Source organism: Vigna umbellata, chromosome 1 (genome assembly GCF_029865625.1).
Source record: "Vigna umbellata cultivar VRB3 chromosome 1, Vumbellata_1.0, whole genome shotgun sequence".
In the NCBI taxonomy this organism is placed as follows: Eukaryota; Viridiplantae; Streptophyta; class Magnoliopsida; order Fabales; family Fabaceae; genus Vigna; species Vigna umbellata.
Window position 1 is genome coordinate 75,264,421 of NC_142165.1, and position 72,089 is coordinate 75,336,509.

Genomic DNA, 72,089 nt, shown 5'->3' on the forward strand with positions numbered 1-72,089 from the left:
AGAAAAAGTGATGTTAATGCATGAGAGGATGGCTACGAGCGTGGAACAACAAGTCGACCAAGAAAACCCTAATTAATATATACGCAACAAGGTGATGTTTTGATGTGGCGTGAATGTCGTTGGTGGCCTCGATGAGCTTCAAGACAATGAAAGTGTGAAAATACGACAAAGATGTCATTTCAATAAAGAAAATCCAATCTCCTTGATTAGTGACCAAGCAACGTGAGCTAAGTAGAATTTTGGAAAGTGAAGACTCTATATTGAAAAAGAAACTTTCTGATTCGAAGTGCAACTCAACAATCATGAAATATTTGTTCCACCATGGAAACCAAACCCAATCCAAGAACTCTTAGTATACTTGAGATAAAAGGGAGCATAGGCATTAAAGAATGTCATGTCGATGGATATCAAAATGAAACCTACGCCAATTGTGGGAATACTAACAAAACAGTTGAAGACACATGTTTTGTTGATTCCAGCCATCGTATTGTGGATTCCAACCAACATAGCAGAGTAAAGAAACTTAGTCCCAAAATTGTGAAATCAATGATTGAACAATAATAGATAAGAAACTTCATCAAGCCCAAATTTCAGCTCTTGCTTATGACAATAATCTTAAATGAAAAGTTAACTTAGAACTATTTCAAAAGTGTTAAGAGTAACACATAAGATTGAATGAAAATTCATTTGAGAGTCCATGTCATGACTAAGGTTGTTTCATCAAATAAAAAACATGGATTTCTATGAGGAAATTTGTAAAAAGAAGGTTTAAGGAAAATTTTGGTTAGGAAAGGTAAGATTATTAAGTTTGTTTATTATGATTTCTCTCTCTTTCCTAGGAGTCTACTTAATAAACCTTCAATAATATTTATCTCAAGAAAGCTTTTATGCACCACATAGCTAACCATTTGGGTGGTACCATTATCAACTTATATCGGGACAAATTGGTTCGACCTTCGACCTACGTCAAAATGGTTTGACCTTCAACCTACACAAAATCAACATGATCTTCGACTTACATTGGATCGTCTTGACTCGCCTTGACTTATGAGTCAAGATGACTCGTCTCGACCTTTGTCCTAAGATGACTCGTCTTGACCTTCATCCTGAGTTATCTAGTCTCAACCTTCGACCTGAGCTAATTTAGCTTGGCCTTTGGTCTCTGTTGAATCAACGTAACATTTAGCCACGATTGACTCAACTCGTTCTTTGTCTTGAGTCGAATTTGTCGGAACAATCGGTACCGTTATAGAGTTGCGCAGCGGAATAAAATTTAGATAGCGGAAAGCGTGTAACGATCACAACACAAGTTAAAATTTTTATCGAACAGTTGATGTGCTAAGAGTTTAGGGATCAAGAAAATCAACACAGAATTTTTATTCTGGTTCGAATCAAAAGATTCTACGTCCAGTCGTTAATCACTATAAATAGTGATTAACCTTTTTCACTAAAAATATGGTTTGCAGATTACAATCAGATAATCAAAATAAGCAAAGAATAGAAAACACCTTCCTTCGACAAACGAACCAGAAGAGTGCAACAAGTAACTTCCTTCGACAAACGAACCGGAAGAGCTTCCTTCGACGCACGAACCGGAAGCCACAACTCTGCCAACTTGAAGAGAACCGCTCCAACCTTTGACACACAAAGCACAAGCTTCTCCTATTCACAAGACCAGACAAGAGCACTCTATCACTTTGAGAACTTCCTCAGACAAACTGTATTCTCAAAATGGCATAGATCCTTTTCACTCACAGAGAGCTTCCCTTAGGCACAAAGCTCTAATACTCTCAATTGAAAAGTTGCTTCTAAGAGTTGTGAAGACCTCTATTTATAAGTCTAGTTTCGTGCAAGGTCAAAAACTGAAAAGACATCTCCCAACTGCCACTGATAATCGATTATCATAAGGGATAATCGATTATTTGTGTCCGTTATGGGGTTTTCAAAAGAGTGATAATCTCCCAACTGCCATTGATAATCGATTATCATAAGTGATAATCGTTTATTTGTGTCCGTTATGGGGTTTTCAAAAGAGTGATAATCGATTATCCTGAGCAATAATCGATTATTTCAGAGACTTGGACAGAATTAAATGAAACACTGATAATCGATTATTCTGTGTAATAATCGATTATTTGCGCAAGCAACTCTCTTCTAAAGTGGCTCGTGATAATCGATTATTCCTCTTGATAATCGATTATTTGTGCAATGACTCACTAAATACGAAAACTTCTAAGAGTTTTTACATCATTACATTTTATCCTATACATTTGATTCTACAAAATGCGTTTAACAAAAGATGCATTTAGAGTCTTCAATTCTTCAGCTTTTATCATCATCAAAATTTCACAGTAGCTTCAAGATACCAATGCTCCTCATTGGTAACAGAATTGACTTGATCTTTGGTCCAAGTTGAATCTACTTGACCTTTGACTATGTTGAATCAATTCAACCTTCGACTTGAACCAACTCGTCCTGTTCTTTGTCCTGATTGACCTGTTTTCTTGACCTTTAGCTCAAGTCGACTTGTTTTGACCTTTAACTCGAGTCAATTCCTCTTAAATTTTGCTTTGAGCCAAATCGATTCAACTTTCAACCTCAGCCGACTTGAGAGTTTGAGTTGACTCAAGTAAATCTTCAGTTCGAGCCAATTCAACTTAGCCTTTAGCCCCAACCGACTCAACTTAACCTTTAAGTAAAGGTGAAAGAGTAAAATTTCAATTTTCTTATATCTTTTAAGATATTTGAAATTCTTTTATTTTATTTATTATACCTTACAAGTTTTCTTAAATTTGTTTAAAATACTTTATTCAAACAAGTGATATTTTACTATACAAAATTAAAAATTCTTCAAATAAATAGATCAACTTTCTAAATTACCTTGTTTAAACACAATGCTATACTTTTAAATTAAAAAAATAAATTCACTGACGTATTTAACAAACGAGTATATTAATACCTTGTTAATTGCATACGATGAAAATATAATTCCTCGTTCCCAGATACTCGAAGATAAAAATCATAACTAACAATTAAATTTATAAGTTTACTCATTTTTGAAAATTCGAAAGTTATATTTAGGTTTAAACCCTCGGATGATCCTCGTATTTGTATGAAAATCTCAAGTGGGTCCTCATATTTTCAATTGTCTCAATTGGATCCATATATTTGCGAAATGTCTCAATTGGGTCCAAATATTTGAAAAATTAAGCCATTTAAACCCTGTCCGTTAACTTTTCACAGACGACGTTAAAATGTGATGACGTGGTGCACGCTGATGTAAAAATGTTTTATTACGTGAATTTTTTTTAAATTAAGAGTTTTTGACGTGATAAAATTTATTCCTCCAACCAATCATTGTCGCGACTGCAAGTCCGGCCTGCTCGCGAACCCGGTCTACACACTTTTCATCGTGGAGAACTGTTTCCAACGAGGAGAATAGCTTGAGTTTGAGAACCAAGTCTTGCAACTCGCGGTTAAATCCTTGTGAGATACGATCCCGGGCTGCCAACGTCGGCCAACGCCGTCCATCGTAACCCCATGGCTGCTCCTCTTGTGTAACCACCAACAATCATCAAGAACCAGAACCGCAAGAATTAGAAAATCCTAACGGAAGATTTCTAAAGTAGAAATCTCAAAACGCTGCAATCGCGAAAAGAAGAAACCCAAAACTCAAAACGCTACAATCGCGGAGTGAATCCATAAACCCCAATTGCAAGATAAAGAATTAAGCACAAAAATAAACCCAAAATTTTCAAATTTCAGAACCCTAATATGCCAAAATGGAAGATTCACTCCCCTATCGCGTCGGTCTCCCTTACAACGCTTCGCCACCACCTTCACCAGTCATCATAGTTCGCACCCAACCCGCGTCCACCTTCGCGGTTGCTTTGAGGGTCGTCACAAGAGCCTCCACGAGACCGCGAAAAGCCGTCCTCGCAGCACACACAGCCACGAAGAGAACGACACGCCTTCATCGCGCCTTTACTGCGCCATCGTTGCGTTCTCGCCGACATTGCAGTGCCATCGATGATCCCTCCAGGTTGGTTGCCCGCGAGAAAGGGGGAAGAAAGAAGCTGGGGTTTTTAACCCCCGTGGAAACGTCACCGCTGCAGGACGCCCTCGCCGCGACCTCGTTGTGCCTCGCCGCCAACGTTGAGTCTACCGTAGTAAAGAAAAAGAGCAGAAGCTTCAAGCTTTTGGATTTCGCAAGATGAAGAGGAAAAAAAATGGAGGATACTGAAGCTCGCGAGAAAGGAAACCCAAGGCTGGGAGAAAAATTTTGCTTAGATATTAAAATGTAGGGCTTGATCAAGGTTTTTCATCCTAATGTATCCAATTAGGATTTTGAATGAAAAAAATATTATTTATTAAAAGGAAATTAAGACGGCATTATAATTCTACTTTTTTTAATTTATTAAATTCCATGTCATCACTGTAACATATTTTTTTTAATAAAATATCCACCTCAGTATATCCACCTCAACACATTTAACGCTATTTGTGAAAACTTAACGAACATGACTTAATTAGCTTAATTTTTCAAATATTTGGACCCAATTGAGACATTTTGCAAATATATGGATCCAATTGAGACAATTGAAAATATGAGGACCCACTTGAGATTCTCATACAAATACGAGGACCATCCGAAGATTTAAACCTTATATTTATTATGTTTAAATTAATAATTTTACCATTGCAAAAAAAAAATTCTCAAAATTTAAAATTTTGTTTTATAATAATATATTTTAGTATTTCAAAATAGTTAAATGTTAATTTTAGATTGTGATTTGTAAACTTTGAAATAGACCCTCAAGGTATTTTCTGTAAATTTGTAAGGATTTCAAAAGGCTATTTAGGTGACTTCACTTCACAGCAATGGGTTGAAAAATGTTTGATCTGACCCGGCCCATTATCGCTCTTTTGCATAGTTTAAATTACAACTACACAATGCAGAACCCTTCTAAAAACCTGCGGCAAAAAACAAACCAAACAACCATGTCGCCCAGCTTCGTCTTCGAACCTCCCAGCGACGAAGAAATCGAACACTCCGAACGAGAAGAGGAAGAAGAAGACGAAGAAGAACCAGAGGAAGCTGAGTCAGGATCAGATTCTGACTCAGAAGAAGAGGGACGGCACAAAGAAGCGCGGGTTTCGAAGAAGAAAACGCAGTCTCCATGGGACTTCGCCAAATACACGGAATCAGTGGCCGAGGAACACGCTCGCAGGAGCACAACCTCCGTGGACGAGAAAATCTCCAAAGCTCTCCGACAACGTTCCACGCCGCTCGTTGCGGAGCTTGACCACAGCTCCGAGTCTGAACTTGATGAACAAGTAATTATTGGGTTTTCTTTGTGTGCGTGTGTGTGCATTGGTGTACCCTTCTGGGTTTTTACTCTTACACGATGAGAAAAAGTGTTTTTTTTTTTGTTGGGGAGGATTGACCAGAAGTGCTTCACTGTTTCAGAAGTTGGTTTTGTTTGGGATTGAAAACGAATTATTGGGTTTTCTTTTTTTATGTGTGTGTGCATTCGTATACTCTTCTGGTTTTTACACGATAAGAAAAAATGTTTTTATTTTTGTTGGGGAGGATTGTGAAGAAGTGCTTAACTGTTTCAGAAGTTGGTTTTATTTGGGATTGGGAACTAATTATTGGGTTTTCGTTTTTTTTTTACGTGGCCGTATACCTTCTGCATACACTATTGAAATTTTTGGTTATTGGGGAGGATTACATAAGTGTTTCTCTGTTTTCAGAAGATGGTTTTATTTAGGATTTGGATGTTTTCTATATGCTTCAAACGCTGTTTTTATTTTTGTTTTTTTTGGGCAAATTGAGGAAGGGGTCTGTCGGGTTTGCTCCAGTCCCAGGGGTTGAAAAATACTGCTTGTTTGTTTAAAAAACTTGATTATTTAGTTATTGAGTTTCTTTAGGAAGATCGTATAATGAGTGCTCATTTGTTTCAATAGTAGTGCTAGCAAAATGCATTGCAACACACTCCTGATGTGCTCTGTTATTGCAACACACTCCTGATGTGCATGAGTGGAGGCTTATTGAAGTAGTGAAACTTGTGGAAATTTTTGTTTTCTAATATATTTCAGCTAATAATACTGTGCTTTGAAACGGGTATTAGAGACCGTGTTGCTAGCATTTCTCTTATTTTAGAATTTGCTCTCTGACCAACGATAGGCAATAGTGCTCATTTGTATCAAGAATTGATTTTTTTTTTAAATTTGTTGCTTTTGGTTAGGAAGATTATAAACCGGATGAAGAAGACGAAGAGGAGGGTTATGGTGGTGATAGCAAGTCCTTTTTTGCTCCTTCTGATGGAACCTCTTTCCATGCCGATTCCTTCCTGCAGCTTAATTTTGTCTCGTCCTTTGCTCCGGGCTTGTGAGGCCCTGGGGTATGCTAAACCAACGCCAATTCAGGTTTTTTATTTTTGGCTTTGTTGATTTTTATGTTAATTCTTAGCATTTATGGTTGCTTAATTAAATGCTATTTAGGATAGATTACCTTCAATATCTTGCCTTGCTTTATCTTTTGAGTCTAAGCACTGGAATTAGTTGTGTGACTTCATGACGTGTTCTATCTTCATGCTATTTAGGACGCCTGTGCAGACAATTTTACTTTGTTTTTGGGCGTTTTGAATTTTGATGACAGGCAGCATGTATTCCATTGGCATTGTCTGGTCGTGATATATGTGGGAGTGCCATTACTGGGTCAGGGAAGGTATTCTATCTGTTACTTTTCTTCGGGTGTTTGTAAATTTGTGATATCTTGCTTCAGTGTTCCATATATTGTTCATATCATGCTCATGTGTTTCCATGCAGACAGCTGCATTTGCACTACCTACGCTAGAGAGGTTGTTGTTCCGTCCAAAACGCATGCGTGCAATAAGGGTCCTCATTCTTACTCCAACCAGAGAATTGGCCGTCCAGTAAGTGTTACAATTGTACTGATTTTTACTTTAGGATTTTGTTTATTTTGTAAAAGTATTCCAAATATAGTCTAGGAGAGAAAATGGCCTATGGATACTAAAATGTAGTATGAATGTGCTTGTCTTTTCTTTGACCATGTATGATGTGGGCTGACTAGTATATAGGCTTTGCATACTCGTTCTTCATTGTCACTTGCACAAAAGCTGGAATTAAAGTGGTTCATTGGGTATATAGATGGTTCAGTTCATGGTTGCATTGGATGGATATAATTTTTGAAACATTTATTGCTTTTTTAATGCATTTAAATTAATGCATCAAATTCAGATCAGGCACCTTTTAAATCAATGATTTGTATATGAATATATAAAATATAATACACACACACACACACACACACATATATATATATATATATATATATATATATATTGTATTCATATATTTAATTCTGAAAATTAAGCACATCAAGCAGAAAAGGCTGTAGATTAAATTTCGAGAGTACTCTTTTTATGGTGATTCATGCTATTTGCTTTCCAAATATACTTATTTCTAATTTTTCTTTGACAGGGTTCATAGTATGATAGAAAAGCTTGCTCAGTTTACTGATATAAGGTGTTGCCTGGTTGTTGGGGGTCTGTCAACAAAGGTTTGATCACTATTTCAACTTCCTGACAGCTTAATTTGCAAGATTTTCTGGTGGTTCAGAATATATTTATGTGCCTTTTGTGATGCTTTCAGTTTGCAGTCAGCTGTTATCGTATTGTCCACGAGAATTGTTTTCTTTTGCCTTCTGTCTCTTATAAAACCTGATAAATTTTGGGTTTTATACAGTACATTTCCTGTCTGTTTGACAGTTGATACATAAAAATCAATTGAGTTTGAAGACATTAATTTTCTTTCATACTATCAATGAATTTAAATTTGACATGTTTGAACACTGTATATGATATGATATCTTTGTAGATGATATGAATTGATTTAAGAAAGAATTTTGTAAAAGTAACCTTTTCTGATGACTAATTAGATTAGTGAGCCTTTGAAGAAATATTCCAAACTAATAAACTAAGAGAATATGACGGATTGTATTCAATAAACTAAAACCATTGGTTTCTTCATAATCAGTGGTCTGTCTCATTTTTTTTTTCCAAATTTTAAATAATTGTGGCTTTTATAGCTATAAAATTTTTCTACTTTTGTCTAGTTGATTGGGGACAAAGATTGTCTCCTTTGCTATTTGTGGTTTACAAGCGGTATTTTGCCATCCTAGGTGCAAGAGGTTGCTTTGAGATCAATGCCAGACATTGTTGTGGCTACTCCAGGACGCATGATTGACCATTTACGCAATGCCATGTCTGTTGATTTGGATGATCTTGCTGTTCTCATCCTTGATGAGGCAGATCGTCTTTTGGAGCTTGGATTTAGTGCTGAAATTCAAGAACTTGTGAGTTTTAGTGTCCTTTTAATACAAGAACCATTACACTTAAAAATATGCTGTATAAATTTTCCTGATATCAATTTTTAAAATAAAAAGTGTTAAAAATGTGTGTTTGTTTAATGTTAAACAGGTTCGCTTGTGCCCCAAAAAAAGGCAGACTATGTTGTTTTCAGCAACAATGACTGAGGAGGTTGATGAACTTATTAAGCTTTCCCTGTCAAAGCCCTTGCGTCTTTCTGCTGACCCATCTACAAAACGGCCTGCAACCTTGACTGAGGAGTAATTTCTTTGTCTCATTATTATTTCTAATCTCATAATCACTTATCTCTACTTCTGTTCTGTATGCTTTGATGATAGTCAGCTGTATGTCGTATTGTAGTGATCAATAAAAGGTTATTGTGGAAGAAAAATCAATAAGTAATACTTCTTCAATGTTCTTTTGTTGTAAGCAAGTCTTTTAATGGAATGGACATTGAATGGTTTTATTTTTTGAACTTTAAAAGCATATGAAGGGAGCATATTTCATGCTGTTTAGAGTATATTTTAATCCATAGAAGTTACTTGTGAAACTATTATTTTAAAACATGGGTTCACAAGGTTTTGGCATCAATTAAAATCTTTCAAGCTTTGTTAATTATTTTTTTCTATTCCAGAGTTGTTAGAATACGAAGAATGCGTGAAGTAAACCAGGAGGCTGTTCTTCTTGCAATGTGCTCAAAAACTTTTACCTCAAAGTCATCATATTCAGGTTTCATTTATCATTTCCTATGCTTATTCATGTAGGATTTGATTCTATATCATGAACTGGTTATGGATTCTCATATATGGTCATCATATGAAACTGATTGGCGACAAGTAGGAGGTTGATTTTACTACAACTCCAGTGTCATACTATTACTCCTCTAATCTATGTTGGTCTTCACTTGCACTGCTTTATAAGTATTCTTTCCTTTGTGCAGTGGAACAAAGCAAGCAGCACATAGATTAAAGATTATATTTGGATTAGCTGGCATAAAAGCTGCTGAGCTTCATGGAAATCTTACTCAAGCCCAGCGTCTGGAAGTATGTTGTTAATAATTGATGGGTGTATTATTCGTATTTTTTTCTATTTGGTTTATTTTGTAGTTATGTTGCTATCACATTTTTTGGATACTAAACTTGATGATTTCATGTTCTTTTTTCCTGTTGAAATTAGTTGTGATTGTGACAAGATTTACTCCCTTCTGATTGTCTATTCAGGCTTTGGAACAGTTTAGGAAGCAGCAAGTGGATTTTTTGGTTGCAACAGATGTGGCTGCTCGTGTACGACTCTATTCTTGATGTTTCCTTCTTCTTTATCCTCTGAATATTATTTTATTAATTGTATTGTTAAATCAAACACCCCTTTTGATCTCGTAAAACTGTGGTCACTCAAGGTGATCCTACAATTATTAAATATGTGGTTTTTTTAGCATTTTCTTTTGGCATTTTGGAATTTGGATATAAATCTTACACTGTTGCCTATGCTTTTATTTGTAGGGCCTTGACATTATTGGTGTTCAAACAGTTATCAACTTTGCATGTCCACGTGATCTTACTAGGTATAGTCTATGATATCCATCTTTTTGTTAACTGGTAACTTTGCTTGACGTGTTGCTGCTGTGCTGTATATATGAGAATATATTTATTGATCTCACCTTAAACAATATCTCATTCTCTCCATGGTCATCCTGGTAACTTAAATAATTCTTTTATCCCCAAAGCTATGTTCATCGTGTGGGTCGAACTGCAAGAGCTGGAAGAGAAGGATATGCTGTCACTTTTGTGACTGACAATGATCGATCACTTTTAAAAGCCATTGTGAGTATCGTTTTAAGAATTGCTCCATTTTTTTCAGATTTTTTTTTTCATATTTTTCCTTATTTTTAAGGTAAAAAAGGTTGCATGAGTTCATGTTCATCTGGATTTTGGGTCCTCGTCCTTTTTAGTAATTTATACATATTCTGCCAATGTATGTTAATTATTTTTCCCAATTAGTTATTCAAGTTTGACATTTCATCGGAAAGTTTCTACACCAAATATTTTAATTACATAGTCTACAGAGAAATATCCCATTCACTGTGTATGTACTAATTTTAGTTTTTATTTGGTCCGGATTATATATACCTTTACTATTAATCATTTCACTAAAATATGCCTGAAGAATACCAGATATTTTTATTGTTTTCCTATTAAGGGAGAGAATACACAAATGGAAAAAAAAAATCTAGTTATGCTTTAAATGAGCCATTTATAATCAGTCCTGTAACTATTGATTTTCAATTAATTAGGCCAAGAGAGCCGGTTCAAAGTTGAAAAGCCGCATTGTTGCTGAGCAATCTATACTTAAGTGGTCTCATATTATTGAGCAAATGGAGGATCAAATTGATGAAGTACTTCGAGAAGAGAGGTGTTGATTGTATATTATTATTTAGTTTTTAAGGCTTCATTCTTTATCTTTCACTTCCATTTTACTAATATTTTACTGTATTTATATTTCTATTTATTCAGTGAAGAGAGAATTCTAAGGAAAGCTGAAATGGAGGCCACAAAGGTATTTACCAGTTATCTTGTTTTTCTTGCTTCCAATATTGGCATGCCTTGGATAACTAAAAATGTAATCATGTCTATGTCATTTCAGAGTAACATCGCTTAGAAAATTATATTATCTTAATTTTATTATGTTACAGTCCCTGACTTCGGAACCAGTATGATTATTTTCATTTTCTCATCATTAACATTTCCCCTTTACTAAAAGTATGCACTTATATGACATTGGCAGGCCGAAAACATGATTGAACATAAGGACGAGATCTTTTCCCGTCCCAAAAGAACATGGTTTGTCACAGAGAAGGAGAAAAAGCTTGCTGCCAAAGCAGCTAAGGTAGAATATCTTCTTATCTTCCTGAAATAATATCTCAAATTAGTGGCATTAATTTACCATCTTACGATGGATTGATTGAGCGTTATACTTCAGAAGAAATCTCACTCCGTTCTTATAATATATTTATGCATGTCTGGATTACAGCTTATTCAGAAGAAATCTCACTCCGTCTCCCATTTTCAGCTTCTTAAGGATATCTTTTGGAAAATGGTTGTTGTTTCTTCTAAAATAATAGCTAAATCAAACATGCAATTAGTCTTATATTAACTAGTAATTACAATGATTCAATCCTAATTACACAAATATAGAAACCTTAATTAGTTCCTAAGATTGCCCCTAATTGATTCTATCATATACACGTATGCTTCATTTCAGTAAGTATCCAGCGATATATTTTAATGATTATTGTTGAGAAGAGAGAAACTGGAAAGACATATAATGAGTTACATGTGTGTTACACACATGGAACAACAATAAGGAATATAATCAATTGTTAATACAGCGAAATGTTTACCAAGATATTTTCCTATCTATTATGGTCGAATCATATCACATTTTCCTATTTAATGTAATCAAGTCATATTTTAGCAATTATAATGCACATGAACAACGGTGACTCTTTCCTTTATAATGCACGTGAACAAACTAATGACTGAATGGCAAGTTATTTTTGTTTAGATTTCTCTTTCTTGGGTGAAATATTTCCAATTGTTGATAAGAAGTACAATAATTATGATCAGGCATCCTCCCAAGAGAAGAACAAGAGTTCTGGGAAAGAGGTAATTAGCGCCGAACAAGCTGAAGACCTCAGAATGAAGGAAAAGAGGAAGCGAGAGCGAGAGGTAACAGAGTTTCCCAATTTTGTTATGCATGAAGTTTGTTTGTTTATATACATATAAAATGTAAGTGGGCTTGCATGTTTATGCATTGCTATGTATTTACTTGATGAATATGTCTTTGGTGTAGAAACATTTGCCTAGAAAGAAGCGCAGAAAGTTAGAAGCAGCTAGAGAGATGTTGGAGGATGAGGAGCAGGATGGTAACCAAGTAGAGGTATATGCACTCCTCCTTCCTATTAACATTCTTCATGCATGAAGGCTGAAATATACTCTTTGTTGTTCTTCTTGTTGCACTTAAAATAAATGCATGTGATTGCAGGCCAAGGGAACGAATAAAAAAGAAAAGGGTGGATTGTCACTTGTTGATCTTGCTTATCGACGGGCAAAAGCAGTGAAGGCTGTTAAGAAGGCAGTAGATTCTGGCAAGATTGTGAAGAAGAGTCAGAAGAAATCTAGTAATGTTCCAAGGAAAACTCCTTCAAGGACAGAAGAGATGAGGGATCTATTCCAGACTGACATGAAGGATAAAAAGCCAAAAAGAAGAGGTGTTGGAGGAGGAAAGAAGGCGAAGAGTTCATTCAAAAGCAAGTCAAGGTATTAATATTGTCTCTTTTCTGAAACCAGTAACTCTGAGCTTTTAAGCATCCCTCAAATCATTGATCTCATCTTGATTCATTCTATTTGCTTCTAAAGTTGTTCATTGTTTTCATTTTCATTTTCTTTGGTTCATTACTTTTACAGTGATTAGATATTTGTTTGCCCCTCTAGTTATAATTCTGTAGTTACTACATTGGTAACTTTATGCATGTCGATTTATTTTACACTAGTTTGTTCAATGCCAAAAAATGAACTCTCAATTCAAATTCCCTTTTCAGGTACAAGCGCAAGTAGTCTGTGAAGCTGATAATCCTTGTCATAAACTTGTGCATGGAAGGACCATAGAAACCTGCAATGTGTCCTTGTTACTAACCAGACACGTATTCAAATGCTTATAATACCAGATATCTACTCCCACCATTGGAGGTGTGAATTTCAACTGATGCATTTGGGTGGTCATGGTGAGTGGTGAGTGGTGTGTAACCTCTGTTGTGGGGTTATGATAGCTGTAACTAATACTACCAGTACTGCTTTTTTGGTAATTGTATCACTAGCTTTTTGTTCTCATCCCAAAAGGACAGCATGATTTATTGCTGTCCAATTTTGTAAAACTAGCATCAGATTGTTTTAAATGTTGCCCATAGAATTATTTTTCAGAGAGCTCTTGAATTCTTTCTGCTGTACTTCTGTTAAGACACCATTTATGCAATACAATAGCATGTTGGGGTTGGATGATCATTTCATTGTAAATGCCAAAATTCTCCTGAGCTGCTTACTATTGACCCTCTGCTGTCAGTGGCTATTTTAAGGAAATTAAATCATAAAAGAAGAGGTTTAACAGTACTTCACTCTGAAAGAATTAAGTTGGATGTTAGACTCATGTTTATTATTTAAACACGATACCAATATAAAATAAAAAAATGTAAAATTTTAATTTGTAGAAAGTATATGTCTAAAACAAACAATCAGGATTTAATTAGTAATTTGACTTTATATTTGTGTTTTTGATTTGTTTTGATTTTTATATTTTTTTTATTCAATTGAGTTTTTCTTTTAAAAAAATTCAATATAATTTCTTCTATTAAATTTACAATTGATATTAACCGTTGTTTGTAACATAGTTTAGTGTCACTTGTCAAAAATAGAAGATTTAGATTTGAGATAAGATAAATTCAGTTTTGACACGTTCTAAATTATGTTAATATTAATTTAAAGAAAAAGATTATTTAAGTCAAAAATCGGGTAAAGAATAACAATTTATATTAAGAAAAATACTGACAGTTGAAATAATCTTTTCACAACTATTATATTAATTCAGTAATATGAATTAATGACTGATAAGTTAAATAAAATTGTTATAAGTCTATTAATATATATTTTTCTTTATATAAGATTAAGTTTCGGCTTTTAAAGGGTTTTAACTGTTTTCAGTAGTGACTTAATTAGTTATTATATGTTGTTCTCTCCATCACCATCGTATACTTTCTCAACCTTTTCATATTATTTTAATTCTAATTATATTTTTAAGTTAAAGTTTTTACTTTTATCCTATTTTAAATAATTTAAAATCTTAATCCTTATTTACTTTCTGTCCAGCATTCATAGAACTCTTTTCCCTTTTTTCCATTTCCGTTTCACCTCCCCTCTTCCTTTTCTTTCTTTTTACGTTTTGTTTCTTTCCCGTTTTTCTTTGGTTTGAAAGCTTTCATTGCCGCCAAGGGGTGGAGGAGCGTCCAGAGCTTCGAGGAGGAGCTTGGATCGAGTTCCTTTGCAGCTTGTTTTCGTCTTCTTCAGGTTGGTTTTCTTCACCATTCTCTTCCTTTGTGTTAGATAGTTTAATTTAGGGTTTATTATTGTTTATGTGCTTTAAATCTGTGCTGTTTTGTCATTGTTGATGGAGTGTTGTTGTCGTTGGTTCGATTGTGAGTCGCCTGAACAGACCACGCGAATGCCAAAACGGATGTGGGATATTCGTTTGGTCTTTAACGGATATCCGACTTCCATTGACAGATGTGAGAGATCCGTTGAAGGCCAAATGGATATCTCACACCGTTTCGGCCTTTTAGGGTTTTTTCTTCTTCAATATTAAATATAGAATGTTAGAAGCACAGAGTCAATCCATGTAACAGAGATGTTGCAATCAGTCTCGCAACTTAATATTAAAAGTTCAAAGCTCAATCCAATATATATTTTACAAAAACATTAAATTTAAAAACTAATTACATATAACGTGCAAAATACAAAAATATAAATATAAACTAATATAAATATACATTATTAAAATACATCAAAAATATATTCAAAAATAATAAATCAAAACATTTAAATTAAATTATTAAAATATCTCAAAAATTAATATAAAAGAATAAACTAATAAAACAAAACCTAAAATAAAAATGTAAACTTTAAACAGATGTTTGACATCCGCTCAAGGATGCTCACCTCTGTTTAAAGTTTACATTTTTATTTTAGGGTTGATTACGCACCTGGAGGAAGCACTACTGCACCTTTAAGCACCACCACACCACTAAGACCGATACTGCTTGATCAATTATTTCCACCACCACCAACTTTTGCAACCTCTCACTAAGTATATCACTAAATGAAACTCCACCGCATTAAAATGAAAGAAGAGCTTGTCGCTCATGCATTCATGTAGGGGACTAGTAATAGGTCATTACTAGAATGGATTGGGAGTGGGTAAAAGTTCAAAACAGTAAAGAGGAGGTGGAGGGAGCAAGAGGTGGTAGTGCAGAGAGCAACACCCTTAGTTTTTAGTATCACATTAGTTAAGAGTAGTAATTGTATTTTATCAAATACTTTTGATTAGTTAAAAGGATAAATAATTTGGCATGACGTGAAATTTTACTTTATTTTTTCCTGTTTTTTGAATTCATTTTATAAATATTTTCTAAAAAAATAGTTACCCCATGATTGAAAAAAAATGTAGCTATTTTTTTTTCGTGTTTTTTTTGAATTAGGCCTTTTGAAAGTATTGAAAGAATCTTTAGTGTTGTATGTTAAGAAAAGTAAAATTATGTTGTAGATAATACCATTAAAATGTTGATAACTTTCGATTGCCCTATTTGGAAGAAACATACTCTTGTTAAAAATTCTTAAATAGTTTATCAAAAACATATTTTATTTATTTATTTATTTTAGATTAGTTAATCTAGAACTTCATTGTAGACCTTTTCTCTTTATTTTTTTCTTTTGTATTTTTAGCTTGTTTTCAACTATAGTAATGTATGTTTCATCTTTATTATATTAGAAACTAATTGCCTGTTTAGAGAGAAAAAAACTTGCTTGAACAATGTGATGGAGACAAACCAATTTCTCATTGATGTGAATTCTTGTTTGGCACTAATGACCTAATTTGGAATTAAAAAGAAAACATGTTTCAAATTATTTGTCCTGAAATTTACGACACAACTAGTACAATTCAAAATTTTCAATCTTATATTTATATATTATACTATAAAGTATAATATATATATATATATATATATATATATATATATATAAAAAGGTTTAAAATTTATATATCAACTCATTCTACTTAAATATTCAAATTAAATTTATTTTTTAATTTAAATTTTAAAAACATCAATTTTAAACTTATAATATTTTTAAAATATCAAAAATATAAATATAAAATGAAACTTTTAATTTTTAAATTTTAATATTTAAAATAATTATAAAATTTGTATTTCCCTGTTTAAAAAATATTATTTGAAATAATTTAAAAACATGTCTTTTTTCTTTATTTAAAAAGTTGTATTTGAAATAATTTAAAAAACCACATTTTCCTTTGTTTAAAAAACTACATTTCAAATATTAAAATTTAAAAATTTAAAGGGTCACTTTACATTTATATTTTTAATATTTTAGAAAACGTATAAGTTTAAAATAAGGTTTTTTTTATTAAAAATTTAAAATATAAAAAAATTAATTTCAATATTTAGGTAAAATGATTTGATGATAAATAGTAAAAACTTATTTTAATATGTATGTTTAAGTTGTAATTTGTAACCTCTCATTTTAATAGTATAAAACTATTAAAATAAGACATACATGAGAAATTACAAGGAATTTGATGCTACTAGAACAAGAGATCCTATTCTTGACAGAACAAGGACTATCTATCTTGTTGCTTTTCTCTCTCAACCAAATGTTGAATCCCCAGAAAGATGTCCTCCCTAAGCTGCAAAAAGAGAAAACAACACACAAAACAGATAAACACAGACGCAAGGGTAAGCTGGTTTATAATTGAAGCATGATATATATATATATATATATATATATATATATATATATATATATATATAACTCATTTCAACAGGTTACACACAATAAACATATCACTACACAGTCATAAACACTTTATGCAGGACACTTATTATGAATGGACTGTCCAGACTTAGAATAATTATCGAGCTTTGGCGGGTTGTGCACTTATGGTAGCTTCTACTACTTTGCAAAGCCATTGCCAATGAGTTTCACCCTACCACACTCACAAGGTTAGTTTGTTCCACGCCTTGGATCATACTGGAAGCACCCAAGACTAAGACCTCCTACTACTCCTCACGACATGGATCAATCCTCTCTACATGAGAATGAAAGACCTTTGGAGTTTCAGGATAACCCCAAAACTAAGCTCCTGCATTCATTCTAAACATACTTGAACCTCACCAAGAGATCCCACTTTGGAACTTACTTTCACCACTTTGAAACCATACTTTGAAACCACATACTTTCACTTTGAATCTAAGCACATAACTTTGATATTATTGATATCACTTCACATTCAGATAGTAAACCAATACATGAGACTCATGGTCATACATTAAAGAAATAGAAACAACCATACAAGTCATTAGAAATCACCTAATAACACAATTTATTCATGGCATATTGATACTCATCTTTAGGTAAGGAAAACAACTTTGAAACCCTCACCAACAGCTTCGGAAGGGTAAAAAAACCCTNATGCCATGGCATTCTATACTGACAACGACCCGGTCATATGCAGAGCCTTTTCTTTATCTCTTAAGGGTGAGGCTCTGGAGTGGTTCCATAATCTTCCACGGAATTCAGTAGATTGTTTCGCAACAATCGAATCCTTATTCCGAAAGCAGTATGCGCCCAATAAAAAACCGGCGATGACTGCTACTGAGCTTGTCCATACCAGGCAGGAGAAGGATGAGACCCTGAAAGCTTTTATGCAGCGGTACATCGAGATGGCCCGGCGCGTGAAGGATATCACTCCTGCTTTCATTATCAGCAATCTATCGTCCTGCTTAAGGCCTGGGCAGTTTGCGGAACAATTGTACGCTGATCCCCCAACATCCATGGAAGAATTGCAGTCCACTATTGCAAAATTCATCCGCATCGAGGACCACCGTAATTCCAGAAAGAAACAGCATCAGGATATCTCCGGCCAGGAGGCAAGGAAACCAGCAAAACGATCCACCAACGACTACAAGCCAGACCGAGCACCTCGGAAGGAGCCGGGGTGGACGTCTAAGTACGATCGCTACACGACCCTCAATGCACCAAGGGCGAGGGTGCTTGAAGAGGCCTTGCACGCCGAACTCTTGACCTTGCGGCGAAAGGCCACCCCGAAGAACGCGGACAGTAGCAAAACCTGCCGGTTCCATATGAACCATGGGCACGACACGGAAGAGTGCAACATGGTGAAAGATGAACTAGAGCGACTCATTCGTGCAGGCTATCTCCAGAATTAGATCAAGGATAGAGTCTCCACTAGAGCCGCGACTCCTCGTCGAAGAGATCCTTCTAGGCGAAGCCCCCAACGATCACCCTCTAAAGATGATCGACACCGCAGGCGAACGCGCAGTCCGCCTCGACGGACAGAGAGAGAACGCTCGGTCCGAGGCCGTATCGACACCATATCGGGCGGTTTCGCCGGTGGAGGTGTGTCAGCTTCAGCAAGGAAGCGACATTTGAGACAGTTGAAGTCGGTTCATATGGTCGAGCGACAATCTCGGTCGATCCCCGACATCACAGTCACGAACGCAGACTTCCATGTACCCGACCCTGATCATGATGATCCTATGGTCATCACAGCTAATATAGCTCGATATGATGTCAGCAAAGTCCTCGTCGATCAAGGGAGTTCGGTCAACATTTTGTATTGGTCCACCTTTCAGAAAATGGACCTATCTGAGGATCTCATCGCCCCATTTAACGAGCAAATTGTAGGATTCTCAGGAGAAAGAGTAGATACCAGGGGATACCTCGACCTGCGAACTCGGCTCGGAACAAGCCGGGAGGCACCGGAACTTAGAGTTCGATTCCTGTTGGTCGAGGCAAATACGTCGTACAACGCCCTGCTAGGACGACCTTGTCTGAATGCGTTTGGGGCAATTGTCTCTACTCCCCACCTCGCCATGAAGTTCCCGACAGAGCATGGTACCATTTGTACCGTGAGAGCAGATCAACGAACAGCTCGACAGTGTTATGTGGCCGGGCTAAAAGTCACTCCCTTTGTTCCAACTAGAAGGGCGAAGGGAGCCGAGGCAGCGGCAGTCGACTTGGACCCCCGAACCAATGTAGACGAGCGTCTGCATCCGCAAGGCGAAGTCAAACTCCTTTCCTTGACGAATGACGCGTCTAAAACCACCAGCATTGGCGGAAACCTCACCTCTGGCGAAGAGCACGATCTAGGGCACATACGGTGGGCGCCAAAATGTTTCAGTAGGGGTGTGGAGACCAAGATTCGAACCTAACAATTCTGGACTGCTTCTTTTTTGTACTGCTTTCATTGTGCTATTTCGCTCTCTCTTTTCTGCTTTTCTGAGTAAAGATGGGCTGGGTACCTGCAAAGGCACTCTGACGCTCAAGTCAACAGGGGTGTAATTAGATCAAGAATAATCTCTTTTAATTTTCTCTTAGGGGAAAAACGTACCTTTTTTCCTGGTATGCATTGTATATTTAAAATAGTGTAATAAACCGTTTACCTGAAAATCCGGTCAGTTACTGAAGTTGACTGTTTAGAAGTTGTAACTGCCAGATCATGTGCTGATACTGAGTCAATTACTTCCGTGATTCACGGCGCTGGTTAGCCAATATACGCAACTGCTTATCTGTAACCACTAGATCACGATATCGCGTTCTGTATGTCGATCACCCTGCGTGTCGACATAAGTGGACGACTTGTCGCACGAATGCTTCATGTCGCGACATCACTTGTTTGATTGTCGAGCACCAAGTGGTCGACAATACCATGTGGTCGTATGTCATTACGAGCATGAGAAGGTCCTGCCTTGGTTTAACTGTCGCCAGGTTGCTCGGGTTATTGGTCGACCGTTGGAGGATTAGGTATCCTATGGTACAGATATAATCTTGATTATGATGAAATATTATAGGTTTAGCACAAATGCATGTTAGGGTGATTAAAAATGTGTGATCATATTATACGAGCACAAGTATTGAAATATTTGAAATATGTACTCTTACCGTATCGACCTAAAAACTGAGATAGTACATTTTCTCTTATGAGGGTAAAAAGGTAGGTATCTTTGTTTATAAGAGGCGGTAGAAAAGACAAGGTTCGAGTGCTACTCTTTCCTCTTTCGAGGGGGTAGAAAGGGTAGGATGTCTCGCCCGTAGGTTTCCAGTCGAGCTGAGTATAGTGTCGTTGTGAAAGAAGCGGATTGTTTTAACTCATAAGTCTTGAAGAGCAGGGGAGATAGATCTGAAGCTGTGGTGGAGGATGACTCGAACTATCCTGTTTTGGTGAACAAGTGTCCTGTTTTGTTGAACATGTTTCATATGGTAGAGTACAAAGGGACAACGTGTGTCTTCTTGGATTTATTTGGTTGTAATATACTGATTAAATGTGCATGTTAACAATATTACTTTGTTGACTAACACTTGATGTGTTGATGTTTTATTAGACGTTGAATATGATAGCTTACCCTTATTGTTTGTGTGTGAATGCGATGGTCGTATAACTCGTGCTGCTATACGGGAGCAGACGTTAATACAGATACTCCAGTTGATTATTAGAGCGGCAAGGAATTTGGGGAGAAACTAGGAAAGAACTCTTTTGTTTTACTTTTGAACATTTTCAATTAATTCGGTTTATTTGTTTTGGAAGATGAATTAGAAGTTACAAGTTTGTAATAAAAGTTTTTATTGGATTTTCATGACTATTATTTAATTTCTCAGTCTAAGATTTATATGAATATTCTTTTAAGTTATCTTTTTAGAGAAAAAAAATTATTGACTCGTGCATAAAAATGGGATGTTACAACAGTTATATGGTACAGTTAAATTTTTTGTTTTATTTCAAAATATTGGATATGAGATTGATTTTGAGTCATTTTTTAATCATGCAATATTGAAATTTTCTAAATTAAACAATTCGAAATATTGACATTGTCCTTAAGCGGATGCATTCTCTACATGTACATCATAGTCAACACATTCTAATAGGAGGATCCATTATAATATCTCACTAGGTTGAGAGACAGACTTATCCTAACCATATTTATTCTCAATAAAATATAGCACATTAAAATAACACAAAAATGTAATTTCAAATAGACTTTTGTATTGTATACGTATCGGTCGGTACATATTGACTAATTTGCCTTAAACCGATTGTCCAAACTATTAGAAAACTGATTGATGCCGATTAAGATTAGCTAATAATTCAAGGGATGGTTGACCATCACATTTGTGATTGACCGGAAGGTCATATAGTACAGTTAAATTTTTTTTGTTTTATTTAAAAAGATTGGAGATGAGATTGATTTTGAGTCATTTTTTAATCATGCAACATTGAAATATTTTAAATTAAGCAATTTGAAATATTGACATTGTCATTATGCAAGTGCATTCCATAACTAACATGATCTAATAGGAGAATCCATTATAATCTCGCACTAGGTTGAGAGACACAAACTTATCCTAACTATATTTATTCTCGGTAAAATATAACACATTAAAATATCGTAAAAATATAATTTCAAATAGATTTTTATATTATATATGTATCGATAAGTACATATCGATCAAACACCTCAAACTGATTGTTTAAACTGGTCGAAAACTGATTGGTGCCGATTATGATGAGTTAATAATTCAACTAAGTTAAACAAATCAGTAATAGGATTTAACAGAGACTAGGTCATGATTAGGTCAACTCTAATCAAAAGTTCATGACGAAATCTATAAATACAGGTTAAATATATGATTGTTGAAACTTTTAGTAATTATAACATTAATTGTCAAACCAATCAAATACTAAAATGACTCGAGGATTGGAATATCTTTAATGAATACATCCAATTGATTGGAGTGAACAACAAAAAAGGAAACTAAAGAAATAAAAAGACTCTTTTAAGTGAACACTTAACCCATAAACAAGAATCATCTTCTAAATAAACACCATCCAAAACATAATGTCTATGGATCAACCCAGTGGAAACGAAAAAGCAGAGAGAATGACAAAATTGACCTTCAGGGACACAATAAATGTGGCGAAAGACAAGCAAAAGGTGTTGACTGTCATGGAAGTACACAGAGAAGAGGGATGCATCATAGAGACGTAGGTTAGAAGAAATCATAGGAGAAAATAGTAATGTGCGTGATTTTATAACAAAAGCATAAAAGATAAATTTAAATTTGAACATTCCATAGATCATAAATTACAAGGACACATCTAAACATAAATGTCGAAATAAGAATACATGCAATCCAAAAGATCACTTAATTTTATATTTTGGTTCGGAAAGAACAAGTGGAAGAATTTAAATAAACACTTTTTTATTTAAAAATGTAAAGAAATATACAAACTCAGTTTTTATTGATTTTTAGTTTCGAAGAAACTCATCTCTTTTCTATTCTTTATTTATGAAATTTGTCAGGCTCTAATCATTCACACACTGTCAATTTCTCTTTAATCCACCATTTACGAAAACTACACAACAAATTCCTTTTGGTAAAAAACACAATTGTCTCGGGTGACCAGCAAATATAATTGATTTAAGAAATAATTATATTTAATCTAAATTTCTTGATTAATGAAGAAACAGTAAGGAAAAGAAAAGGAAAATAAAATGTCGATCCTTTATCATCAATATGAATTATATTTTAATTTTTTTCCTTAACTTCCAAAATCCCAATCCCTGTCAATCGTGAATTGTTTTATGTTTTCCAAATATGGGTTTCTCTATCTTCTCCAAATAAGAAAAAAAAATCAGTAGTTTGCTTGTGATTATACATATATGTGTGTTATCTTTATATATATATATATATATATATATATATATATATATATATATATATATATATATATAATATTATATATATATATATATATATATATATATTATATATATTCATTTTAAGAAGAAACAGAGAAAATGGTGCAAATGGAACCCGGAAATGAAGAAAGATTACATATCATAATTACATGGAAGATTTGTCCATTCGTCTCAATTTACACAATGTCTTTAGCAGGACCATTTCTGACAACCAGACACTGCCACTTTGTAATGACAATATCTGCTGATACAACAAAAATAATAATGGTGATATTCAACGGTCAAACATTGGTCTGACCGGTATAGGATCAGCCTGAGTTCACCAAGATGCAGGGGAAAGGGGAACATTAATCTGTGGCATTCAAATTGCACTTGATACCATTCGATTCAATTTCAATCGCAGAGCATGATTTGTTCTCTCTGAGCTATTTGTCATGCTGTTGTAGATCAATTTCCCAGGCTGATGCCAACTGCAATAAAAGCTGATCTGGATGTACCCCTTCCCAGGCCTCAGTAGTATCAGTAGAAGCTTCATGTAAATTCAGTAATAGCTCTTTCTTCACTTCCATGGGGATGCCAAAGGTTTCGGCTCCATTTTCCAATACTATCTCCAGCAACTGAACATTATGGTCATGAATTCAATATATTATGCATCACAAGAGATGTAAAAGCAGGCAAAAGAAGATAGCAAAAGGAGATGAATTCAACATTATCAAGTATACACATCAATTGCTAAACAAGCTCTTTGTTGCAATTTGGTGCAGAATTATGATTCGAACGAATGAATGCACATATAACCAACAATTTTTTAAATTAGAATTAATGATCGGTCATATACATTTTGAAAAGAGATGTGATTCCATGTAACAGGGAATTATACAAACCATGTTATGGAAAGGGACTAAGGGTTATATTATCCAACCTTGGGTTTTGGTAGGTTAAGTCTAAGTAGCACATTAAATTAAATCAATGTTGATTGCCAAATACACCCGATATTTCCCTTTCGAAGAGCCTTGCTGAACATGAAACGCTTAAGATCTGGACCATCTACCAATAAAAAAGAGTGCACCTGACAGTCCCTGGCATTGCTCACAACTATTGAGTCATGCTAATGCAGACAAGGACACGAAACTCGCCCAAAAAATAATTAATATCTCAGTGACTGCTTAAAGAGGCATAAATTATGGTTTGAGTAACAGATATTTAATGAAGTAGCGGGTTCTCCGTCACTGCACTAAGTCAATTGTCTAGCTGATAAATTATAAAGAAGAAACATGTAAGCAAGCCCTCCAACAAAACATTGACGCAAGAAAACATTAATGGCCACACCGCCTAAAAGATGAGATTTTTCACTTATAATCCACAGGAGTTGTGATCTTGTAGCAATTTGAAAACCAGATCTTGAGACAGGATTACACAGACGAGTCATGAAACCCTTTAACAATGTATAATAATTTTTCTAGATGAAGATCTATTTCATGGTTTCATACTATACTAGTGTTGACACTGATAAAATATAAGAAATACCAAAATCATCCCTAATTATTTTAAGGTGCTATTTTGATGAGAGGATTCATGTGACTACAGAATACACATATTCAGACAAGAAGAACGGAAATTCAAACAGAAGAAAAAGTCATACCTGTTGAATCCAAGACAAACAGATGTCATACATGTTCTGGTCCAGCAAGAATTGCCCAATGGCATTCACAATTTCACATGCAACTTCACTTGAAAGTTGGTCAATTACAGGACCTGTTCTGTCCATTAGCTTTACAAGCAAAATATCATCACCAGTGGACAATACTTCTGCAAAGGCTGAATCTGTGTCACCTACTTGAAGGGCATCCATTGCATTGGTCCAAGAAGTCCAGATGGCATCCCTCTCTGCCCAACATTGTCATCAGTCAGAGCTTCTGCGGTCATTTCAGGGATTGCTACCCTCGTTGCTCGAGATGCTCCATTGTCCTCACCAGCAACTCGAATTGCTTCCAAGGTAGCTTCATCCTTGGAAGCTTGCCAGACACTTCTGGCAGATGGTCCCTCACCAAGCCGGATGGGCAGTGCTGCTTTATCCCAAGCTCTCCTGTTTCCTGACTGATCACTCTCATGCACAGATTTCGGTGATCTTCCATCAGCAGAACTACCTCCAAAAGCCCTCCTTGAGGAAACCTGGCTATTATTTCTAGAAGCACCATAACCAGGAAGATCCCACCCTTCAGACATGTCAGATCTCCAAGATGGCCCTCTTCCCCTCATTCCCAGAGCATTTCCATCAGATTGGGAAAATCTTTCACCAAATTGGATGCGTCCATCACCACCTCTTCCATACTTGGAATTGGAGTAGTCATTAAAACCATTATACTTATTAGGTGGCCTGCTAGATGATCCTTCAAACCCTGTAAAGTTTCTACGACCTGATGATATGGATAAATCTCGAGACATGTCTTCAACAATTCTCTCAAGGCCACGCACTCTATTCTCTAGAGTCACCATACTATCATGCGAACCACCCATGAAATCCTGCAAAATTGTTTAAACATCTATCACTTGTGATAAACATAATACCACAACTATTTTTGTGCTACACTGACCATACCTGAAGCATATTCATTAGATGAACCTGTTGCCTTTCCAGTTGCAGCAACTGCCTCTGGATGGCCAACCAATTTCCTCTGTTATTGGAGAAGGGTACTTCAGACTGACCATCAGTTTTAGAAAAACCTGCAAGATTGGCAGAACCCTCCCTCTGATCATTTTCAGTCCTATCATCAGTATCATATGCCTTAGTCCTCAGTTCTTTTGAGTTCATCCTTCTTTCGGAGTATCTGTCATGGCCAAAATCATCATAATTCCTTTGTTTGGAATTTCCATCATTGCCTCTCTCAAAGATACGATATTTATTACTTAAGGATCCATGAAAATCATCGTTAGGGATGTTTCCAACAGAACTTGTTCTTTCTTTTGAATCTTTAACATTTGCCTCTGACTCTTCCTCGTTGTTGGAGTTAGAAGAATTGAGGCCTCTCCGAGGAACAACTACTTCCACTGGCAAATCATCTGAACCCCTTCTTTCAAGTTTTTGGAAAAATTCTGGATTTAGCTCTTTATCAGATAAGGCTGGTGCTTTCTTTTTCAGTATTACAACCGCCTTCTCAGAGATGCCAGCTGCTTTGGCCTTAGAAGTTGAATCCGGATTCAAAGAACTAGTTGATGAATCTTTTACTGATGAATCAGTCTTCCTCTCATCAAGATTTACTTTTTTTGGGTCACTTGTCTCTGACGAAATAGCTGATTCATTCCCACCATCTAAAGCATAAAAACAACAATCATCACCAACATAAACTAGGATAAGAAACAGACAATGACAGACAACTCAAACATCCTACCAGACGAGGGCTTTGAATCATCAGGAGACCCATCTCCTTTCCCTGAGATCTTTTTCCACAATTGCAATGCCTCGTTGATGCTATCTCTTACAGGTTTTATCTGAGGACAATAATACATTAATTTAGGGGGGGAAAAGTAGATAATAAAGCAAAGAATTAGTTCTCCAGTAATGGAGTTTCAACAAATTAAAATCTGGCATACTCGGACCAATGATCCTTGGCCCAGACTATAAAGAGAACAGCATAAGTAGTACTATTGTCAGACACCTGATACACCAGTCACAATTAAATGCACTGTCAACTCTATGTCGGCACATAATTTCTTCAGTGCTCTTTGAATGAGATACACTAGAATGCAAGAACAAAGTCAACAGGAAAAGGCTAATATTTTGTGGCTACCTTCTTTAATGTTTTTACGATAAACATCCTCACTCCTTGCTGACCAGAAAAATAATTCTCACTCCTTGGGTGTGTTTGGTAAAACTAGACTATAATAAAGTAGCTGGTAACTAATAAAATAGCTTCTAACCAATAAACTAGTTGCTAGCCTCTAACTAATAAACTAGCTGCTAGCTGAAAAGTTCTAAACTTAAAAGTTCCAAGTTGATAAACTAGTTTATTGGATTGGAAATGTTTGTAGAATTAAATGATAAGCTAGTTGGTAAATATAAAAGGAATAACTACGTAAACTCTAAACCCTAAACCTTAAATTTTGTTATATTAAAAATTGTGTTTGCTAGACAAAAATATATTATGCTATTATAATTTGTTTTTTAAAAAATAATTAAATTCTTATTAACCTTTTCAGTGTTTCTGCTTACTTTTTTCAAATTTATCTATGTTATTTATATTTGGACAAGTCACCTCACCTTATTTAAACTAGTTAATGTGATGAATATTAATCAAAATTTATTTTTTATTAATTTTCAAAAGTTTAATTTTTTATTTCTCAATTTAAATTATTATCTCTGATATCTTTTTTATCATCATTGTGTGTAATTTTCACATAATAATGTAATGATTTTATCTTTGTAAAATTGTAATTACCAGTGGAGAAGAAATGTTTGCCACTGTAAAATTGAAAATAATTAAATTCTTATTAATCTTTTCAGTGTTTCTGTTTATATTTTTCAAAGTTGTATATATGTTATTTGTATTTGGACAAGTCACCTCACCTTATTTAAATTAGTTAATGTGATGAATATTGATCAAAATTTATTTTTTATTAATTCTCAAAAGCTTAATTTTTTTATTTCTCAATTTAAATTATTATTTCTCTGAGGATCTTTTTTATAACTTTTATTGTGTGTAATTTTCACATAATATCATGTAATAATTTTATCTTTGTAAAATTGTAATTACCGGTGGAGAAGAAATGTTTGTCACTGTAAAATTGAAAATAGGAAAAAAAATTAAGAATGATAAGGAAATGTATTTAAACATAAGGGATAGTAATGGAACAAAATTAAATAAGCAAGAAGCCAGTTGAAGTAGCTTGCTCGTAAGATATAAGCTCCTAAATAAGCCGTTTTGAAATATCTTACTAAACACTTTTATAGAGATCAAACTAACTTAAAAGTTAATTAAATAAGTTAGTAACTAAGTTATTGGACTTACGAAACATACTCCTTGTTGAATTAATTCCTTCTTAGAAACACAATATTTAAATAATATAAGAATTGCAATAAGTGATAACACCAAGAATCAAAATGAAAATAGCCTGGGATGTCAACAAGTTATAATTAGGAAATCTCACTGCAAATTCTACCTTGTCAAATCGGCAAGCCTCAAGTACTGCCAGTGTAGGTGCTGCTTTATCAGCAACCAAACTGCTTGAATGCAATGCCAATGAACTTAATGCCTCAGCTGCTGCTTTACGTGTTGCCCAATCCGTACTAGAAAGACATTCATGGATGCTAGGCAGCAAATGTTCCAAGCTTTGTGGTGCAATCGCTCCAACCTGCAATCAATACCCAATTACCTCTAAGGAATTTTCATACCAATTCTATACATCATAAAATGGTAAGTTGGCGATTAATGGCCCCAAGTTGGACAAAAACAAGCAAACCAACAGAATCAAAATTAAAGACATGGATCTTTGCAGCCTCTATCATCCAAATCTGATAGACCTATGCCAAATATTGAACTGCAACTTCCCTCGAACTTCATTGGGATTAGCCTCTGCAGTTGCCAAAGCCACTTTCAAACATCATTATCACCACATATGGCCATGTTAAATTGAATTCTATAAATGATTTTGTCAATATAATCAGGTCTAACTAAATCTCAGTGGTTCATAACCCTAATGAATCTACTACAATAAACAAACACTAGCATTTGTTTAGCATGTTAAGAGTTAAAATAGAACGGAACAGAGCCAGACAGACAGATAAAAAGTGATACGTTTTGGATCCAGCAAGAGAACTAAAACCAACACCAATGCTCCTCCTGATTATATAAAAATGACTCCACCATAGTCTCTTAATAACAAAATGCCAAAATTTAAACGTAGTTTTGTAAGTACTTTTAACACTGTTTTCTAATCAGAACTAGAGTTTCATATCCAAGTCAGTCTGTGTTTGGATTAGCCTTTGAAACCTCAGATCCACAATTCAGATGTGAAAAGTAAAAGCTACTCTAAGTAACTTACTTGAATATGGATCGCACATTTCGTTTGGTCATGTCAAACCAAGCAAGCACAAAACTATCCTGTCCTGACCTTTAATGAAACTTTTATTACACAAATCATTGATGTGAAATTCCAATTCCAATTTGAATATAGAAACAAAAAATGCCAAAGGATTTACTTCTAAGTTTTAATCTAAAGATAACTCTATCGCAAAATAACTAAAGCATCTAAATGTTTTAAACTAAAGCTCCATGCATACCCAAATAAAGAAAGGACAAAACCACAGGACCACCTAATGACCAAAATAACCATTCAAGTTCAAACTGAAATCAACACCAGTGCTCCCCTAGGCAAGGTACTCCATAGATATAACTCAAGCACTCCACCATATCATTAAGGTAACACTCCAATTCTCGTTTGAGAAGAAAACCAAAAGGAAAGCATCAGCATCTAAGTTTTGCCAAGGGAAACCCTATATCTGAAAATAACCAAAGCGTCTCAAATCTTTTACACTAAAGCTCTGTCCATACCCTAAATAAAGCAAGAACAATACCTAATGACCAAAATAACCCTTCAGTTCAAACTCAAAGCAACACTAGCGCTGCTCTTGGCAAGGTACTCCCTCCCTAGTTAAAACTAAACCACTCATCCTTACCTGAATCATCTATGAGGACCTTCAATGAAAAATGCAAACCTTTATTATGAGAATCATGGAGAAGAAACTCCAATAATTTTGATTTGAGAACAGAATAAAAATAACACCTATGGATCTACATCAAAGCTTTTGATCTAAAGAAAACTCTACATCCCATATTGATCAAGGCACCTCAAAATGCTGTATATTAAAGTTCCATTCATACCGAAATAAAGTGCAGAACCATTGGATCACCTAATGACCAAAATAACCCTTCAAGTTCAAACTCCTCAGAACCATTTCATAATGGACAACATTTAGATGCAGTGAAGTGATGTTGGTGTGGTTCTCCGATAAGAATTAAAATTTCACCTGAATAATCTATATAATAAAAGATTCTATTGAATGCCATCCTGTATAAAGATGAAATTCAAATCTGGTTTGAGAAAAATAGTAATAGCATGTATGGTACTATATCCAGTATTTCCATTGGCAGGGTACTCCCTACATATAACTCAACCACTCCTCTATACCTGAATAATCTAAGCGAACATTTAATGCAGATCTTCATAACAAAAGTCATGGAGGTGAAATTCCAAATCCGATTTGAGAACTGAACTAAAGAAACACCAATAGATCTGAATCTAATATTTGCACTATAGAAAACTCCGCAACCCAAAATAACCAAAGCACCTGAAATGCTTTACACCAAAGCTCCATTCACACTCCAAATAAAGCAAGCACAAAACCACTTTACCAAATAATGACCAAAATAACCCTCCAAGTTCAAGCTCCACTTCATAATGGACAAAAACTTCGATGCACTTAAGCGTTGTTCTCCAGTCAGAAGTAGAATTTTACCTTAATAGCCTTAACAATAACAGATTCCATTAATTATCATCCTGAATTGCTGAAGTAAAACTCCAAATCTCATTCAAGAACAAAACCAATAGCACCTATGATACTACATCTAAGTTTTCTTCAAAATAACTCACATCAATACACCAACCCTCGATCCCACTTCACCCAATCCACAACAATGCAGTCCTCTCACCTGTGACAAGCTGGCAACCACCGGCAAAATCGCCGCCTTAGCCATGAAATTGGGACTGTTTAGCAGCTTGCAGATCCTCGGACAAAGTTTCTGGAACGCCGGCACCGGCGCCTCCCCTCCGCCGCCAGCACACTCCACCATCTTCGCCATGCACACTGCCGCGCCCGCCTGCACCCCTTTGTTCTGCTCCCCCATAGCCTCGAACAGCGGCTTCACGAACAGCCCCACCACCGTCCCGACCCCCCCTCCGCCGCCGTCGCCCTTCAGATACTGCGCGGCCAGTGCGCCGACAGTGTCCCTACAGGCATCGCGAACGGCAGAATCGGCGTCCTTGAGTCGGCGCACCACATGCGCTATAATCTTGGTGAGGTGCGCCGCCGCGGCGTCGGCGTGGGCGGCGCAGACGGCGGCAAGGAGGCGCAGCGCGTCTCGCTTGACGGCGGGCTTGGGGTCGGTGGCGGCGTCGTAGAGGCAGTTGAGGATCATGGGAATGGCGTCCGGTGACAGCGCAGCGATGGTCTTCTCGAGGTCCTCAACCGCGATCTGGTGCGTGTCGCGGTCGGAGAGCTTGGAAAGGGAAGTGAGTATCCTCTGCTTGAGCTCCACCATTGCAAGGTGCGATGAGAGTGAAGAAGATGAGGATGAAGATCTTGACGAGGGTGATGGTGTTGGGTTTGTTTGGGTTTGGGGTTTTGGGTGCTTCATTGCTGGCGTTGGTGTGAGTGAGCCTATGTTGTTAAAGGTTTTTCTTTGAACCTAATGCAATGGAAAAGAAGATAAGAGAGAAAGTGGAAGCAATCTGTGAAAGGAAAATGTGAACTGATTTGAAGTGGAGTGCGTTGGAAAGAAAAGATGGATCTGTGAGGGAAAAGGGTGCAAGACAAGTTTTCAAATATCAAAAACTCTAAATCATGGAGCCTTTCTTTTTCCCTGAATAACCAACCATTTCTGAATTGGAAGCTAAGAATTTGGAATATAAATTTATTATTTTTATCATTATTTAATTTAATTTAATTTAATTGTTGGAATATGAAAATAGGGTTTTCGGGTACCACAGCCGTCCTTGGATCTTACCGAGATGCCCTAGAACCACACTTCTAGGGCATGGGAAGGGACCCTGTACGGGTGTAGAGTGGGGATACGTCCTATTGGCTTACTAAGAGAAATTGAGTATAAAACAATTTTTCATTTTAGTTCTCTTTTTTTTTCTCATTTTTTCCTGTTTAATTATTAATTCTAATAAAATATCGTTCTTGATAACAATTTAAAAATTTTAATTATAACATTTCTATTAGTTTATTAAATATATTATGTTAAACGATTAAACGATATATGCTGAAGAGAAAGAATATTACATAGACTAGTGCAGAGAACTTTGAGAAAGCGAGTAGTTTCTCATTATGAATGAAACAATATAAGTAGCAGAAGAAACAGACAAAAGCTAACTGTCAAAGACAGTTATTACAGTTGAGAATTTGATTAATCTCAACACACCCCCTTAATCTAAATTCTCTATGGATGTAACACTAAGCAAATCTCTTAATTTTTCAAATCTACTTTGCCTCAAAGTTTTAGTAAAAACATCAGCAACTTGATCTTCTGTTGAGCAATATACCAACTTCAATCTTCCTTTGTTAACTTGATTTCTCAAGAAATGAAACTTGGTTTCAATGTGCTTACTTCTTCCATGAAACACTGGATTTTTGGACAGACTTATAGCAGATTTATTATCTACTAAAAGTTGCACTGGTTTTCTACATTCAAGTTTCAATTCTTCAAAGATTGTTTCCAACCATACACATTGGCATGTTGTTTCTGCAGAGGAGATGTACTCAACTTCACATGAGGAAAGTGCAACCACATTTTGCTTCCTGGAACACCAAGAAATTGGTGCTCCCAAGTATTTGAACAAGTATTTGTATGTATTTTTCCCTTCTACTTTATCACCATACCAGTCTTAATCACACCATGCCTCCAAAACCCCTTTCATGCTGTCAGTTTTCTTAGGAAAGAAAAGGCCGAAACCTACAGTTCCTTTTAGGTACCGAAGAATATGTTTGGCAGTAGCTAGGTGTGACTGCCTTGGATCACACATAAATCTACTCACCAACCCAACTCCATAACTAATATCAGGTCTACTATTGCAGATGTACCTTAGTGATCCTACAATCTGCTTATACAGGGTTGCATCCACCTTCCTTTCATCAGCTTGGTTAGTTAGTTTCAAGTTTGCCATGACTGGAATTGAGGTGTTGTTACAGTTCTCCATGCTAAATCTCCTCAAAACCTCACTGATGTATCTCCTTTGGTGTAGGAACATACCATTTGATGTTTGCCCGAATTCCAGTCCCAGAAAATAGCTCAGATTGCCGAGATCTGTCATCTCAAACTCTTCTTTCATTCTTTTTTTAAATTCTTCAATTTCATCTGCAGAATTTCCAGCCACTAGAAGATCATCTACATATAGACATATCAGTAAAATGTCTTGCTGCCCAACAGATTTCACATAGATTCCAAATTCCACAGTGCATTGATGTGGTTGTTCCAGGCTCGAGGTGCCTGTCTAAGCCCATATAAAGCTTTATTCAATATATACACCTTCTTCTCCTTTCCTTCCTTCTCATATCCTGGGGGTTGCCTCACATAAACCTCCTCTTCTAATGGACCATTCAAGAATGTTGATTTCACATCCATTTGGCAAACTTTCCATTCTTTAAAGTTGGCTACAACAACCACCAACCTCACTATTTCAAGTCTTGCTACTGGTGCAAAGATATCTGTGAAGTCGACACCAGGCTTTTGCAAAAAACCCTTTACAACCAATCTGGCTTTAAATTTTGCAACTTCTCCATCCAGTTTGTATTTGGTTTTAAACACCCACTTAACATCAATGGGTTGTTTGTGCTTAGGCAATTTTACCAGCTCCCAGGTTCTATTTTTCTCAATTGCCTTCAGCTCCTCCATCATTGCTTCTTTCCACTCTTTTATATCAATTGCTTGCTTCCATGAAAATGTTTCTGCATCAGCCAGGAAAGCAGAGTGGACAAGATCACCAGTACTCGTTATATCACTGTCAGCAAATACCTCATGATATGTGAGTCTAGTAGAGGGGAACTTTGCTCTTTGAGATCTTCTTTTATAAGCTCCATCATTAGTAGCAACTTGTTCAACATCATCAGGATTTCTGTCTTCCAACCAGCTAGGCACAAAATCTGGTTTCAAACCTGTTTCAACTTCCTCCCTATTGAATGTTGCAGCCTCATCTACTATCACATCTCTACTAATGACAACTTGTTTCTTCTCTAGGAGTTACAGTCTGTAAGCACCTGTTGGATGATAACCCACAAGAATGAGAGTTTCACTCTTATCATTCAGCTTCTTCCTTCTCTCGTCTAGAATATGTTTGTAGCACACAAATCCAAAAATCTTCAAGTGATGTACAACCAGCTTGTTTCTTGACCAAGCCTCTTTAGGAGTACAATCTGGTAAGGCTTTTGTTGGACTTCTGTTTAGCAAGTAGGCAGCAGTAGAATCAGCTTCTCCCCACAGATAGTGAGGCAACTTTCTTCCTTTAATCATACATCTGGTCATGTCCAATAGCATTCTATTTCTTCTTTCGGCTAACCCATTAGGTTGGGGTGTATATGGAGCAATGACTTCATGCACGATTCCTTTATCATCACAGAATTTTCATATTTCGTTAGAGTTAAACTCACCTCCACCATTAGTCCTGAAAATTCTGATTTGCAAACCAGACTGCCTTTCCACCAAAGAGCAGAACCTCACAAAGCATGAGTACACTTCTTTTTTTTCTTTTAACAAGTAGACCCAGATTTTTCTAGTCCATTCATCTACAAATATAAAAAAATACTTGTTACCTCCAAGTGATGACACATCAAAAGGGCCACACACGTCTGAGTGGACTACATCAAGTGATTATTTTGCTCTTTTGGGTGCAGACCTCTTGAATTTCTTTCTAGCTTGTTTCCCAACAGCACAACCTTCACAGATTTTGTTTGGAGTAGTTATTAAAGGAACTCCTTTCACCAATTCTTTACTCTTTAATTGACTCAAACTCTTGAAATTTAGGTGTCCGAATCTGTAGTGCCATAGCCACCCTTCTTCTTCTACATTCATTGTGAGTAAGCATTGAACTGCTGCGGTATTCAAGTTTACCTCGAAAGTTCTGTTTTTGGCAAGAGGAGCCTTGAGCACGGACGTTATTTCCTGTCAAACACTTCTATGTGATGTTGCTGCATTGACATCGTGTACCCCTTTTCCAAAAGTTGTCCCAAACTTAGTAGATTGCTCTTCATAGTTGGGACATACAATACATCGTCAATGTATACAATCTTGCCATTCTTTCCAATGATCAAGACTTTGCCAATTCCTTCAGCTGTGATCGTGCTATTATCAGCAAACCTTACGTTGCTTTTTATGCTTGAATTAAGATCCACCAGCCATTCTCTTTTCCCTGTCATGTGGTTTGAACATCCGTGTCCAGATACCAGCTGCATGAGTCATCCTCTTCATGATCCGTTGCTCCTGACAACAACATATGGTCTATTTTTTTTATCACACTTGTCCTGTGCCACCTTCCCGAATGAAGAACCTTTTGCATGTTCCACCATGTTCATCAGTAACACATGGTCTGATTCTGAGTCACACGTGTCCTAAGCCAAGTTCGCCTCTTCATTCTTGTCTTTCTTCACCGCTTCATTATGCCAACATTCAAATGAATAATGCCCAAACTTGCTGCACGTGTAGCATTGAATATTCCTCTTATCAAAATTCTTTCTGCCTCTGCCTCTTTCCCTCGACTGCCTTCCACCTCTTCTATTTACTTCTTTCTCATCATTGCCATTTTCTTCAGAGAATTGTTCAGAGAAGCTTGTGTTTCTTCCTCCAGTTCGTCCACCCTTTGAACGTCCTTTGCCTCTTCCAACTCCACGACCTTTGAACTTTTGGTCATTTTTGGTTTGTAAGGCTTGATTCTGCCTTTTTCAACATTTTTCCTTTCGATTAACCTCTGTTCATGTGCTTCCAGCGAATTCTGCAGTTCTTAAACTCTCATGGTTTCAAGATCTTTACACTCCTTTATGGCAACCACTATATGATCATACTGAGGAGTTAAAGTTCTAAGGATCTTTTCGACTATCTTTCTATCTTTCATAGTCTTATCACAAGACCTCATTGCACTCACCATAACCTGGATTCTCCCAATGTATTCAACAATGGTTTCTTGTTCCCCATGCACAGGAGCTCATATTGTCTTTGTAAAGACTGTAATCTGATCTTCTTCACTTTTCCAGAATTACCATAACCTTCTTGCAAAATATCCCATACTTCCTTTGTCGTGGCAGCCTTCGAAACTTTCTGGAAAATTGCCGCAAATATGCACTGATGCAGCAACATCCTAGCTTTGCAGTCCAACCGTTTGTTCTCTTTATATTCTTTCTTCATCTCATCTGTATCCTTCTTCAAAGGTTATCTGAAACCTTTCTTCATAATATCATCCACTTCTTGGAAGCCAAGAATTGCTTCCATCTTGACACACCAGTCATCATAACCTTTGCCATCAAACACCGGCAGGTTGCTATGAATTACTCCAGCCATTGCTGCCACGAGACTCTTCCTTGATGAGTTTCTTGAACTTCACCGCTGCTCCAGGGCCACGCAACCGAGCTCTTGATACCATAGTTAAACAGTTAAACGATATATGTAGAAGAGAAAGAATATTACAGAGACTAGTGCAGAGATAAGAGAACTTTGAGAAAGCGAGTATTTTCTCATTATGAATGAAACAATATAAGTAGCAGAAGAAACAGACAAAAGTTAACTGTCAAAGACAGTTATTACAATTGAAAATTTGATTAATCTCAACATATTGAACATATAAATCTCAGGTAGATCTCTAAGATAATGATCAAATTATAAAATTTTCATACCGTAATATGGTTCATGTAGTGTACTTTTAATACAATGACAACAAAATTATATCATATAATTTGTGGTATATTCATCGGCAATAAAAATATTGACAACAATTATCAAGGTACATGTTGAAATTATTGTAGAAAAATTAGTATATGAATTGTTATAAAACTACCTCTATAAGATAAAATCAATAAATATACATAAAAGTTCTAATTTAAAAAAAATAAACGCAGGACTTCGTGTAAATTAATTAAATTTATTATCACTAGTTGTGAAAATGAGGTTATTTAATATTGTTTTGGGATAGGATGAGGTCAATATATTGGAAAGTAGATTAAAAGGTTCTAAAATTGTTTTATTCCAATATCAAAATTACTTTTAACATGTATCAATGATATAATGCAATCTCACATTTTATTTCAAACTTATATTTATAAATTATATTTTACTATTTAATAGGGGTAATTATACTTTATCTTAAATTATTCAACATTATAACTAATTGTCCTAACAATAACAATTGATTCTTGGAATGAATACTAGTTAATATATATATATATATATATATATATATATATATATATAACAAAAATAAATAAATTAATGTATTATTATGGTTGTGTTCACTTTACATGATGGATTTGGGAAGGAAAAGAGGGATTTTAGGGGATTTTAGAGTGAATTGATTGTTGTTTTTTAAGGGATTTGGAGGTGAATGAGAATGGACTTGAAAGTAAAGTTTATGAAAATTAATGTAAGATTTGAGTGCCAGATAAAAAAAATGGTTTAATTTGTAGAAATTGAAGATTACCAAAATACCCTTAGTAATATAAGTAATAAAAAATGATAATTTTTTAATGTTATATATAATTGTAAAATTTATTACGAGGAGAAAACAAATAATTTTTAACATGAAATTTTTTTTATTATTATTATAATTAATTGTTATTATTACTTTTATTATTATTATCATTATTTACTATTAGTATTGTTGTTGTTGTTGTTATTAACACATGTGGGAACCAAATATCAAATTATGGAATAGAATACAAAATGGTAGAACTGAATACCTCATGGTGGAACCGAATACGGGGAATTGTAATCGAATACAACCCCTATGGAATCAAATAAAGGTTGTGTAACCGAATACAGCTCCAAGTGGAATCGGATCCAACCTCCGCAGTTTCAGCAACGTCCTCCTCTTTCACTTCACATATAACCTTCATCACAAGACAACCCTTCATCTTCAACCTCTTCAATGTTTACGTTAACGGAGACCACGAAGATCCACTTCAATGGCTAATGAGTATGCATGCATGTATGGTTGCTTGCTCTTCATGAGCATTTGGTAATTTTACTTGCAATCATCGCAAATTCGACCTATCATGCGAGGATTCACTTTTTCTCCAATCCATCAAATCCTCTTAATCACTCGCATTTAAATCTTTGACAAACACGGTAAATTTCACAATTCCTTCTTCGCAAATCACCTTAAACAATACATTAAGACCAAACAAACATAGTCTATGTTTTATCATATAATTCTACTAATATATTATTTATCTTAATACGCAATTTACAATTCCTTAAATTTAAGTATATTTTCAATCTATACTTATATATTATCATTATCAGGAAATTCTCCTTTCTAATATCCATATTTTGTTTCCTATTTAATTATTGTACTATTTTATCTTTTAATTGAAACTTTTTTAAAATTTAACTACTTTTTTCTTTTTGAAATTTCACACTTTTATTTAAAATTTAACGATTTTTTTAAACTAAAATAATTATCTATAATAAAAAAAATTCTATAAAATCCATTTTTAATAAAAATATAAAATTTATTTATATTTACTTCTATAATTATAATTAAAAAAATAATATTTTTCTTTAATTGTCATAAAAAAATTGAATAGTAATATTAAGCAACGGTTGTAAAGTTAAATGCAATAATCTCATTCAACCTTTCATTGTCTTAATTTATATATGTTATTAATGAACTTATAAATCATTTTTTTTAACAAACTGATTTACTTATTTTCATAAAAAATTGTTAATGTATAAACATATTATACATCATTAAATAAAAATATATCTTTCATAATTTTATTGGAACACTCATTGTTTTATTAATAAATAATATCATAATTTTTATTGTTTAATAAAGTAGTAATCTCTCAAATTCATAAGTGTGTTATAGGATCGTTTCGACAACTATCCAGTGGTCTAGGATAGTGGCATACTAAAGCACAAATCAAGCGACCATTTGGTCAAACATCGAGGATGCCCGACCGGTCATGAACACTGTTGAAAATAGAATGACTTAATTTCTCACATCAAGAGGGGATGAATTGGTGTAATGTAAAAATAAAGATTTCTTTAAATCTTTTTCGCAAAGTAGAAGGGATAAAAAGATCAAACACTGTTTTTATACTAATTCGGCCAAGCCTACATCATCCCCGACCACATGAAGCCAATGCACTATAATGATCAAGGTTTTTATAGCGACCTCACGTCAAAAATATAAAACACCTCTCTAACCCTCTAATCAAAATATAGGCATATACAAAACAAACTAGCAGCAAGAATCCCCTTTCCTGCAGTCCAACCCTTTGAGCCACCCTCAAAGCTAAGAACACAACACGCTCTTCTTCCTGTAATCACAACAGGGAAACCTTAAACCAATCTTTACAAGATTGTAGCCTCTGATCTTTCAGTAACAGTCAAATGTGCAGATATGATCAGCCTTTGTAAAATGCAGCTAACTTGCTCTTCAAGAATCCACAAGTAGATGATCACCACGGTCACTTCTTGTTTCTTGGAGCTCTTTCCCTTTCTCTGTAAGAATGCACTCTCTGAAAAATATCACAAAACTGTTAGAATCACAAAAGTTCTTACAGAGATCAAGTTCGCATCAATTTATAGATTTTCACAATTCAGAGACACATTTTAATCGACTTAGCTACTAATGCAGTCGAATGTAACAATTCAGTCAAAGCAGTTAGCAGCAATCAATGCAGTTAATTGAATGTGCAATTAATGCAATCGAATCATAATAAATGCTTGGTCAACATATATAAAATATAGTCGTTGTAACATTTAACACAAGCATTAACAAAATTTCAAAACTGTAACAGACTTAGTCGAATGCAAGTTGCATATAATCAACTATGTAACATAGTTAAACATAGTTTTGAAAAACTTCTTCTATGAAAATCCTCACAGAACACTTTGAACAAGTTTGTGCAAAGCCACGAGTTTTAATCGACTCACCCCATAATGAAGTCGACTTAAAACTGTTGTTTTTCCACACAATAAAAGGTTCAACATAAGTGCTTGTGGTTTTCTTTCTATAAAACATCAGACATGCATTGACCAATAAAATCAATTATATAGCACAATGAAATGCAATGTATCAACACAATCATGTTCTCCATGCTTTAAATAGATTTATGCTTTGATTAAGACATGTAACACGTTAGCAATAGAACACGTAACACATAAACATCACATGTGTTATTAATTATGTTGTCATCATAAAAAACCAGAAGCTCTGAGATTGTAGGTTCAGCTAAACCAGTGCTCTTCCTATCAACAATCTCAACAATCTCCCCCTTTTTTTATGATGCACAACCATGATTAATAAACAACCATGTTGTACAAATCCAATCATATCATGTCAAAATGTATCAGTGCAAATGATTAGCAAATATATCAGAGCATGTATCAGAGCAAAACATTTTGAGATATATCAAATATTCAGCTCAAAAAATATCAATTCATATCAGAGCACAAACAACTCATATCAGAGCATAAACAGAATATCATATCATAATATGAATATCAGAGACACTATCAGAGTATTCTCCCAGCATTATCAAAAAATTTAACAGAAAATTATTTCTCCCAGCATTCTCCCCCTTTGTGCATTAGCAAAAAAGGTATGCCTTATGATAATGATATGCTGATAGACAGTTAATCAGAGATGCATCAGTAAATCATATTAATCAAACAATGATGTTCCCGCTATCACAGATAATCACATGATAAAGATATAATCTCCCCCTAAAGTGTAGGCATGTGAAATTATCTAGGATCCTATGCAATGCTCCCCCTGCCATTATGCATGTTTTATAATCAAAATCTGAATGCACAATGGAGTTTTCACAGAACATTTCATAGCAAGTATAAACGTGTGACAATATTGTATCAGATCATAAATTGTGTAACCACATCAATGTAGTATATATACAATATCAATCAACAATCTCAATATTATCAAGTAATTTCAATCAAATATAAGATAAGAGATATATTGAAAATGAAACAAACAACAGTATATGATCAATAAGTAGAGTAACCGAATTCCAAATCATGGAATTTATAACCCCTATTAAAATGGTAATCGATTGATCCACTGTTGTAATCGACTTTATTGCTTTCCATTTGAGTTTTATCTCCAGTAGTTAATCCAGAAGCAATGTTCCTGCAAAACCTTTCAAGATCTTTCCAGATCAAGCATTTTAGAATTATTGTAATGCAAGAAATATTACTGATATAATCTATGAGTGTAAATGTATGAGTGCAATGATAAACAGTAAATTAATCAACTTCATACACCACACAATCGATTTCAAACAATTATAAACAGATACTCAACTTAAAACAAAACCTGATTTCATTGATATGAAATATGATTACAATCAGATGAAATCAAAACAAAATGGCATACAAAGCCATTTACAAAACAAGTACTAAAAACAAACAAAACATTAAACAAGCAAACATAGATCTAACAACAAAAAACACCCAAACAACTAAGACAGACATTCCTTGTAACCCTATTTTGAGTCAGATGTTTTCATAGTATCCTCATCAGAAGTGTTCAACTTGAGATGCTCTTTTATTTCCAAGACATCATCTCTTGTAGCTTGGCACATAATTTTGAGAGCTTTAATTTCCCTCAAAATTGTCCTTTCAAATTCAGAGCGAGCTCTATACGGAATAGAAGACTGCTCTGTATCATCTTCATCTTGAGCAACTTCACTTTTAAACTGCCAACCCTCAGATGTGTGCTGCAGACCCATCATGTGTAAAGTAGCTTTGTTTATCAGACTAGTACGGTTATAAGATACACTTTATTCATCAATACAATTTACGCCGAAGTGGACAAGAATCTTTGATATAAACACACAATACGACAGCTTTGCAGATTCAAGTCTTGTTACTTTCAACATGTTTTCAGAGATGGCAGCAGACCAGTCAACTTGAATGTTATCTTTCAAAGCTTTTAGCAGAAGTAAGTCTTCAGTGGTAGCTTGGGCGTTATTACCCCCTCTAGGCAAAAGTATCCATGAAATGATGAACACTGCTAGTCTTCTCATTCTTTTTCATACCTCCGGTCTTGTAATGAGAATAATCCTGAATATCATCAGGATTCCTTAGACAGTCTTGATAAACAGAGAATTTATGGAAGCCATTTATGCCTAAATGGCATTTTTCTCCTTCCAGTTTTAGACCAGCAATATCATTCCAGACCTCTTCAGTGAGCTTGATATCTACCCCTTTTACTCTGGAACAAAGTGTTCCGTCACTGATCTTCAGGTTACAGTAAAATACCTTCACAAGCTCCGGATACCAAGGATCTGCCATCTCCACAAATTTCTTAAGTCCCTATCGTTTCATCCAATTCTGAAATTCAAAGCCTTCATTCTTGAAAAAGCTTAGTTTTAAAAATTTATGCGTTACCAGACTACGCATTTTCCAGCAGTCGAGAAACTTTGATTGCACTTCACCATCACTAATCCATCCATCAAGTTCTGAAGGACGCTTTTTTTTTCAGACCAATTGTCTTTACCCTTTTGCGTTGAGCAGAATTGGAAGCCATTGCAAAAGTGAATAATAATGTTGATCACTGAGTGAAAGAAAGTGATGATTCAGATGTTGCTGAGAAAACTTAGTGAATGGACCTCGGTGTCTTAGGTTTTTAATCAACTCAGAATTTTATTTTGGAGCGAACAGTTTTTATTTAATTTCGCACCAAAATTTTCCTAATCGATTCAAATAAATTTTGAAATTCAACAGCACGGAAACAACTTAATCGATTTTATTATTTTCGAAGTTGACTTCTGTATAACAAAGGTTTTCACAAAACAGAAACAATCATACAGTAACATAATCGACTATACACTTAATTTAATCGATTAAAAGTCGTAAAATTGATTTTCACAGCAAACAATTTCAATCAATCAACCAACAAACAATCAATCATCAAACAATCATTCAAGCAAATATCATGCATGATCCAATGTGAAAATGATTATTACCACTTGTAGACACTCAACAAATTTTATATCATCAAATCAGGTCATCCTTGAGTTTTGTACTGCTTCAGTAGCTACTGCTCCTTTCCTATACAACAGTTAAAAGTTTTTTACACTGGTACCAATTTGAGTTTGGGTCCTGTCTTGTTAGTAGCAAGAAGCTGTTCCTTGGGAACCCATTTTTACTTTCCCTTTGGAACACCAACATTTCTAATATAGCAGTTTCTAACTGTATGACCAAGTGTATTGCAATAAAAGCACGCATTAGTAGTAGGTTTACTCATATCAATAAATTTCTTTGAGTTTATCCTATTACTTTTGGCTTTGTAACCAATACCTTGTCTGTAGATAGCTCTTCCTGAAGATCTCAGAATAACTTCAAGATTTTCTTTACCTTGAGTGAATTTAGCCAATGTGCTGGTTAAGTACTAAATTTTCTCAACATGTAGAGAACAACTATCACACTCTTTCTCAATAATTTGTACTTCAGTCTCTACTATCTTGGATGATAATCGATTGACCTTGTACTGAAGTCGCATGGCCTCTACATGAACTTCCTGAAATGCATCCAGTAACATATGATACTTGACTTCTATTGGTTCTTTTTCATATGATATTAGCATATGAATCAGATTCATGAATTTTTGTAGCTTTCTTGCTTGTGGTTTTTAGAGCAATAGATTTCTTTTCTTCAATTTCTTCTTCCTCCTTTAGCCTTCCAAGCTCCAATTCATGTTCTCTTAGTTTGCCAAACAAGGTTGCCATATTCATGCTTGTAAGGTCTCTTGATTCATATATAGTAGTGACTTTTGGTTGTCAGCTTCTGTTGAGGCTTTTCAAGATCTTTATGTTGATCTCTTCTTTATCAAACACTTTCCTGAGAGCCATGAGGTGATTGACTATGTGTGTGAATCATTTTTGTACCTCATAAATCGTCTCACCAGCCTTCATTCTGAATAACTCATATTCTTCAATAAGAGAATTCTTTCTAGCCCTTTTCACTTCATCCGTTCCTTCATGTGTCACTTCAAGTACCTCCCATATTTCTTTGGCAGTCTTGCATTGTGATATCCTGAAAAATTTGTCCACGGTTAGTGTAGAAGCAATAACATTTCTAGCCTTAACATCATATTAGCTCTTCGGTTCTCATCTTGAGTCCACTCAGAAAATTTTTCAAAACAGTTTTTCCATTAACAACATGAGTTGGCTCAAATGGACCGTTTAGAGTTACATCCCAAACTCCTTTATCCACGGATTCAAGAAAGATTTGCACCCTTATTTTCCAGAAAACATAATTTTCTCCAGCAAATAGTGATGGTCTATTTGTGGATGCACATTCACCAAAAGTTTGAAATTTTAAAGCCATTTCTCAGGATCAGTCGATTTAAGGAAAATGATAATCGACTTTTTTTTCAAATATCTTATGAAAACTAGCTCTGCTACCAATTGTCAAAAATAGAATGACTTAATTTCTCACACCAAGAGGGGGGTGAATTGGTGTAATGTAAAAACAAAGTTTTCTTTAAATCTTTTTCGCAAAGTAGATTCCTTTAAAAGCTTTCTTGAAACGCAAGGAAAAAGATTTGTTTATGCAGCGGAAATATAATCGATTTAATGCAGTATGCAGTCGACTAAATAAAAAGTGCAGGGATAGAAAGATCAAAGGTTTTTACAACAATGTTTTTATAGCGACCTCACGTCAAAAATATAAAACACCTCTCTAACCCTCTAATCAAAATATAGGCATATACAAAACAGACTAGCAGCAAGAATCCCCTTTCCTGCAGTCCAACCCTTTGAGCCATCCTCAAAGCTAAGAACGCAGCACACTCTTCTTCCTGTAATCACAACAGGGAAACCTTAAACCAATCTTTACAAGATTGTAGCCTCTGATCTTTCAGTAACAGTCAAATGTGCAGATATGATCAGCCTTTGTAAAATGCAGCTAACTTGCTCTTCAAGAATCCACAAGTAGATGATCACCACGGTCACTTCTTGTTTCTTGGAGCTTTTTCCCTTTCTCTGTAAGAATGCACTCTCTGCAAAATAATGCTCTTTCCCTTTCTCAACAAACACTTAAAAACCTTAAGTATCACCTACAATCAAGTTTATATGTAAAGTATGTTTATTAGGTATTGGGTCATAATTAAGTCTATACTAATGATAAGATCATCTCGAAACTTATAAATATGAGTTTAAGGTAAGGAGATAGGTGATTGCATTTATTGAGAATTTAAAATTTTATTATGCTACCTAAACGGTCATAATATTCACTTGATTGTTAAAGTACCTTTGGCAAGTACACCCATGCACGACTTGGAGACACAAACTATTAAGGACTTAGAACTTTGTAGCCGAAACAGAAGAACATGTTTGGAAGCTTGGAGAAAAGTTTGAATGACTGTTTTGATTGTGATCTCGAACCCCACACCCGAAACAATAAAATTATATGTAGGTCATAAATAAATCTAAAGAATCATTTATACAAAATCAAATGCAAGTAGTACATGATGAAAAGTCTATTTGAAAATTATAAAACTCCCAAATATAAAAACTTATAGACGAAGATTCAATTGCTCAAACACTAAAAGTTAGCCCCCGTGGTAACCTTCCATCATTTTTTTTTATATTTTGTAATATGATAACCTAAGACTGGTCCATAATTTATCAGTCTATAAACTTTTCCATTGGATTAATTCACTATAACTTAATAGAGAAGGAATTGACGATTCCTAAACTACCTATAAGAACCTCCTACACTCTTCACCACCAAATCTCATTCTTTATGAGTTTGAGAGTCTATTAGAGTCTAAGGATAACTTCACATAGCGTCCTTAGAAATTGCATCACATTAACCTTATCAAATACTTTTCCTCCTTATAGAGAATATAACCTTACACACCAATCAATTTATACAAATAATTCATACATTTATCACATTTACATCATTTTCGAAAGTTTACCCTTCATTTTCATTCTCTATAACATAGTCATTCAATAATTATATCACATTTCTCATATAGCTCAATTAATCACCCATAACATATAGTTACATTATTCTTTGATCCTCAACCATTCATGATTCTCAATACAAATAATGTACTTTACTAGTTCAAATCACACCCTTAATCACAACGTACATGAATAATTATACAATTTATAGGTCATCAACTTTTCATAAATAATCATGTTAACTTCATATACACATTCATAAAGTACTCAATGAGACAATCACAAATACACTTTGGGAAGTAACCTCAATTCATTATAATATTAAATACTACTAACTTATACAAGCATAAACCCAACTTAGATCCCTTAGCAATTTAGAAAATGAAAAGAACCAAAACATCCCAATAAGTCATGCATAAAAATGAAAGCATTCACAAAGACATTACTCAAGATTCGTGCTCAAAGCCAAAGCAACAGAGGCTCTGGTTGCACCAACTCTTAGTGATATGTAACACTGCCTAACGCCCTACTCCCAATCTTCCATGGGCTCTCTATTGAGCCCACGCTCAGCGGTAGGTGGTACTGATCAACAATGGATGGTATCGCTCAGCGGTGTCCGGGATAATAGCCTCTATTTGAGGTTTTGTGCAACCCGAACTTGACAGTGTAGACTAATAGCCCAATGATGATGGTCCACCACTAAATAAATTTCACGATTCAGGTATAAATTTGACATGCAGTATCTCAATCTTGTTTATTTACAATCTTAAACACAAAACACAATTTATATCATTTAATAATGTAGTTCTAGACCATAAATTTAAGTAATCCTCTAAAATAAATTAGCTTCCCTTAACTTCATACTGACCCTTCCTCATTCTTCAACAGACACCAAGTCTCAACCTTTTACACAATTATAGAATATGAAACAAAAACTCAATTTAGTGATCCAGAACTCTCTTGGGACCAAAATCAAAAGAGAAACCCTAAGGAAGCTTTGACAACACATATAAGGAAAAAAGAGACAATTGCATATAATTCAAAACTGGTTTAAGGATGAAAACAAAAATTTCTCTTTCCCAATTGCAACTCTTAATGATGTTAGGGTGATGTGTGTCCAATGTTTCCTAATGACATCTCTTAATATAGAAGAAGAGAAAGAAAAAATAAGGGCTAAAAAAATAATTGAAAAGAATAACTTGAAAAAAAAAACTTCAAAGTGAAAGTGAGAGTGAGATTCTATTTTAAATTAGAAAAGGGTTTTGCATTTATGAGGTTTCACTCATTACACAATTTTTCATAAAAATAACTTATTTATTTTTCAAATAAAATAATTTTTATTATAATTTTTCATAAAAAACAATGGTATAGGTATCTTTTTTATTTATTGTATAATTTGTAAGACATATGTAATGTAAATAATAAAAAATGTAAAATATGCCACTAAAACAATATAAAATATTAAATTTTCAAAACTAATAATAAATATTATTGAGTAACAGCTACTTGAATCCATCATTCCCATTGAATCCATGGTCACTACTATTATTCTTTATTGTTTATCATTACTGTAAAACAATTTCCAAAAATTTAAATTAGTCTACTGTAAAGCTTGAAATTGGAAGAAAATAAAATAAAAACTAAATAACATCCAGCAAAAATTGGTTAAAAACTTGAAATTTATGACCAAAACCCATTTAAGTGGTTTTTTTTTTTTGGGTTTGAGGTACACGAATAAAAAATTGTGATGACAAAAAATATCAATGGTCGATTAATTTTTTTAATAAAGATCAAGAATCTATACAAAAGTAATATCTTAGACATCAATAACAGATAGATAACTGAGTGGGTGAGAAAGAAAAGAATATTGCATTATTAACAAATTTCAACCAACATTCAATGATCACAGATATTAATCATATTGTTTAACTAACCAATTGCAATTAAAAATTATTGTTAGTTGCTGGCATAGTTTTCAACACCAAAACGAAAAAAAAAAAAAAAAGGGAATGTTAATCTCAATTTCTTTTGGTTTGTAAATTGAATTTGGTAAACCATGTCGTGTGTCTAAATTATGGGTGGCTTATGCACAAATGTCAAATAGACGTGCAGACGAAAACACAAGTACTATGAATTGAGTATTTAATATTTAAGAAAATAAATTACTTTTGTAATCATATTATTGATTTGAAATATAGAATAATTAGCCTACATATTTGATGGGAAAAGTGAGAAATAGAGATTGAGAAGAAAAAAGTTTAAAAAATGAACAATGATGAAAAAATAAAAGTGATTATGCAAGGAGACCGTCCTATTTTGTTTCGTCTTGTATTTTTGTCGTCTTAAATTGGGCTGGAGAGAAGTTTTCCTATATAAGACTTCTCACTTAATAGGTTTAACTTATTTCACATAAATATGAAATTGCAGGTCAATAAATAATCCACATAAATTACAAAACATATAAATCTTTTTTGTAATTTTTTATTTATAAATTTGAGTATCTAATAGGATTTTATTTCTAAGTATAAGAATTAAAAAAAAATAAAAGACTCCAACGTGGTTGAGACACAAATTTAAGACACTTCAAAATCTCTCTCTACCTCTCATCACTACTATTATCTATTTATATTCTTCATATCCTTAAATCTCAATCACTCAACAAAGCACACATATTTTCTTTCTCAGAGTCTACTTTATCTTCATTATTTATCATAAACACACATTCCATCATTCATCTCTTCTCCATTTATTTTCTTCTTCACAATCACTCTAAATCACCAAAATAAAGACCAAACTCTCTCCATTAGAACCCATACACTAACTACTTATTCTAGACATTACACTCATTACTTAGAGGCTCCCATTTTTTCCTTCAACTGAAACCAACACTCCATCTCTTGTTTTTCTCGTGTTAGAAAAAGAAAAAGATGAACATCTTGTTTTAAAAAAAGAGTTTTGATGATGATGACTCATGGACAAGTGTTAAAGATTTAAAGAATGTTTGGATTCAAGAGATACATTGAAGACTTAAGAATTTAGTTGTTGAAGTCTTGTAATTTAGTACATCAAGAGTCAATAGGCACAACCCAAGCAGTAGAGCACTCAAGGAAAGTTTTAATTTTCATAAAAACCTTTGTGATAATCAATTATCATTATTGAAAATCAATTATCCCAGTTAATTTCATATTTTTCTAAAAAAAGCCTTTAGAATAATCGATTACTAGTGTTGGTAATTGATTATCATAGTGAGAAAATAATTTTTGAAATAGTTTATGAAATAATCGATTACCACTTATGATAATCAATTATCAATGGTAGTTGTTGATAAACTCTTTAGTTTTCTAATCTAATTTTCAAAATAAGGGTATATATATATATATATAATATATATATATATATAATATATATATATATATATATATATATATATATATTACCTAAACCTAATTTCTAAAGAACTTTTCACTAAGAGGTTTAAGATTTATGTGTTAGAGAAACTCTCAATTTTTGTGAAAAAGGGTGCTTTGAAAAACTTGGTGTGGATAAAACGAGAACTTTCAGTGAATGTGTCTAAGTGATTGAGTCTTGTTGTTGTTGCTAGGAAAGTTGTTCATCATTTATGTGTAAAAGGAGGTGTTGTTCATCCTTTGTGTGTCAAAGGTGTTGTTAATCTCTTTGCTTTCTAACCTGAACTCAATTCTCTATTATTTTTGGTTATTTTTTAGTGATTAGTTAATCCCTCTTTAGAGAGATTAACAACTGGACGTAAGATCTTTTGATCTGAACCAGTATAAAGTTGTCGGTGGAAGCTTTTCTTTCCCTACTCTTTTTAACTTTGTTGTTCTTGTTTAAAGTAAACTAATTTTCTTATAAAATTATTTATAAAAATAGAAAAATTTTAGAAGATAAGTTTTTACTAAGTAAACCAATTCACCCCTATTGGTTTTTGTTTACACATGAACATTTTGTTGCGTGATTCTAACACATCTTGCCAAAAGACTAGTCCAATTAGAATCAGATTCAACATAACCCCTGTCATTGTTTGAAATCCAAAATGACCATATGAATCTACTTGCCCCTTCCCCTTTAGAAAGAATCACAAATTTGTGTTACAATTTAGAAAATGATACCTTTGAAGTATCATACATGCATTCCTTTCTCCCTTTAGCATCGAAACAAAAATCATTAAATAGAAAAAATATAAATGATGTGCAATTTGAGGTAGGAGCAATAAATGGGTTCCCCTCCACCATTGTTCACACAAAAAAAGGAGAAAAGAAGGGGCATACAATGGTGCTACAATAGTGAAATAGTGCTGCAACATGTCTTTAATTCGTGTCCCTGCCACATGTACAAAACGAGTGATTAAAAACAAGACATGTGTCCAATAACAGAGGGGTGACATAACATGCCATTTGCCATGTTTAAAAAAAGTTAACGTCCTTAGACATTAAGGATTGAGTTGATGCATGTCTTAAGTATAATGACCTAGTATATCAAATTTGGAAAGAGTAACTAAAACAAAAATTATATTATAGTTTAGAAAATTAAACATAATTAATCCTAAATATACTATTGATAAAATAATAAATAAAAAATATTTAATCATATTTAATGTAGAAATCATGTTATATATTTCGATCTCAAGTCCTTTGAGTGACATAGTTAAGATCAATAATTGCATCTAATGTATTTTCCGCTTTAGAGTTATGGAATTTCGTCATAGTTTTGTCTTTAAAAGGCGTCTCAAAGGTTGGAAGTAGGAAGGAATATTTAAATTGCGCTTGACCTCAATTCCTAAGTGATGTAAACTTATGGATTGATTTGTTTTTGCATAAATAGTGGGTCCCACTAGTTGGTTTCTACTTAAAGTTATAATGCTAAGCTAAATAAAAACCAAAAACAACATACTATAGTACACTAAACACTTACATCTTCCAAAACCTCTTTCATTCATTGACCATGACTCAATAATGTTATCATATAAAAGTCACGTCACACCATGTCCAACTCACTTCTTGTAGAGTTGCAACCGGACTCAACAAACTCGATATCAAGAACGACGATGACATTCTCCTTCTCTCAAATTGTCCCAAGTTCGTCTTCGCATTCCTCAACTTCTCCATTTGTTGCGCCACCATCACCGCAATTAATTACCCAGGCAAAGGCGGTCAAGTAAGTCATGACGTCCAACGCCAAACTCATCATACAGAGAAAAAATGAGGAGGACTTTCCTAACGCTTAAAGGATATAGATGCATTGTTCTATTCTTTAGGAATGACGAGAGGATGGCTACGAGCGTGGAACAACAAGTCGACCAAGAAAACCCTAATTAATATATACACAACAAGGTGATGTTTTGATGTGGCGTGAATGTCGTTGGTGGCCTCGATGAGCTTCAAGACAATGAAAGTGAGAAAATACGACAAAGATGTCATTGCAATAAAGAAAATCCAATCTCCTTGATTAGTGACCAAGCAACGTGAGCTAAGTAGAATTTTGGAAAGTGAAGACTCTATATTGAAAAAGAAACTTTCTGATTCGAAGTGCAACTCAACAGTCATGAAATATTTGTTCCACCATGGAAAGTAAACCCAATCCAAGAACTCTTAGTATACTTGAGATAAAAGGGAGCATAGGCATTAAAGAATGTCATGTCGATGGATATCAAAATGAAACCTACGCCAATTGTGGGAATACTAACAAAACAGTTGAAGACACATGTTTTGTTGATTCCAACCATCGTATTGTAGATTCCAACCAACATAGCAGAGTAAAGAAACTTAGTGCCAAAATTGTTAAATCAATGATTGAACAACAATAGATAAGAAACTTCATCAAGCCCAAATTTCAGCTCTTGCTTATGACAATAATCTTAAATGAAAAGTTATCTTAGAACTATTTCAAAAGTGTTAAGAGTAACACATAAGATTGAATGAAAATTCATTTGAGAGTCCATGTCATGACTAAGGTTGTTTCATCAAATAAAAAACATGGATTTCTATGAGGAAATTTGTAAAAAGAAGGTTTAAGGAAAATTTTGGTTAGGAAAGATAAGATTATTAAGTTTGTTTATTATGATTTCTCTCTCTTTCCTAGGAGTCTACTTAATAAACCTTCAATAATATTTATCTCTAGAAAGCTTTTATGCACAACATAGCTAACCATTTGGGTGGTACCATTATCAACTTATATCGGGACAAATTGGTTTCGACCTTCGACCTACGTCAAAATGGTTTGACCTTCAACCTACACACAATCAACATGATCTTCGACCTACATTGGATCGTCTTGACTCACCTTGATTTATGAGTCAAGATGACTCGTCTCGACCTTCGTCCTAAGATGACTCGTCTTGACCTTCATCCTGAGTTATCTAGTCTCAACCTTCGACCCGAGCCAATCTAGCTTGGCCTTTGGTCTTTGTTGAATCAACGTAACCTTTAGCCACGACTGACTCAACTCGTTCTTTGTCTTGAGTCGAATTAACTTGATCTTTGGTCCAAGTTGAATCTACTTGACCTTTGACTATGTTGAATCAGTTCAACCTTCGACTTGAACCAACTCGTCCAGTTCTTTGACCTGATTGACCTGTTTTCTTGACCTTTAGCTCAAGTCAACTTGTTTTGACCTTTAACTCGAGTCAATTCCTCTTAAATTTTGCTTTGGGCCGAATCGATTCAACTTTCAACCTCAGCCGACTTGAGAGTTTGAGTTGACTCAAGTAAATCTTCAGTTCGAGCCAATTCAACTTAGCCTTTAGCCCGAGCCGACTCAACTTAACCTTTAAGTAAAGGTGAAAGAGTAAAATTTCAATTTTCTTATATCTTTTAAGATATTTGAAATTCTTTTATTTTATTTATTATACCTTACAAGTTTTCTTAAATTTGTTTAAAATACTTTATTCAAACAAGTGATATTTTACTATAAAAAATTAAAAATTCTTCAAATAAATAGATCAACTTTCTAAATTACCTTGTTTAAACACAATGCTATACTTTTAAATTAAAAAAATAAATTCAGTGACGTATTTAACAGACGAGTATATTAATACCTTGTTAATTGCATACGATGAAAATATAATTCCTCATTCCCAAATACTCGAAGATAAAAATCGTAACTAACAATTAAATTTATAAGTTTAGTCCATTTTTGAAAATTCGAAAGTTATATTTAGGTTTAAACCCTCGGATGATCCTCGTATTTGTATGAAAATCTCAAGTAGGTCCTCAGGTTTTCAATTGTCTCAATTGGATCCATATATTTGCAAAATGTCTCAATTGGGTCCAAATATTTGAAAAGTTAAGCCATTTAAACTCTGTCTGTTAAATTTTCACAGACGACGTTAAAATGTGATGACGTGGTGCACGCTGATGTAAAAATGTTTTATTACGTGATTTTTTTTTAAATTAAGAGTTTTTGACGTGATTAAATTTATTCCTCTAACCAATCATTGTCGCGACTGCAAGACCGGCCTGCTCGCGAACCCGGTCTGCACATTTTTCATCTTGGAGAACTGTTTCCAACGAGGAGAATAACTTGAGTTTGGGAACCAAGTCTTGCAACTCGCGGTTAAATCCCTGCGAGATTCGGTCTCAGGCTACCAACGCCGGCCATCGCAACCCCATGGCTGCTCCTCTTGCGTAACCACCAACAATCATCAAGAACTAGAACCGCAATAATTAGAAAATCCTAACGGAAGATTTCTAAAGTAGAAATCTCAAAACGCTGCAATCGCGAAAAGAAGAAACCCAAAACTCAAAACGCTGCAATCGAGGAGTGAATCCATAAACCCCAATTGCAAGATAAAGAATTAAGCACAAAAATAAACCCCAAATTTTCAAATTTCAGAACCCTAAAATGCCAAAATGGAAGATTCACTCCGCTACCGCGTTGGTCTCCCTTACAACGCTTCGCCACCACCTTCACCAGTCATCATAGTTCGCACCCAACCCGCGTCCACCTTCATGGTTGCTTTGAGGGTCGTCACAAGAGCCTCCACAAGACCGCGAAAAGCCATCATCGCAGCACACACTACCACGAAGAGAACGACATGCCTTCATCGCGCCTTTACCGCGCCATCATTGCGTTCTCGCTAACATTGCAGTGCCATCGATGATCCCTTCAGGTTGGTTGCCCGCGAGAAAGGGGGAAGAAAGAAGCTGGGGTTTTGAACCCCCGTGGAAACAGCACCGCTGTAGGACGTCCTCGCCGCGACCTCGTCGTGCCTCGCCGCCAACGTTGAGTCTACCGCAGTAAAGAAAAAGAGCAGAAGCTTCAAGCTTCTGGATTTCGCAAGATGAAGAGGGAAAAAAATGGAGGATACTGAAGCTCGCGAGAAAGGAAACCCAATGTTGGGAGAAAAATTTTGCTTGGATATTAAAATGTAGGGCTTGATCAAGGTTTTTCATCTTAATGTATCCAATTAGGATTTTGAATAAAAAAATATTATTTATTAAAAGGAAATTAAGAGGGCATTATAATTCTATTTTGTTTAATTTATTAAATTCCATGTCATCACTGTAACATTTTTTTTAATAAAATATCCACCTCAACACATTTAACGCTGTTTGTGAAAACTTAACGAACATGACTTAATTGACTTAATTTTTCAAATATTTGAACCCAATTGAGACATTTTGCAAATATATGAATCCAATTGAGACAATTGAAAATATGAAGACCCACTTGAGATTCTCATACAAATACGAGGATCATCCGAAGATTTAAACCTTATATTTATTATGTTTAAATTAATAATTTTACCATTGCAAAAAAAAATTCTCAAAATTTAAAATTTTGTTTTATAATAATATATTTTAGTATTTCAAAATAGTTAAATGTTAATTTTAGATTGTGATTTGTAAACTTTGAAATAGACCCTCAAAGTATTTTCTGTAAATTTGTAAGGATTTTAAAAGGCTATTTAGGTGACTTCACTTCACAGCAATGGGTTGAAAAATGTTTGATCTGACCCGGCCCATTATCGCTCTTTTGCATAGTTTAAATTACAACTACACAATGCAGAACCCTTCTAAAAACCTGCGGCAAAAACTAACCAAACAACCATGTCGCCCAGCTTCGTCTTCGAACCTCCCAGCGACGAAGAAATCGAACACTCCGAACGAGAAGAGGAAGAAGAAGACGAAGAAGAACCAGAGGAAGCTGAGTCAGGATCAGATTCTGACTCAGAAGAAGAGGGACGGCACAAAGAAGCGCGGGTTTCGAAGAAGAAAACGCAGTCTCCATGGGACTTCGCCAAATACACGGAATCAGTGGCCGAGGAACACGCTCGCAGGAGCACAACCTCCGTGGATGAGAAAATCTCCAAAGCTCTCCGACAACGTACCACGCCGCTCGTTGCGGAGCTTGACCACAGCTCCGAGTCTGAACTTGATGAACAAGTAATTATTGGGTTTTCTTTGTGTGCGTGTGTGTGCATTGGTGTACCCTTCTGGGTTTTTACTCTTACACGATGAGAAAAAGTGTTTTTTTTTTTGTTGGGGAGGATTGACCAGAAGTGCTTCACTGTTTCAGAAGTTGGTTTTGTTTGGGATTGAAAACGAATTATTGGGTTTTCGTTTTTTATTTTTGTTGTTTTTTTTGGGCAAATTGAGGAAGGGGTCTGTCGGGTTTGTTCCAGTCCCAGGGGTTGAAAAATACTGCTTGTTTGTTTAAAAAACTTGATTATTTAGTTATTGAGTTTCTTTAGGAAGATCGTATAATGAGTGCTCATTTGTTTCAATAGTAGTGCTAGCAAAATGCATTGCAACACACTCCTGATGTGCTCTGTTATTGGTTAAAATTTATTGGAAGCTATAAGATCATGAGTGGAGGCTTATTGAAGTAGTGAAACTTGTGGAAATTTTTGTTTTCTAATATATTTCAGCTAATAATACTGTGCTTTGAAACGGGTATTAGAGACAGTGTTGCTAGCATTTCTCTTGTTTCAGAATTTGCTCTCTGACCAACGATAGACAATAGTGCTCATTTGTATCAAGAATTGATTTTTTTTTTTAAATTTGTTGCTTTTGGTTAGGAAGATTATAAACCGGATGAAGAAGACGAAGAGGAGGGTTATGGTGGTGATAGCAAGTCCTTTTTTGCTCCTTCTGATGGAACCTCTTTCCATGCCGATTCCTTCCTGCAGCTTAATTTGTCTCGTCCTTTGCTCCGGGCTTGTGAGGCCCTGGGGTATGCTAAACCAACGCCAATTCAGGTTTTTATTTTTGGCTTTGTTGATTTTTATGTTAATTCTTAGCATTTATGGTTGCTTAATTAAATTCTATTTAGGATAGATTACCTTCAATATCTTGCCTTGCTTTATCTTTTGAGTCTAAGCACTGGAATTAGTTGTGTGACTTCATGACGTGTTCTATCTTCATGCTATTTAGGACGCCTGTGCAGACAATTTTACTTTGTTTTTGGGCGTTTTGAATTTTGATGACAGGCAGCATGTATTCCATTGGCATTGTCTGGTCGTGATATATGTGGGAGTGCCATTACTGGGTCAGGGAAGGTATTCTATCTGTTACTTTTCTTCGGGTGTTTGTAAATTTGTGATATCTTGCTTCCGTGTTCCATATATTGTTCATATCATGCTCATGTGTTTCCATGCAGACAGCTGCATTTGCACTACCTACGCTAGAGAGGTTGTTGTTCCGTCCAAAACGCATGCGTGCAATAAGGGTCCTCATTCTTACCCCAACCAGAGAATTGGCCGTCCAGTAAGTGTTACAATTGTACTGATTTTTACTTTAGGATTTTGTTTATTTTGTAAAAGTATTCCAAATATAGTCTAGGAGAGAAAATGGCCTATGGATACTAAAATGTAGTATGAATGTGCTTGTCTTTTCTTTGACCATGTATGATGTGGGCTGACTAGTATATAGGCTTTGCATACTCGTTCTTCATTGTCACTTGCACAAAAGCTGGAATTAAAGTGGTTCATTGGGTATATAGATGGTTCAGTTCATGGTTGCATTGGATGGATATAATTTTTGAAACATTTATTGCTTTTTTAATGCATTTAAATTAATGCATCAAATTCAGATCAGGCACCTTTTAAATCAATGATTTGTATATGAATATATAAAATATAATATACATATATATATATATATATATATATATATATATATATATATATATATATATATTGTATTCATATATTTAATTCTGAAAATTAAGCACATCAAGCAGAAAAGGCTGTAGATTAAATTTCGAGAGTACTCTTTTTATGGTAATTCATGCTATTTGCTTTCCAAATATACTTATTTCTAATTTTTCTTTGACAGGGTTCACAGTATGATAGAAAAGCTTGCTCAGTTTACTGATATAAGGTGTTGCCTGGTTGTTGGGGGTCTGTCAACAAAGGTTTGATCACTATTTCAACTTCTTGACAGCTTAATTTGCAAGATTTTCTGGTGGTTCAGAATATATTTATGTGCCTTTTGTGATGCTTTCAGTTTGCAGTCAGCTGTTATCGTATTGTCCACGAGAATTGTTTTCTTTTGCCTTCTGTCTCTTATAAAACCTGATAAATTTTGGGTTTTATACAGTACATTTCCTGTCTGTTTGACAGTTGATACATAAAAATCAATTGAGTTTGAAGACATTAATTTTCTTTCATACTATCAATGAATTTAAATTTGACATGTTTGAACACTGTATATGATATGATATCTATTGTAGATGATATGAATTGATTTAAGAAAGAATTTTGTAAAAGTAACCTTTTCTGATGACTAATTAGATTAGTGAGCCTTTGAAGAAATATTCCAAACTAATAAACTAAGAGAATATGACGGATTGTATTCAATAAACTAAAACCATTGGTTTCTTCATAATCAGTGGTCTGTCTCATTTTTTTTTTCCAAATTTTAAATAATTGTGGCTTTTATAGCTATAAAATTTTTCTACTTTTGTCTAGTTGATTGGGGACAAAGATTGTCTCCTTTGCTATTTGTGGTTTACAAGCGGTATTTTGCCATCCTAGGTGCAAGAGGTTGCTTTGAGATCAATGCCAGACATTGTTGTGGCTACTCCAGGACGCATGATTGACCATTTACGCAATGCCATGTCTGTTGATTTGGATGATCTTGCTGTTCTCATCCTTGATGAGGCAGATCGACTTTTGGAGCTTGGATTTAGTGCTGAAATTCAAGAACTTGTGAGTTTTAGTGTCCTTTTAATACAAGAACCATTGCACTTAAAAATATGCTGTATAAATTTTCCTGATATCAATTTTTAAAATAAAAAGTGTTAAAAATGTGTGTTTGTTTAATGTTAAACAGGTTCGCTTGTGCCCCAAAAAAAGGCAGACTATGTTGTTTTCAGCAACAATGACTGAGGAGGTTGATGAACTTATTAAGCTTTCCCTGTCAAAGCCCTTGCGTCTTTCTGCTGACCCATCTACAAAACGGCCTGCAACCTTGACTGAGGAGTAATTTCTTTGTCTCATTATTATTTCTAATCTCATAATCACTTATCTCTACTTCTGTTCTGTATGCTTTGATGATAGTCAGCTGTATGTCGTATTGTAGTGATCAATAAAAGGTTATTGTGGAAGAAAAATCAATAAGTAATACTTCTTCAATGTTCTTTTGTTGTAAGCAAGTCTTTTAATGGAATGGACATTGAATGGTTTTATTTTTTGAACTTTAAAAGCACATGAAGGAGAGCATATTTCATGCTTGTTTAGAGTATATTTTAATCCATAGAAGTTACTTGTACGAAACTATTATTTTAAAACATGGGTTCACAAGGTTTTGGCATCAATTAAAATCTTTCAAGCTTTGTTAATTATTTTTTTTCTATTCCAGAGTTGTTAGAATACGAAGAATGCGTGAAGTAAACCAGGAGGCTGTTCTTCTTGCAATGTGCTCAAAAACTTTTACCTCCAAAGTCATCATATTCAGGTTTCATTTATCATTTCCTATGCTTATTCATGTAGGATTTGATTCTATATCATGAACTGGTTATGGATTCTCATATATGGTCATCATATGAAACTGATTGGCGACAAGTAGGAGGTTGATTTTACTACAACATCTAATCTATGTTGGTCTTCACTTGCACTGCTTTATAAGTATTCTTTCCTTTGTGCAGTGGAACAAAGCAAGCAGCACATAGATTAAAGATTATATTTGGATTAGCTGGCATAAAAGCTGCTGAGCTTCATGGAAATCTTACTCAAGCCCAGCGTCTGGAAGTATGTTGTTAATAATTGATGGGTGTATTATTTGTATTTTTTTCTATTTGGTTTATTTTGTAGTTATGTTGCTATCACATTTTTTGGATACTAAACTTGATGATTTCATGTTTTTTTTTTCCTGTTGAAATTAGTTGTGATTGTGACAAGATTTACTCCCTTCTGATTGTCTATTCAGGCTTTGGAACAGTTTAGGAAGCAGCAAGTGGATTTTTTGGTTGCAACAGATGTGGCTGCTCGTGTACGACTCTATTCTTGATGTTTCCTTCTTCTTTATCCTCTGAATATGATTTTATTAATTGTATTGTTAAATCAAACACCCCTTTTGATCTCGTAAAACTGTGGTCACTCAAGGTGATCCTACAATTATTAAATATGTGGTTTTTTTAGCATTTTCTTTTGGCATTTTGGAATTTGGATATAAATCTTACACTGTTGCCTATGCTTTTATTTGTAGGGCCTTGACATTATTGGTGTTCAAACAGTTATCAACTTTGCATGTCCACGTGATCTTACTAGGTATAGTCTATGATATCCATCTTTTTGTTAACTGGTAACTTTGCTTGACGTGTTGCTGCTGTGCTGTATATATGAGAACATATTTATTGATCTCACCTTAAACAATATCTCATTCTCTCCATGGTCATCCTGGTAACTTAAATAATTCTTTTATCCCCAAAGCTATGTTCATCGTGTGGGTCGAACTGCAAGAGCTGGAAGAGAAGGATATGCTGTCACTTTTGTGACTGACAATGATCGATCACTTTTAAAAGCCATTGTGAGTATCGTTTTAAGAATTGCTCCATTTTTTTCAGATTTTTTTTTTCATATTTTTCCTTATTTTTAAGGTAAAAAAGGTTGCATGAGTTCATGTTCATCTGGATTTTGGGTCCTCGTCCTTTTTAGTAATTTATACATATTCTGCCAATGTATGTTAATTATTTTTCCCAATTAGTTATTCAAGTTTGACATTTCATCGGAAAGTTTCTACACCAAATATTTTAATTACATAGTCTACAGAGAAATATCCCATTCACTGTGTATGTACTAATTTTAGTTTTTATTTGGTCCGGATTATATATACCTTTACTATTAATCATTTCACTAAAATATGCCTGAAGAATACCAGATATTTTTATTGTTTTCCTATTAAGGGAGAGAATACACAAATGGAAAAAACAATCTAGTTATGCTTTAAATGAGCCATTTATAATCAGTCCTGTAACTATTGATTTTCAATTAATTAGGCCAAGAGAGCCGGTTCAAAGTTGAAAAGCCGCATTGTTGCTGAGCAATCTATACTTAAGTGGTCTCATATTATTGAGCAAATGGAGGATCAAATTGATGAAGTACTTCGAGAAGAGAGGTGTTGATTGTATAGTATTTTATTTAGTTTTTAAGGCTTCATTCTTTATCTTTCACTTCCATTTTACTAATATTTTACTGTATTTATATTTCTATTTATTCAGTGAAGAGAGAATTCTAAGGAAAGCTGAAATGGAGGCCACAAAGGTATTTACCAGTTATCTTGTTTTTCTTGCTTCCAATATTGGCATGCCTTGGATAACTAAAAATGTAATCATGTCTATGTCATTTCAGAGTAACATCGCTTAGAAAATTATATTATCTTAATTTTATTATGTTACAGTCCCTGACTTCGGAACCAGTATGATTATTTTCATTTTCTCATCATTAACATTTCCCCTTTACTAAAAGTATGCACTTATATGACATTGGCAGGCCGAAAACATGATTGAACATAAGGACGAGATCTTTTCCCGTCCAAAAGAACATGGTTTGTCACAGAGAAGGAGAAAAAGCTTGCTGCCAAAGCAGCTAAGGTAGAATATCTTCTTATCTTCCTGAAATAATATCTCAAATTAGTGGCATTAATTTACCATCTTACGATGGATTGATTGAGCGTTATACTTCAGAAGAAATCTCACTCCGTTCTTATAATATATTTATGCATGTCTGGATTACAGCTTATTCAGAAGAAATCTCACTCCGTCTCCCATTTTCAGCTTCTTAAGGATATCTTTTGGAAAATGGTTGTTGTTTCTTCTAAAATAATAGCTAAATCAAACATGCAATTAGTATTATATTAACTAGTAATTACAATGATTCAATCCTAATTACACAAATATAGAAACCTTAATTAGTTCCTAAGATTGCCCCTAATTGATTCTATCATATACACGTATGCTTCATTTCAGTAAGTATCCAGCGATATATTTTAATGATTATTGTTGAGAAGAGAGAAACTGGAAAGACATATAATGAGTTACATGTGTGTTACACACATGGAACAACAATAAGGAATATAATCAATTGTTAATACAGCGAAATGTTTACCAAGATATTTTCCTATCTATTATGGTCGAATCATATCACATTTTCCTATTTAATGTAATCAAGTCATATTTTAGCAATTATAATGCACATGAACAACGGTGACTCTTTCCTTTATAATGCACGTGAACAAACTAATGACTGAATGGCAAGTTATTTTTGTTTAGATTTCTCTTTCTTGGGTGAAATATTTCCAATTGTTGATAAGAAATACAATAATTATGATCAGGCATCCTCCCAAGAGAAGAACAAGAGTTCTGGGAAAGAGGTAATTAGCGCCGAACAAGCTGAAGACCTCAGAATGAAGGAAAAGAGGAAGCGAGAGCGAGAGGTAACAGAGTTTCCCAATTTTGTTATGCATGCAGTTTGTTTGTTTATATACATATAAAATGTAAGTGGGCTTGCATGTTTATGCATTGCTATGTATTTACTTGATGAATATGTCTTTGGTGTAGAAACATTTGCCTAGAAAGAAGCGCAGAAAGTTAGAAGCAGCTAGAGAGATGTTGGAGGATGAGGAGCAGGATGGTAACCAAGTAGAGGTATATGCACTCCTCCTTCCTATTAACATTCTTCATGCATGAAGGCTGAAATATACTCTTTGTTGTTCTTCTTGTTGCACTTAAAATAAATGCATGTGATTGCAGGCCAAGGGAACGAATAAAAAAGAAAAGGGTGGATTGTCACTTGTTGATCTTGCTTATCGACGGGCAAAAGCAGTGAAGGCTGTTAAGAAGGCAGTAGATTCTGGCAAGATTGTGAAGAAGAGTCAGAAGAAATCTAGTAATGTTCCAAGGAAAACTCCTTCAAGGACAGAAGAGATGAGGGATCTATTCCAGACTGACATGAAGGATAAAAAGCCAAAAAGAAGAGGTGTTGGAGGAGGAAAGAAGGCGAAGAGTTCATTCAAAAGCAAGTCAAGGTATTAATATTGTCTCTTTTCTGAAACCAGTAACTCTGAGCTTTTAAGCATCCCTCAAATCATTGATCTCATCTTGATTCATTCTATTTGCTTCTAAAGTTGTTCATTGTTTTCATTTTCATTTTCTTTGGTTCATTACTTTTACAGTGATTAGATATTTGTTTGCCCCTCTAGTTATAATTCTGTAGTTACTACATTGGTAACTTTATGCATGTCGATTTATTTTACACTAGTTTGTTCAATGCCAAAAAATGAACTCTCAATTCAAATTCCCTTTTCAGGTACAAGCGCAAGTAGTCTGTGAAGCTGATAATCCTTGTCATAAACTTGTGCATGGAAGGACCATAGAAACCTGCAATGTGTCCTTGTTACTAACCAGACACGTATTCAAATGCTTATAATACCAGATATCTACTCCCACCATTGGAGGTGTGAATTTCAACTGATGCATTTGGGTGGTCATGGTGAGTGGTGAGTGGTGTGTAACCTCTGTTGTGGGGTTATGATAGCTGTAACTAATACTACCAGTACTGCTTTTTTGGTAATTGTATCACTAGCTTTTTGTTCTCATCCCAAAAGGACAGCATGATTTATTGCTGTCCAATTTTGTAAAACTAGCATCAGATTGAATTTTAAATGTTGCCCATACAATTATTTTTCAGAGAGCTCTTGAATTCTTTCTGCTGTACTTCTGTTAAGACACCATTTATGCAATACAATAGCATGTTGGGGTTGGATGATCATTTCATTGTAAATGCCAAAATTCTCCTGAGCTGCTTACTATTGACCCTCTGCTGTCAGTGGCTATTTTAAGGAAATTAAATCATAAAAGAAGAGGTTTAACAGTACTTCACTCTGAAAGAATTAAGTTGGACGTTAGACGCATGTTTATTATTTAAACACGATAACAATATAAAATAAAAAAATGTAAAATTTTAATTTGGTAGAAAGTATATGTCTAAAACAAACAATCAGGATTTAATTAGTAATTTGACTTTATATTTGTGTTTTTGATTTGTTTTGATTTTTATATTTTTTTTACTCAATTGAGTTTTTCTTTTAAAAAAAATTCAATATAATTTCTTCTATTAAATTTACAATTGATATTAACCGTTGTTTGTAACATAGTTTAGTGTCACTTGTCAAAAATAGAAGATTTAGATTTTGATAAGGATTTTGAAAAAAAATAATAGAGGATTTAGATTTTGATATAAGATAAATTCAGTTTTGACACGTTCTAAATTATGTTAATATTAATTTAAAGAAAAAGATTATTTAAGTCAAAAATCGGGTAAAGAATAACAATTTATATTAAGAAAAATACTGACAGTTGAAATAATCTTTTCACAACTATTATATTAATTCAGTAATATGAATTAATGACTGATAAGTTAAATAAAATTGTTATAAGTCTATTAATATATATTTTTCTTTATATAAGATTAAGTTTCGGCTCTTAAAGGGCTTTTTAACTGTTTTCAGTAGTGACTTAATTAGTTATTATATGTTGTTCTCTCCATCACCATCATATACTTTCTCAACCTTTTCACATTATTTTAATTCCAATTATATTCTTAAGTTAAAAATTTTTACTTTTATCCTATTTTAAATAATTTAAAACCTTAATCCTTATTTACTTTCTGCCCAGCATCCATAGAACTCTTTTCTCCTTTTTCCATTTCTGTTTCACCTCCCCTCTTCCTTTTCTTTCTTTTACATTTTCTTTCTTCCCCGTTTTTCTTTTGGTTTGAAAGCTTTCATTGTCGCCAAGGGGTGGAGGAGCGTTCAGAGCTTCGAGGAGCGTCAAGGAGGAGCCTGGATCGAGTTCCTTTGCAGCTTGTTTTCGTCTTCTTCAGGTTGGTTTTCTTCATCATTGTCTTCCTGTGTTAGATAGTTTAATTTAGGGTTTATTATTATTTGTGTGTTTTGAATCTGTTCTGTTTTGTCATTGTTGATGGAGTGTTGTTGTCGTTGGTTCGATTGTGTGTCGCCTGAACAGACCACGCGAATGCCAAAACGGATGTGGGATATTCGTTTAGCCTTTAACGAATATCCGACTTCCATTGACAGATGTGAGAGATCTATTGAAGGCCAAACGGATATCTCACATCCGTTTCGGCCTTTTAGGGTTTTTTCTTCTTCAATATTAAATATAGAATGTTAGAAGCACAGAGTCAATCCATGTAACAGAGATGTTGCAATCAGTCTCGCAACTTAATATTAAAAGTTCAAAGCTCAATCCAATATATATTTTACAAAAACATTAAATTTAAAAACTAATTACATATAACGCGCAAAATACAAAAATATAAATATAAACTAATATAAATATACATTATTAAAATACATCAAAAATATATTCAAAAATAATAAATCAAAACATTTAAATTAAATTATTAAAATATCTCCAAAATTAATATAAAAGAATAAACTAATAAAACAAAACCTAAAATAAAAATGTAAACTTTAAACGGATGTGAACATCCGTCAACGGATACCAACATCCGTTTAAGGTGAAACGGATGTCGACATCCATTTTACCTTAAACGGATGTTGACATCCGTTGAAGGATGCTCACCTCTGTTTAAAGTTTACATTTTTATTTTAGGGTTGATTACGCTCCTGGAGGAAGCACCACTGCACCTTTAAGCACCACCACACCACTAAGACTGATACTGCTTGATCAATTATTTCCACCACCACCAAATTTTGCAACCTCTCACTAAGTATATCACTAAATGAAACTCTACCGCATTCTCAGAACGAAACAAAGAGAGGAAGAAGTGCAACGTTAAAATGAAAGAAGAGCTTGTCGCTCATGCATTCATGTAGGGGACTAGTAATAGGTCATTACTGGAATGGATTGGGAGTGGGTAAAAGTTCAAAAATATTAACCCTAAAAATAAAATTTTACTAAAGGGAAAAACAATAAAGAGGAGGTGGAGAGAGCAAGAGGTGATAGTGCAGAGAGCAACACCCTTAGTTCTTAGTATCACATTAGTTAAGGGTAGTAATTGTATTTTATCAAATACTTTTGATTAGTTAAAAGGATAAATAATTTGGCATGACGTGAAATTTTACTTTATTTTTTCCTGTTTTTTTGAATTCATTTTATAAATATTTTCTAAAAAAATAGTTACCCCATGATTGAAAAAAAATGTAGCTATTTTTTTTTCGTGTTATTTTTTGAATTAGGCCTTTTGAAAATATTGAAAGAATCTTTAGTGTTGTATGTTAAGAAAAGTAAAATTATGTTTTAGATAATACCATTAAAATGTTGATAACTTTCGATTGCCCTATTTGGAAGAAAGATACTCTTGTTAAAAATTCTTAAATAGTTTATCAAAAACATATTTTATTTATTTATTTATTTTAGATTAGTTAATCTAGAACTTCATTGTAGACCTTTTCTCTTTATTTTTTTTCTTTTGTATTTTTAGCTTGTTTTCAACTATAGTAATGTATGTTTCATCTTTATTATATTAGGAACTAATTGCCTGTTTAGAGAGAAAAAAACTTGCTAGAACAATAGTGATGGAGACAAACCAATTTCTCATTGATGTGAATTCTTGTTTGGCACTAATGACCTAATTTGGAATTAAAAAGAACATGTTTCAAATTATTTGTCCTGAAATTTACGACACAACTAGTACAATTCAAAATTTTCAATCTTATATTTATATATTATACTATAAAGTATAATATATATATATATATATATATATATATATATATATATATATATATATATTAAAAAAGATTTAAAATTTATATATCAACTCATTCTACTTAAATATTCAAATTAAATTTATTTTTTAATTTAAATTTTAAAAACATCAATTTTAAACTTATAATATTTTTAAAATATCAAAAATATAAATATAAAATGAAACTTTTAATTTTTAAATTTTAATATTTAAAATAATTATAAAATTTGTATTTCCCTGTTTAAAAAATAGTATTTGAAATAATTTAAAAACATGTCTTTTTTCTTTATTTAAAAAGTTGTATTTGAAATAATTTAAAAAACCACATTTTCCTTTGTTTAAAAAACTACATTTCAAATATTAAAATTTAAAAATTTAAAGGGTCACTTTACATTTATATTTTTAATATTTTAGAAAACGTATAAGTTTAAAATAAGGTTTTTTTATTAAAAATTTAAAATATAAAAAAATTAATTTCAATATTTAGGTAAAATGATTTGATGATAAATAGTAAAAACTTATTTTAATATATATGTTTAAGTTGTAATTTGTAACCTCTCATTTTAATAGTATAAAACTATTAAAATAAGACATACATAAATGAGATATTACAAGGAATTTGATGCTACTAGAACAAGAGATCATATTCTTGACAAAACAAAGACTATCTATCTTGTTGCTTTTCACATTGGTTAAGGTGGTCATTGCAAAAAGAGAAAACAACACACAAACTGATAAACACAAACGCAAGGGTAAGCTGGTTTATAATTGAAGCATGATATATATATATATATATATATATATATATATATATATATATATATATATATATATATATATAAACTCATTTCAACAGGTTACACACAACAAACATATCACTACACAGTCATAAAACACTTTATGCAGGACACTTATTATGAATGGACTGTCCGAACTTAGAATAATTGTCGAGCTTTGGCGGGTTGTGCACTTATGGTAGCTTCTACTACTTTGCAAAGTCATTGCCAATGAGTTTCACCCTACCACACTCACAAGGTTAGTTTGTTCCACGCCTTAGATCATACTGGAAGCACCCAAGACTAAGACCTCCTACTACTCCTCACGACATGGATCAATCCTCTCTACATGAGAATGAAAGACCTTTGGAGTTTCAGGATAACTCCAAAACTAAGCTCCTGCATTCATTCTAAACATACTTGAACCTCAGCAAGAAATCCCACTTTGGAACTTACTTTCACCACTTTGAAACCATACTTTGAAACCACATACTTTCACTTTGAATCTGAACACATAACTTTGATATTATTGATATCACTTCACATTCAGATAGTAAACCAATACATGAGACTCATGGTCATACATTAAAGAAATAGAAACAACCATACAAGTCATTAGAAATCACCTAATAACACAATTTATTCATGGCATATTGATACTCATCTTTAGGTAAGGAAAACAACTTTGAAACCCTCACCAACAGCTTCGGAAGGGTAAAAAAACCCTGAAAATGACCTAAATAACGTCAATAACCGATAACTGACCCCAAATTTGAGATCCCGAAAACTGAAAAAAACCCAAAATCTACTGAATTGCTCCCAGAGCCCCCAAAAAGGGACGCTCGGGCGCTAGACCTCTGGAACAGGGGCGCTCAGGGGGCACCCAAGCGAATTCTTCTCGAAAAAACGCCCAGGGGCCCTTGGAGAGCGCCCAACGTTGCACTAGGTTCTAAAATTCACCTATTTGGACTTTGGCGAGCCTCTATACAAGTTTAAATGATTCCTAAACACTCTTAGGCGCTGAGAAACATCTAAAATCATACCTCTTACTTGAATGGACCACTCCAAACCCAAATTGACCTATGAAAACCTAAATTCACTATGATAAGCTACCCAAACTCAAATCTACCTCTTATACCACCCATGTTACTAATTTTGCTGCACAACCAATTTTATATTGACTCAATAATGGACTCTAATCCAACTCTCACTCCACAAAACTACCCCTTTTTATTTTTTTCGCAACTCGGATCGCGACGGGCAGACGACGAAACTCTTAAAAAATAATAAGGAGGTTGAAAATCAAGTTTGGAGTTTCCACCATAGTTTATTCTAGAAAACTACAAAAAAAACCATACAAGTAAGGAATTGTCTATGAAATCAGAGTTTTGAGTTCGGGAGTCGGTTACGCGTAGGGAAGGTGTTAACGCCCTACAACACATGCCTGAAAGCAGTACCTTTAATTAAACGTGCAAAGTTGATGTGGTTTTCAAAATGGTTATTTTCCCCAAAAATAAAAATGCAAGACAATACAAATGAAAGGAAAATATATTTTTTTTATTTTTAGGAAGCCCGACAAGGATTGACTTTGCTCCTACGTATTCTCATGTGAGAAATCAGGGGTACGTAGTTCTTTTGAAAATATTTTTGGAAAGTTTGAGAAGGAAAGTTTGAGAATTTGTTTGTAAAATTGTTTGAAAATTGATTTAGGATAATTTTGGACTTTTAGGGAAGTGAACCTGACAAGGATTGACCTTGCTCCTACGTATCTCCACTTTTGATGGAGAATCAATGATCACGTAGTTTTGGCTCAGAATGATTGTATGAGAATGTTTATATTTTTTAGCTTTTTGGATATTTTATATTTTTTTGGTATTTTGATATAATATTTATATTCTGCGTAAAGAGCACTTTGCTGATGCGTACAATCACACGAGTACTCACACGACTTTTTGTTTATTTTTATTATTTTGCGTAATGAGCACTAGGCTGATGTGTACGATCGCACGAGTACTCATACGATTTTTTTTGTTTATTTTAATGTTTAACACAGTGAGCACTAGGCTGATGCATACGATCGCACGAGTACTCATACGACCTTTTTGTTTACTTTATTGTTTTGCGTAATTAGCACTAGGTTGATGCGTACGATCGCATGAGTACTCATACGATTTTTTTGTTTATTTTTATATTTTGGGTAATGAGTACTAGGCTGATGTGTATGATCGCACAAGTACTCATACCGTTATTTATATTAGGGTTAAATATGTTTTTGGTCCTTAACTTTCAGTGAAAATTGGAATTAATCCCTCTTCAAAACTTTGACCTAATTTAGTTCCCAAACTTTAGAAATGTGTGAATGTAGTCCTTTTAACTAAATTTTGTTAGGTTTATTTGTTGTTTTAAGTGCGTTTCATGATAGCATTTGAGTTGTTTACACCGTTAGACACATTTTTGCTTCAATGTTAACTGAGAAATGTGTTTAAAACATCAAATAAAGTTAATAAATTTAGTTAAAAAGACTAAATTCACACATATCTAAAGTTTGGGGACTAAATTAGTCCAAAGTTTTAAAGAGGGACTAATTCCAATTTTCAATGAAAGTTAAGGGACCAAAAACATATTTAACCCTTTATATTATTATATATTTTTTTAAAGTTTTATGTATTTTTGTCATTTTTTATTTGTTTTTATTTTAAGAAATGGAGATGAGTTGAAAGATCTATGACACAAAAATGTAAAAAATAAAATCAAATCAAATGAATGGGGTAGAAAACAAAATAAATTTATAAATTAAAAAAAATTATCAAAACGTATAAATGGAATGAGAAGAATATGTGTACCTTGTTGAAGATTTGAATGATGGAGGAAAACCTTACTTGGAATAAGTGTTGAGAAGAGGTAGATGGAAGGTGAAGAAGATAACCTTGGAGTAGAAATGTGGTATGGGATTTAATGTGTACATAGGAGTTAGGAAATGGTAAAGTGTGAGAGAAGAATGAAGTAGAGTTTTGGGATGGAATGAAGAGGTTTTGAGAGAGAAGAGATGAATATTATGTAATTGTGTGTGTATGAAGTGAAGAGTGTATGGGTATTTATAAAGTTATGGATGAAGAAAGTTGATGAATAAAAACAATATAATAAGTTGGTGGAAAATTTAGATGAAATAAAATATAATAAAAAAAAGTAAGTAGTAAAAGTTAATGTGGAAAATAAGTGAAAGAAATAATATAAAAAAGTTGGTAAAGAAATTGGGTGAAATAAAATATAGTAAAAGTTAATGTGAAAAATAAGTGAAATAAATAATATAAAAAGTGGGTGAAAAAATTGCGTGAAATAAAATATAATAAAAAAATATGAATAGAAAAAGTTAATGTGGAAAATAAGTGAAAGAAATAATATAAAAAGTTGGTGGAGAAATTAGGTGAAATAAAATATAGTAAATAGTAAAAGTTAATGTGAAAAATAAGTGAAAGAAATAATATAAAATGTTGGTGGAAAAATTACGTGAAATAAAATATAATAAAAAAAAGTAAATAGCAATAGTCAATGTGGAAAATAGGTGAAAGAAATAATATAAAAAATTGGTGGAGAAATTAGATGAAATAAAATATAGTAAATAGTAAAAGTTAATGTGTAAAATAAGTGAAAGAAATAATATAAAAAATTGGTGGAGAAAGTAGGTGAAATAAAATATAGTAAATAGTAAAAATTAATGTGAAAAATAAGTAAAAGAAATAATATAAAAAATGGGTGTAGAAATTTAGTGAAATAAAATATAATAAAAAAGTAAGTGGAAAAATTAGAAAACTTAGAAAAAAAATTAAATAATAAATATATATAAAATGTAATAGTAAATGAAAAATGTAGGTGATGTGGAGGATGATGTGGAAGGTGACATGGAGAGTGAGGTGTGATAAGAAAAAAGAAGTGGTGAGGAAGTAAACAAATGTGGGATTATTTTGGGCCATTGGGCTATAGGTTAAAAATTTAATTTTGGGGGTGCAAAAAGTAAAACAAATAGGATTTTTTTATTATTTTTATTTATTTTTTTGTGATGAATTTTATTTACTTGGACAAAATTGGGTGTTGACAATATTCACTACCCAACACCCTTTTAATGGACTCAAATTCACTTCAACCAAATCTCACCAACACTTTTCTACATAATAAACTAGATTTTACTGGTTTAATCACTCTCACAAGTCCAAATGGACTTCAAAACAACCCCTATACATTTATTTTCCCTAATCCAATGCTTACTCAAAAATCCACCTACCAAAACCCTAAATTTTCTCTCCAAAATAAGTAAGATTTGAACTCGTTTTAACTCCCTCCCTTAACCTCCTAAATTTTGACCATCTAATGATGATAACCAACCATAAATCACTCCAAAACCAATTACAAGCTGCAGATTCCACAATGTGATCACTATTTCAAAAATTGACATACCCACTTCATCAATTTAAGCTATAAAACTAGAGTGTAGTTTTCACACCTTCCTAACCATTATTATTAATACCCTTTTATCTCAACAACACATTAAGTTCATCATATCATAACTCATAATAGCAACCATAACTTCTAATTCTAAAACACATTCTAATGTACTCGCATTCAACATTTTTCCCAAATTTAACATCATAAATTACCATATAATCAAATATACACAATTCATAGATTTCAAACATCTTACAATACCTATGAAAAACAAATTAGCTTCCCTTACCTTGGGGAAAACTAAGACAGTTCAACAATTTCTCGCCCGACGTTCCTACCACGAAGAAATTTAGAAAAACGCCTACAATTGATGGAATGACAGTTGAGATGAAATCTTAGGACCCATAATTAACTAAGAATCAAAGCAGATACTCAATTGAAACATGCAAACAGATTGGGTATGCATGATCATAAACCTAAGATAGACCGAGAAAAGAGGTAGAAACTTACCCACTCTACCGCAGAATTTGATCGGTGCATAATGAAGACAACTCAGCGGTGATCACATAGGAACTTTCTGATCGTCTAACAGATGATCAGAGGGGAAGAAATTGTAGAGAGAAGGTAGAGAGAGTTTAGAGATCGAGTTTTAGAGAGATGAACTGTGCTTTAAGTAATGAGACGAGTGTATGAAATTCTATTTATATTATCGACTTATTTTAATATAAAATAATCGGTCTCATTA

The 72,089-nt window shown here is 33.9% G+C and overlaps 1 protein-coding gene and 3 pseudogenes across 4 annotated transcripts; 3 read left to right on the forward strand and 1 right to left on the reverse strand.

Annotated features, from left to right (window-relative positions):
• Positions 1-4,965: 4,965 nt before the first annotated feature.
• Positions 4,966-13,465, forward strand: LOC148206332 (DEAD-box ATP-dependent RNA helicase 28-like; annotated as a pseudogene). Its single transcript, XR_015783543.1, has 19 exons — positions 4,966-5,337; positions 6,252-6,432; positions 6,665-6,733; positions 6,835-6,941; positions 7,510-7,588; positions 8,210-8,383; positions 8,508-8,656; positions 9,031-9,125; positions 9,337-9,439; positions 9,617-9,679; positions 9,896-9,957; positions 10,120-10,216; positions 10,687-10,805; positions 10,907-10,949; positions 11,178-11,279; positions 12,020-12,121; positions 12,246-12,332; positions 12,438-12,712; positions 12,994-13,465. The product of XR_015783543.1 is annotated as a DEAD-box ATP-dependent RNA helicase 28-like (transcript).
• A 4,244-nt stretch (positions 13,466-17,709) lies between these two features.
• On the forward strand, positions 17,710-18,462 carry LOC148206333 (uncharacterized). Its single transcript, XM_088107689.1, has one exon. The coding sequence runs from the start codon at positions 17,710-17,712 to the stop codon at positions 18,460-18,462; it is 753 nt and encodes a 250-aa protein (XP_087963815.1).
• A 4,673-nt stretch (positions 18,463-23,135) lies between these two features.
• LOC148206334 (TORTIFOLIA1-like protein 1) lies at positions 23,136-31,618 on the reverse strand (annotated as a pseudogene). Its single transcript, XR_015783544.1, has 6 exons — positions 30,720-31,618; positions 28,171-28,362; positions 26,403-26,502; positions 25,613-26,322; positions 24,656-25,536; positions 23,136-23,630 (listed from the first exon to the last, which is right to left on the reverse strand). The product of XR_015783544.1 is annotated as a TORTIFOLIA1-like protein 1 (transcript).
• Positions 31,619-54,967: 23,349 nt separating this feature from the next.
• On the forward strand, positions 54,968-63,164 carry LOC148206335 (DEAD-box ATP-dependent RNA helicase 28-like; annotated as a pseudogene). The gene is made up of 19 exons (XR_015783545.1): positions 54,968-55,338; positions 55,974-56,153; positions 56,385-56,453; positions 56,555-56,661; positions 57,232-57,310; positions 57,933-58,106; positions 58,231-58,379; positions 58,759-58,854; positions 59,045-59,147; positions 59,326-59,388; positions 59,605-59,666; positions 59,829-59,925; positions 60,395-60,513; positions 60,617-60,659; positions 60,888-60,988; positions 61,729-61,830; positions 61,955-62,041; positions 62,147-62,421; positions 62,703-63,164. The product of XR_015783545.1 is annotated as a DEAD-box ATP-dependent RNA helicase 28-like (transcript).
• The last annotated feature ends 8,925 nt before the right edge of the window (positions 63,165-72,089 follow it).

Excerpts from the sequence above, each read along its gene's own strand:
- LOC148206333 (XM_088107689.1), top strand. The coding sequence starts at position 17,710 with ATGGCATTCTATACTGACAACGACCCGGTCATATGCAGAGCCTTTTCT.